Genomic DNA, 60948 nt, shown 5'->3' on the forward strand with positions numbered 1-60948 from the left:
GTTTGGTCAATTATGTTAGTTTTAATAATAAAATTGAATGAAATTTTTAACATAAAACATCAATTTACTCTTTAATTTAATGTACAATGATTAATTTATATTTTTAATAAAAAGACAATATTTTACCCTAATTAATCCTATTATTTGTAGTTTCAAAAACAAAAGTATCAACTTGCTATGATGAAAACATTCTTAGAAAAAAAATAGTACCAACTTGGTAATAACTATTGTTAGGATCAATTCGATTAAGTAACAAGTAAAAAAAATAGCAGAATAGATTGAGAAATTGAACACACAAATTTAACGTGTAAAAACACCTCCAAAGAGGATAAAAAACCACAGGTAAAGATAATTTTACTATAATGGCAAAAGAACAAAGAGTACAAAAGATGACGATAAAAACTAAACCTCAAAAACCCGAAAACAAAGAACCCTCAAAACGTAAACACAAAATTCTTTAAATATGTTATGAGTTCTAATCTCTAATGGGTGTATTTTCTAAGGTTGTCATAGGTTAAATAATAATAAAATAATCTAAACAAATCAGAGTTTGATTGAAACAAGTAAACAAAGTTTAACTAAAAGATTATTTCTCAAATTTGACTGAAATGGGAGTCATACTTAACAAATCTCCACCTTGACTCATATTTCCACAATGCCATCTTTGCCAAAACCGCCACGAGCCTATCTTGAACTATGTAGGGAACTAATTGAGTCGAATCTGTACTTAGAAATTTGAAGACTTCTAGCCTTCGACTTGTACACTGCCAAATTAAAACTAACTCGAGTTTGATTTTTACGAACACAGTACCCTAACTTTTCAAAACCTGCATCCTAAAGAGAACCTCTATTCAACGAAACGGTCATACATTTTTCCCTCCTATGTCCAAGTTGCCTCCGCTCCAAATGAGTTGACTTTGACTCCGTAACGGATGAGGGACGTTCGATTTCACTGGCCACTGTAGAACCTTCCAGAATATAAAGACTGTCGGTTCTTTTACCTTTTAACAAAATAAGATCTCCACGAGATAATTTTATGGCGAACGACTCGATGTTGATTCTGCATCCTTTCAAGTCTAAAATACTCAAGGAGATGAGATTCTTTCGTAAATCAAGTACATACCTAACATCTAAGAGTGTCCTAATCGTCCCATCGTGTATTCTAATTTTAACAGTACCAATATCGATTACCTTACTAGATAAATCGTTTCTCATGCGCACAACTCCACCGTCAACCGAACTGTATGTGGAGAACCATTCTCTATTAGGACACATGTGGAAAGAACACCCCAAATCTAGGATCTACTCAGATGTGAGCTTGGAGTTATCACTCGTTGACACTAACTAGAAATCATCACCACTTTCATCAGCCAAATTAGCACTAGCTACATTTTCCTCGTTACTCTCAGTAGTTCTTTTATTTCGCAGTTTATAACAATTTGCCTTGGCGTGACCTAACTTTTTACAACAGCGACACATTTTGTCTCATTTCTTTGATGCTACCAAAACGGAAGCTTGCCTATCTACCTTGCTATCCAAACCAAACTTATTGTCGAGTTTGTCTCTACTCAACAAATGACCCTTCACATCTTTGAACGAGAGTTTGTCTCTGCCATAAATCAAGGTCTCCCTGAAAGACTTGTATGAATGGGATAAAGAGCACAATAATAGCATAGTCTAATCTTCATCGTCAATATGAACCTCAACGTTCTTTAAATCATTTAAAAGAGTAATGAATTGACTAATGTGATCTCTAAGAAGCTCACCTTCGTTCATGCGAAACGTAAATGGACGTTGTTTCAACATTAAATGGCTAGCTAGAGACTTAGTCGCATAAAGAGTTTATAACCTTTTCACAAGGCGGATAAGGTCTTCTCCATCAATACCTCCTGCAATACCGTATTTCCAAGGCACAATTGGATTGCAAACAAGGCCTCTTCATCAATCTCTTCCCATTATATCTGATTTAGATTCTCAAGCTTTTTCCCAGTAACAACATTTTTCAAGCTGGTTTGAACTAGAATTGTCATCATCCGAACATGCTACAGATTGAAATTTGTCTCACCATCGAACTTTTCAATTTTAAACCTTGTTACTGTTATCTCTAAATGGGTTGATTTATGAAAATTGAACTAACTTTGATACCACTTGTCGGGATCGACCCGATTAAGCAACAAGTAAAAAAATAGAGAAATAAATTAAAATTTTGAACACACAAATTTAACATGGAAAAACACCTCCAAAGAGGATAAAAAACCACGAGCAAAGATAATTTTACTATAATGGCAAAAGAACGAAGATGACAAAAGATGAAGATAAAAACTAAACCCCGAAAACTCAAAAACAAAGAACCCTCAAAACGTAAATACAAAATTCTTTAAATGTGTTATGAGTTCTAATCTCTAATGGGTGTATTTTTTAAGTTTGTAAAAGAGCCTATTTATAGGCTAAATTCATAGGTAAAATAATAATAAAATAATCTAAACTAATCAGAATTTGATTGAAACAAATAAACAGAGTTTAACTAGAAGATTATTTCTCAAATTTGACTGAAATATGAGTCATATTTAACAACTATCAACTAAAGAAAAGGAAAGGAAAGAATAAATTATAGCACACACACTTTCCATTCTCAATCTCCTTTTAATTAATAACAAAATCAATGGAGTTCTTCAACATAGCTAAAGCAGTAAGACTCCGTAGTCACCTTGGCTAGTACCTACTCGCCGAAGAGGACGAGGAAACTGTCCGGCAAAGCCGAAACGACTCCTCCCAAGGCGCATGTTGGAAGGTTGAGCTCGTCCAAGGTGATAGCCACTTGATTCGTCTCAAGAGCATTTACAACAAGTACTTAACTGCAAGTGGTGAACCATTTTTGCTAGGCATGATTGGAAATAAAGTGTTGCAAACAATTCCGTTGTCAAAAAATGATGGTTTTACGGAATGGGAGTTGATTAACGATCAGTTCCGAGTGAAGTTTAGAGCAAGGAAAGGGCAACTCTTGAGAGCTAACGGCGGACCGCCACAGTGGAGGAAAGTAATGCATGATATCCCACATAGAACGGCTACACAAGATTGGTTCTTTGGGGTGTCGATTTGATTGAGATTTTGGAACCGGATTTGATAAATTTTTCTCACGATTCAGAGAGATTTCAACATTCAGATAAAGGATCTGCATCACTTATTACCCATAATTTCAAACATGCATTTGGGAGAGAGGCAAGGTTTCTATGATTTTTCTTCTTTTCATTGCTTAAATTTCATCAGCAGCAGCAGCATCATTTTCATCTTCATCATCACTATTATTATTTATTTGTTGTTACTATTTTAGATATTATCAAGTTTGTAATTATTTGATAAAATATCATGCAAACATTAAGACAAGTCAGCACCAATCAAAATAAATAAATTATAATAGAGGTTACTCTAACACTTAGCTTTTTTTATGAGAATTTTTTATCATCTATTTATGAAAATTATAAAATAATCATCTAATTATTTAATTTTATTTTTGTTAATCATCAGATGATTAACATAAAAATTGAAATACTCAAATATCAAAGATGGTTGAATGACTAAAAAATCATAATTGGGTAACTATTAATGCAGTTTACCTTAAAAATCGAAAACCTTAATTAATATCATTGTTATTACAATAATAAAGAGAATATAAGTTTGAATATATTCTTATAAGAATCTACATCAATAAAATATATAAAAAAATGAAGGGTAATTATTTCATACTTTGTTAGTGGAGTTTTATAAACTTCACAAGCGGATTAAGGATGTGACAAGTATTATATTTATTTATATAATTAAATCCTTTTTTTATTACATCTTATAATACACTTATCAAACCCTTAACTCGCTTGTAAAGTCTAAAAACTCTATTACGGATGAAATTTTTAGACTCCACAAATGAATTCACGATATAACAAATGTCACATTTATTTATATAATCAACGTAAACTATTTTGATTTCTATTATAGTAATTAAATTATTTTAGGACTCTCAAGAGTTCTCCCACATAAATTTGATAATTTTAGACATTTATAAAATTATAATCCGCATATTATTTTTTTACAATAAGAAAACAAAACTTAAAAATTAAACTACGCAGTCAAAATTAAAAGCAACATTAGCCTTATCACTCTCAAGAGTTTCTAATAGATTTAGGGTGGGTTTGAATAGGCGATTGGGTGCGGTGTGGTGCGGTGCGGTGCGTTTAGCTTACTTTTTGTCTTACGTTACAGTATCGGTACAGTATCTAATCTCACCGCCACTGCTGTTTTTACACTAACCGCAACCGCAAGTAAACGCACTGCCCATCCAAACCCACCCTTATAGGAGCTGTTGTCAAAACATTAACTCCCTATAAATCAGTAGATATCATCTTGACAATTCGATCTGGATTAAATTAATTTTTCTTAAAATATGTCTAACCACTCAATGCTCGATATTTCGTAACCGGTATATTTAATAAATAGAAAATTACATATTTAAACACAATTAATACATAACTATTTTAGCGGAATACAACATTTATAATTAAAAAAAATATTTAACTCTCGTTTTGGGAAACAAAGTAAAATCACAAAAACTCCCAAAATATCGGTTCCTCTTTGCTTCCATTATCAAACTCCATTAAATTTTCCTTTCCTCGAATTTTCCTGCCTTCAAACAGTTTCCGGTGTTAGCTGATATTAATCTAGATATTCAGGTAAAGAATAAAAATAAAATAAAATCGAAATCCCCTTTTTTTTTTTTTAAATCGTAGATTTTGTTTTGTTTGTAATTGTATTAGAGTGCTGCCATGGAAATCTTCGAAGAAGCAAGCATTGTTCGATTTCGTAGCATCCATGACAAATACTTGCTTGCAGAGGATGATGAGGAAACTGTTTCCCAAGAGCGAGGCGGAACTGTACGGAACGCGAGATGGACGGTGGAGTTCGTGCAGTTCAATTCCACCCATATTCGTCTTAAAAGCTGTTACGGTAAATACTTGACGGCTTCAAACATGCCGTTCCTATTGGGGATGACAGGGAAGAAAGTGTTGCAGACATTGCCAAAACGATTGGATTCTTCGGTTGAATGGGAACCTATTCAAGAAGGTTCCAGGGTTCGGCTAAAAACTCGTTACGGCCAATATTTACGAGCAAATGGTGGGATACCACCATGGAGGAACCACATTACACATGATACTCCTTATAGAACCTCACATCAAGATTGGATCCTTTGGCAAGTTGATATTTTAAGGTTTCGCCACCAAGATAAACTCCCTGCTCCACCTCCTCCTTTTCAAGTACAAGCTGATGGATTTGACAATTCTGATACTGGTTCACCTCCAACAATTTCACTTAGAGGCTCTAGAATGTCTAAAAATGAGGTGAGGTTGACATACAGTCCATCTAAGCTTGGGATGTCCTATTATTGATTGTAATTTTGTTGGGTTTTATATATATATATATATATATATATATGCAGGAAGATGACTCAGGAAATGGATCGCCAAAGGCATTTGAAGGAAGGATTATTAAGTATGAGGTAGTTGATGATAATGGTGATGTTGACCAAAATATTGGAGAGCGTAAATTCATATTTAAAGGGAATGGGGTTGATGATTTGAAGAAAGCATTGAAAGAAGAGAATGTTGTGAAGGAAGAGTTTTCTCTTTGTTCTCGTAACCCTTTGAATGGCAACCTTTATCCCCTTCGTTTGCAGCTTCCTCCCAACAATACCGCAATGCATGTTGTTCTGGTTCCTCTATCATCTAAAGGTAAGGAAATCTTTAATACGGATAGGGTAAATTAATCTCTATACATTAAATTAAAAGCGTTAGAAACTGATGCTTATACGTAAAATTCAATCTCAGAACTTCCACAGTACCACGCCATCAACAAAAAATAAAGAATCCGAGTAACTTAGTTGTTAATTTCTATAGACTAATAATTTCTGCTTCTTTTTTTACCAGTGGCAGATGATTTATGGCTTTGAAACATGTGAAGGAACTTTCAACTTGTACCTTAGCTTGTTGCTAGAAACTGCTAACAGCAATGGAATGAGGCAAATTCCAATTCTTTCATTCATTTAAAGCTAAAGGGTTTTTTCTTTTCTTTTAATTCTAGCCATGTTTTGTCATCTGCTTAATTGTTTCATTCAAAGGCTCATCTTTTTGCAGTTAGCAGAGATGTAGAAGAATTCCTTTTTGGACCATGTTTTTATGTGAGATTTGATTTGGAGGATCAATCGATTTACTCTGTAATGGGTTTGTTGCAGATTTGTATTTTATTCTTCCACACAGAAAAAACAATTCTAAACATCAACATTTTTCTTCCTAAATTCTCTTTAAAAGATTTTGCCAAATGCTGCCCAAATCATAATAAAATGATGGTTTCATAAAGCCATAGACAATGGAAATTCTTTTCATATGTTAGAATAAGAGATGAATAACAAAACATTATTATTAGTTACACGAAAGTAAAAATTTCAACCATAGCAATTGAGTCTTAACTCGATTGGTATCGGTATTGTTGTCAGTACAGGAGGATGTGAATTTGAGTGTACTGATACGCATTATAAGTATTTTCTGTATTTTTCTTTCTCTTGTAATTTGCTCTTCTTTAGTTTTCAGTTGTAAACTTACATATCCTCGTTTAGTAATCAAATCTTTAGTTCTATACTTTGATTTACTACAATTTATGGTGGGCAATGAGATTGGAATGGAGATCAAGTTGGGCTTCGATGGATGTTCATGAAGGAGGAGTTTTCTTCTTGAATGAGCAATGTCTAAACTCAATTTTGTTTTTCTTTACTACAATTTCTTAAATCCTGATATGGAGATCATGTTTGTGGATGTGCTTCATATGATTATGAGCTAAATTCATTTAAGTGATTGATTATTGCATGATATTGGCGTTAATGCACTGTGCAATTGATTTGATGAGCTTAATAACTTAGGCTTTACAAACCTTGGGTAAAAATTTAGATAGGAGAGGTTAAAAGGAAATTTTATTGGGTAAAATTAAATTAATTAAGTAGAACATCTAAAATCGAAAGGTACCACGAGAAGAGATCATAAGAGTTTTCCTTTTAATCGATTAAGATCGAGAGGAAATATCATTTAAGAGGGAGACATAGCATTAATATCAATGCCATTAACAATAGGAAGAACAACCGATCATTATTAGAATCTCATGAGAAGTTATTGGTTACAATAAATCATAGTTTTAAGATTTTAACAATCAAATTTAGTCATCTACTCATCATTGAATATGGATCACTTCAATAACTTTGACAGACTTTTGCATAACATAGAAATTCTTTAGTGTCCTTGTCTTCCTTGGATATGTTCATTGGAATGCTCACCTATATTTCATTGTAAAAAAAAAGAAAACTATATTGTAACTTGACCCGTAGTGTTTGCGGTAGAGATCTCATGCATGTTTATTGTTGAAAATTGTTGTTATTTGCATGATTTTGTGAAGTGCAATAGGACCTCGTCAAGTTTCTAGCACCATTTTCGGGTATCAAACCCGGGTCGTCCACATGACAAGCAAGAATACTCACTGCTATACCCACTATTTGATTTTTTTTTTTTCCTTTTATGGTCACCAGGTGTTAAAAGACTAATGGGAAATGTGGCAGGTTTTAAAATTAGCATAATAGTAACTTTAACCCTCAATATTTATGTATTGTGTCGATATGTCTTTTAAAAAGTTTAACCATCAACGTTTAAACATGGTGTAATTCGATCCTTTTTGTAGGTTTGCTTTTTCTTTAGGACCCTATCACCTAAAAAGCTAAAAAAACTCATTTTTATCAGCTAAATTTGATTTAAAATATACCAAAAATAAAAATACCAAAAACTAATATTTTACACATTTTTTTACTCTTTTCTCTTGATCTCTAGTTCTCCATCATTGGATTGAACACTAAAAGCTAGATGACTCGGCCTTCACCAGTTCACTTTTCAACAAGTTTATAAGATTCGCTTTTGAATATAGTTAGACATTGGTTCAACTCAACTGTTCTTGTTAATATCGTCGTCGGTTTTACTGTCTTCGACAAACACAAAGAGCCTCATCACTCGTTCAACTAACCCACTATTAAAAGGGAAATGCAAGTGCCTTTGAGATCAACTTCCAGAATGAGAGTCACAATAAACTTAACCGAGTTCAAGAAGTGGATAAACTAAACTGCTTGGAGACCTCATGAGTTCAAATAAAGCCATGAATTAACTCGCATTACCGATCAACAAGGCAACATCATTTGTTGGTAAATAGGAGTGATTAGAGTCCTGCCACTTCGTCCATTTGCAACGTTATTATTGGGTTTGACTCAATAGAAAATGTAAAACAACAAAAAGCAAAACAACCTAAATTTTGAAAAATAATCAATTCAATTCCTTCAAATCCACTTCATTAATTCAACCAAATTTTAAGTCTAACAACTTAAAAACACAATGAAGTTTTTATTTACTTCATCAATGGCAGCCAACTCAAGCTAACAAAAAAATGAGTTAATTGTCACTATGAAATATCAAGTTGTTAGCTATTTGAAGTATAAGTGATGTATTCAAGATAATTCAACTGAATAATAAACAGTTTTTTTTTGTAAAATATTTTTGCTTTTATTTCTAATTAGCACACTATGTATTGAGTTATATTATTGTGTAAAAATATGATAAAACTAGGTAATGTGCAGACGTTGAGAGTTAATTTTTTAAAATTTAGCATTAAATTGACACGAAATGTAAATTTTGACGGCTAAATTTATTATTATGCTAATTTTAAAAGCTTATCTTCATGTTAGCCATTTAAGGATTGATGACCAAAAAGCAAAAATCAAATAATTGGTTGATTATTTTATAACTTTTTATAATTAGGTGACAAAAAATAAACTTATTAGTAATTGGATGACTACACTGAAGTTTGCCCATATTTATATTAGATATCGGCTGATTTCTCTAGTATTTTTATCTTTTGTATAAAATCTAGAAAAAATTTGATGCTTATGATGGGATTTAAACCCAAAATATCAAACATACACTCTCTCAACTTTACCATTTCAACTTGAGGAACATCTACTTTTATGTGAGCTCTTATCAAATATATAGTATAATTATTTTCATGAGTATGCCATAATCTTATTGATAATATCGTCGAATGAGCTAATGTCACAATTTAAATTTCCTTTTACTCAAAGTTTAAACTATTTTTATCTTAATTTTGTGCATGTTGCATATGTGTTATTATTATTAGTTTCAAATCTTACATTTTATTATTTATCATATGTTAATTATAAACATTTACATGCGTTTTAAATACATGATTTCCACAGACATATACGTGTGATAAAATTTCTAATATAGTTTTACATGTTTGAAATTGTAATGGTTATATTTTAACATTTAAATCTTTCAAAACTTTATATAATATAGTTTATATATTCAAATTAAATTTTATAAACAAATTATATTAATCATTTAAATACATTTAAAATTTATATTTATATAATGAAATGCAATAAATTATATTTTAATATCTAAAATCTAACTTTTTTCCTTCTTAAAAAGTAGTTTTTAATATCAATAACACCATTTGCTTTTACTTATAGTTTACTATCTCTTTGTTGTTCAACACTTGCATATTACAATGGAATCTAAAGGAAGATTTCGAGATATATTTCAGACAACCTAAACTTGGAACAATGGTGTTTGGATTTCAGAAAATTTTCCAAATGATAGACGATGTTAGAGCAAGCTTATTGAGCTTAATTGACACCCAAATTTTATATCCTTAAAGGCTTCCACTAGACCCTTTAGCTCATAGGTGACACCCCAACATTCAAAAGCCCCAACCCAACCATGAGCCACCACCCCAGCACCACCACCCAAGCCTGGACCCGGTGCTTAACCCTCTTAAAGCACTGCAGCAAAACAGCTCAAATCAAGCCAATCCATGCCCTTTTAATCACCCAAGGCCTCCACCAAAACCCCTATATCATCAGCAAACTAATCACCTCCCTTACCTCTCTTTCAACTAGCCTTGGCCTCCACTACTCTTCCCTCATCTTTGACCAGCTTCAAAATCCTAACTTATATATCTACAATGCCCTCATTAAAGCTCACTCTAACAGCCCTCACCCTCGAACTTCCTTTCATTACTTCAATCTCCTCTTAAATGAAGAAACTTTAAGACCCGATTGCCAAACCTTTAGCTCGATTCTTGTTTCTTGTGCCAAAACTTGCTCTTTGATTTCAGGAAAGCAAATCCAAAACTGGGTATTTAAGAACGGAGTGTTTTCATCAGATTCTTATGTTCAAACAGGGGTTATTAGGCTTTACGTTGAAACCAAGCTGTGGGGTGATGCAAGGAAAGTGTTCGATGAAATTACTTTCGTTGATGTTGTTAAGTGGAATGTGGTTATGAGTGGGTTAATACGGTGTGGTTTAGGGACTCAAGCTTTGGGTTTGTTTAAGGAAATGTTGGTTGACGGTTTGGAGCCTGACGAGTTTTGTTTGACCACAGCTCTGACAGCTTGTGCACAAAGTGGGAATCTTTGGGAAGGGAGATGGATTCACGAGTATGTGAAGAAAAGGAAAAATCATTTGGGACTTGATGTGTTTACTGGAACAGCTCTTGTTGATATGTATGCAAAGTGTGGATGTTTAGACTTGGCCATGGAAGTTTTCCAAGGGATGACTAAAAGAAATGTATTTTCATGGGCAGCCATGATTGGAGGTTTTGCAGTTCATGGTCATGCAATGGAAGCCATTCATTATTTTGAAAAGATGCAAACTTATGGTGTTAGGCCTGATGGGGTTGTTCTTCTTAGCGTTTTAACTGCATGTAGGCATGCAGGCTTAGCTGAGGAAGGTTTATTTTTGTTGAATAACATGGAACATCAATATAAGATTATGCCCAAACATGAACATTATAGTTGTGTGGTGGACTTGCTTTGCAGGGTAGGTAGATTTGATGAAGCTCTAAAGCTCATAAAACTAATGCCTATGAAACCGCTCGCATCGGTCTGGGGCGCTTTATTGAATGGTTGTCGGATTCATAACAATGTTGAGCTAGCTGAGCTTGCTGTTAAAGAGCTTCTAGAGGTTGAAGATTGTGACAAGGATGAAGAAGATGCAGCTCTTGTGCAGCTATCCAACATTTACTTTAGTTCTCAGAAAAGTGAAGATGGTTATAGGATCCGTAGGATGATCGGTGATACAGGACTCAAGAAAGCACCAGGTTGCAGCATGATCGAGGTTGATGGTAGGACAACAGAATTCGTTTCCACAACAGAATTCGTTTCCGGTGATGTATCGCATCCACTCCATTTTCAAATACATGCTATACTGAGGCTACTCTTCCCTGAGGACCCTGACACCTTGTAGACTATATGGATCTCAGCAAATGGCAATAGTGTCTGCACATTGCAAATTGACAAACCTAAGAATTGCTTCCAACGATGTTGCCGATAAGGAGCTCTTTGTCTCTGTTGAGGGGAGGTTGGTCTCGACCCTCAACAGAAAGTATTGTTCTTATGTTGGGGTTTTGTCTCCCATACTCCGAAGAAAGCCCAAAAGGTTTCATAGAATTTTGGGAGCGCCTTAGTTGTTGGAGATACAACCTACAAGCTCACGGAAGAGGTGTCAATAATGTACTATTGTGCGTAATATTAATTATGTATATTGTGCCTACCGGGGTTCAAACCACCAACCAAGGCATCTATAGCCCTTGCAAGCTTGTAGGCCTTATTTTAATCAACCGAGGCGCTCCTTGAAGTACAAGAGACAAAACCCCGACACAAAAATAATATTTTCCGTTGAGGGTCTGGACCAACCTCCCCTCAACAGTCTCCCTTCTATCAGATTTGATAAAGATGGTAGCAATAAATTCTTTATTACAATGGAGCCAGCTGAGCCATTTCTTGTAATTTTTATCTAAGTGACCATTTCTTACCAACTATCAATAACTTTCTTGTTTGTGCTAACAATTTTGCACTGATTTATTTACAAAGCTAGTTCATTTTTTTTTTCTTTGAACAATGCAATGGCCATAGTTGTTTCTTATTTAACAGAAGTAAAATTGCAGTTCATGGTCTTTTAATCTGCTGGGAGTTGACATAGAGAGTTACAAATGACAGCAAAAACTTTGAAGAACATACTGAAACAATATGTTCTTCACCAAGAAACATGTTTGTGTTTACTAATGATATGATGAAAGGAAGAAATTTACTGGCAGAAATGTTTAATGTTGGAGTTTGGAGCACTTCCATTGGAAAATGGACTCTCCAACATTGTGATGATAGGGCCCAATAGGCTTTTCTTTGAATCATAATCCACATTTTTTCTTTTTAGTAATTTCAGTTGAAGTTCTATTTTGTACCAAAAGCTTACCTTCCGATGTTAACACAAAAACTCAAATTCTGGATCTTGAAACCACTTATTTTCTAATGTTTATGTTGACATGCATAATTACAAAAAGCATCAACGTATTGGTTATCTTCCCGGTAGATATGCTAAATATGACTACACTGGAAACTCGTCAACATAAATTTGCAATCATGGATGTGGGAATCAAGCAACAAAATCTTAGGAGAGTATATTTACTAGTAGATAGTTGTTGGTTTTTACTTAAATATTTGTTCAAAATATTTCCAAAAACAGTAAGCTTCGATGTCTTGGAGTACCGAAATTCCTAGGGGTTGTACTCATACTTGGCCCGAAGTACAAATTCTTGGGGTCGTGTACCGATATTTGCCTCTCTTGGTTCAAAATTTTAGCTACTGTTTGAGGAGGTACTAAAATTAGTGGTCTGAGTATCTATACTCAACTTAAAAGGTATCGATACTTAAGCTTGAGGTATCAATACCTAAGTCTAGATTTACAGAAAATATGCCAAAACTATGAAGCAAAACATGCATTAAAACATACCAAAATGTACTAGGCATAAACCCAACATTTTACCAACATATGTAATATCCAATAATACATCAAAACACATTTACAAATTAGCATACATCAACTTCTTGGAATCTACTGCGTTTAGTGTAGTTATTTTGATAATAATGTTTGTAATTTTTCAAATAGATTAGTTAGTAAAATTCCATGGTTAAAATTTTTATCTTTTATATTTTTATCCTCAATATTTTTTGTATGAAAAGCAAAATGCATATACAAATATTAGCTCATTGGTTACCTAACGTTTAACTAATATTACATTTTTTCATGTGATCAGGTTGTGATGTGAGAAGACAACTTATATTATTAGGTAATATAAATGGTTCATAGTCTGAAGAATCAAAATTGAGCAAATTGATTCAAGGGATTATTATGTTTTCTATCAAGTCCAATTGGGGATTCCTTGCCTTGGGTATCAAAATGAACTATTCCCCAAAAAATAGACATAAATGTGATTGTCTAGATTAACAATACAACGAAAATTTATCCTAAATCCATTTATGGATCCATTCACTTGTGACATTCATAGTGTAGCTTCCCTCAATCCTAAGTAAGTAATTGACTATATTTATGTAACTCGTATATTTTAATATATTAAAACACGAGTTCAATTGGTAATAGGGCAAAAAAACTACTATGTTGAGTATACAAAAAAAGGTATTCTCTCAATATTTTGTTTAATATTTTAAGTAAAAAATTATTTACAATAATGAAATTCATAATTCAATAAAGAGTAAATGGTATTCTCTCATTGACATTATATGGTTTACGAAAAAAGAAACGTGACAATGAGTCATTTGTTTGAGACTAATATTTTCGTTACTATTTGTCAATAATGATTTTTTTCATGGTGAAAGATACAACAATAACTATGAAATAAAACATATGATACATATGAAATAAATAAATGAATGTACTAAAATTTATATAAATCTATGCCAAATGTTTACATTGTAAGTATTTATAACCTATGGTCTACAAAATAAATACTAACTTCTAACTTTTATGGTACATGTTAGGAAAAATATGAACAAAAAGAATTATTTTTAATATTTTGAGAAGAGAGAAGGAACTAATAAAGAAATTAAAATTACATAAAAGAATACTTAATTTGAAAACTATAATTATTTAATATATAAGCAATAAAATATTTAAATATTTAATAAATGAGAATTTTATTTTATTTTCATGTATATTCATATATAAACTATTTAAAACAATATAATTAAACAATTAGTTTAATAAATTTAAAATTATATTTATAATAAGTTTCTTATTGAAAAAGCATAATAAGTTTTGAGGAAAAAATATTTTAATAATTATATTTTGCATAACTTTTATTAATAACTAAATCATTAAAGCTTAACCCCATACTTTGAAACACGGTCATATGTTATTTTCCTTGCATTCGTCAATCTTCGCCACATCTCTCCCAATTCAACTTTCTTTCTTCTTTATAAAAGTAAACCAAATAGTCAAAAGGAAGTTAGAAAAAGGTTTACAACTTTTTGGTATAAAGAATAGTATATAGTATATACTTTTGCAGTATATTTTTTTTATTCTATAAGTAGTTTTAAAAAATGATATGTACTTTATTGGCACCGATATTATTGTCAATACAGAAGGACGTAGGTTTGAGTATCTTTCTCTTTGTGGGTTGGAGAGAAGATATGTCTCTTTTAAACATTATGTCAAAAAAATATAGATATTTTTTTATATTTTTGTAAGATACTTGTCAATTACTGGTCTTACATATGAAGTCTAAAAACTCTCTATAAATAATTTGCCTAAATTCTCATATTAAAAATTTTATTAATAAACCTTAAAAATAATTACACAAATAAATTGACTGCAAATTAAGCTTTTAAGATTTAACATATAAAATGCGGTAAAGGAGAATATTGCAAGTTTTATTCTTCATTTATTTTTGGAAGGTTGAACCTTTCTTTTGGAAAAAAAAATAGCCGGCAGACTCTACCAAAATAAATTCAAAGTCACCTGTCAACAACCTCGGCCCAATCTCACCCACCTTTTCTACTCAGAATCTAATAAATTTATGAGAAATTATTTAATACATTTTCGGTGGAATTTTTAGATTTTACAAGTCCATTAGAGATTCACAAGTATTTTATAAAAATAAAATTTAAAAAATACATATTAATTTTTAAAATTACTTGGGAAATAAAAAAATTAGATTATCAGTGTACCAAATACTCATCCAAAATTTTTATGTATTTACTTTTTAAGTTTTAAGTTTAAGGGTGAAATCCAGTTATGCAAGTAAAATTTAATGTCCTGTTCAGTTACTAGTCTAATAATATAATAAAATACTTATATATATATATATATATATATATATATATATATATATATATTACAATAGTTAGATATATAATCTAGAAAAATGAGGAAAAGTTCGTAAACATTTTCAAAATAAGTAAAAAAAAGTTCTTTCTCTTTTCCTAAAACGAGTCATGTGAGTAATTAAAATTATAGATTGAAATTAGTTTGTTTCTAACTCATATACTAAAATAAATAATACTCCTACTAAATGTAACATAAGTATATTTATATGCTTTCATTTTAATAATTAATATTTTATTGATTCGATTGTTAAAGTTATTTATATGATTGTATTTATCATATATGTAAATTTTTTACTTGATACGATATCTATGTCATCCGTTCAAAATACTAACAGGTAAAATATTATTTTTAATATATATTTAATAGTTGAAATTATTTTATGTATCTTTCAAAAGCGAGTATTTTATAGGAAACAAATAAATAAATATGTTTAATTTGAGAAAATGTTTGGTACACTACCAGTAGAATTTAAAAATTATAAAGATATAGATTATTAAAATAGTGAAATTACATTTTACTATCATAAAAATATACAATTTAATTTACTTCAAATTTTCTAACTCTGCGACAGCATGAATATGACATCAAATGTGATGACTGACTCTTTAAAATATTAATCAAAAGTTATAAAAGTAAAGTTATAAAAGTGTATGTTTCAAATATATATATATATATAAAATTCAATGAACAAAATATATGCAACTAGTTTTTTTATGCGATACACGAGTTAATTGTATGTATTAATTAATTATTTTTATTATTTTTATTTTAAAAAATTAAAATACAATAATACATATATTTAAGTGTTAATATTTGATACTCGACAGTATGCTTTTTTTATTTCACAAATAATCTTAAAAATTAACACGTGTCTATTTTTAAAATATTAATTTTAATATTTTATTATACTTAATTCTAGTTGAAAATCAATATTTTAGTTAAGTAAAAAAAAGATAGTACAGCTAATATTAAAACCTGGAAAGTAGAAAAGTTGTAAGTGAAAATGAAAGATACATTTAACCTAATGGCTAAAAAGAAGATTGAAAACTTTGCAATCACTTTTAATAGGTAATCATTTATTAAATTTAATGATAATTAATAAACATTAATAGCACCAATGTCGTATGATTTAATTAACAAACATTAAACAAAATCAATCTAAAATATAAGACAATTTTACTAAAAAAAATGAAATTTCAACTCCCCATATTATAATAGTTTATATTAAATCAATTTCCATGATTTTTGCTAGTGTTTCGAATTTCGAATTTCGAGTTAATCGAATCAAATTATTCTAATTATTTGAGTCAACTCGAATAAGAAATTCGAGTTTCGAGTTCGAATCGAGTTAAATTTTACAATTCGAATAACTCGAATAATCCGAATAACAGATTGGTGTAAATACTCTTTTGGTCTCTGTCAAGTTTGAAGATGAGCAAATCGGTCTCTCTCGCTCAACAAAACTTACAAAAAATTCAAAATAAATTTTATAAAAATTCTGAAACTTATATTTTTTTAAAAATTATAAAAATTTCAAAAAATATATAAAGAAAGTTCAAAAATTAAAAATTTTCTAGAATAATAATTTTGGGACCTAAATAAGTTGATTAATTATTCAAGTTTATCATACTAAAGTATTTTTTTATTATTTTGCTTTGATTTTTAAAAAAATATATATGGTTTCAAATTTATATGCTTTAACATGGAATTAATTATATTGTAACAATATTTTAATTTGACATGTTTAATATTTTAATTTAACTTGAACAATTTCACTCAGCTCGATTTGAAAAAAAAATTCAAATCAAGTTAAGATGATAAAATAGGATTCGTTAATTTGATTAACTCGAAATTTTTTTACTCGATCCGATTGAACGCTCACCCTTAAAAGTAACACAATTCCAGCTCATGTCAAATAAATATATGACAAAAACTTTAATCGCCACTCTATTTAAATCAAGATTAATATTGCTGTTCTTAAAAAAGGGAAAGCAAAGTTCGAAATGAGAATCACCTTAATGTGGATTTCATATAAATATAAATTCAACACCTATAATTTAATATTTCTAAATACTATAAAAAAACTATTAATTGTTAAGTTATACTTATTAATAATTTGATAAATAAAATATTTGATAAATTGGAAAAATAAATAGAATTCAATTTAATAACTAAAATAAATATTTGATAAATAAAATTAATTATTAATATTTTTATAAAATACATAGATAGAATTCAAAAATGCGAAGAAAAATTGAACTCAAAATTAAATTGGAAAAACAGAAAAAAAACTATTTTAAAATTGTTCTATAAACCACTGTTTTAAATTGTAAAACAAATTGTTTTACACATGTTTTCTTTTAAATAAATATTAAACATTATCTTAATTGTAAAAGTGTATTAAACTTAAAAAATTGACAATACACGTGGCATTTATTTAGAGCCTCAAATGTCGTTATTTTAAACTACACGACGTCAACATTGTCATTGATCCTAGATCTTGTAATATATAATAAATTAATTTATTTATTAAATACGATGCACGAGTTAATTATACGTATTAATTGAATTGCACTTAATTATTTTTATGAATCTATTTAATTTTTATAATGATTCACTAATAATTTAATTACGAAATTAAACTATGTTGATGAGAATCGATGTAGAACTAATTGTAATTAAATCATATATTTATAATGGTTTAGAACTTTTTACTTGATTTTTATCAAATAAGTCACATTTCTTCTTTAATCTTGTTGAGATTTGACAACAAAAAACAATTTGGTTCTTTCTTAATCATGTTGTTTTCTATTTGTTTAAAATGTCATTTTTCGAATCCAAGAAAACTCATCATAATTATTTATTCTTCTTGACTTAAAAAAGCAATTTTCTCCATTATAAAATTGAAGAAAAAAGAGAGAAAAAAAAACACACGAGTCAATGGACGAAGTTGTCGTTAGAATTAAAGAGAAAAAAGAAAAAGGGAAAAAATAAACTAAAAATTTACCCAGCCCCACACGCCCAGAAGTCGCAAAAACTTAAATGCAGAGTAGTAAATAGCACACCTACACCGATCGTACATCTCGTACCTATAATAAAACGAAAATTTGATGTATCGGCAGAAAATGATGTGGTAAATTTTAATAATATGTAAATTTTAAAAGTTATTTATGATTTTAGGTTTTTTTAACATTTAGAGAAATAAATCAATCTTACATAAAGAAACAGAAAACATATATTGTAAAATGTGTTTTCAGCTGACGTTGCAAGAAAGTAGGATATGTTTTTTTTAACACATTAATTTTTTTTTTTTGTAACGAAGTAGTACCGTGAAGGAAGGGTGAAAAGAACCCCCGTCGAGGAGTGAAATAGAATATTAAACCGTAAGCTCCCAAGCAGTGGGAGGAGCCCAGGGCTCTGCCCGCGTGCCTGTTGAAGAATGAGCCGACGACTCATAGGTAGTGGCTTGGTTAAGGGAATCCGTCGGAGCCGTTGCGAAAGTGAGTCTTCATAGGGCAATTGTCACTGCTTATGGACCTGAACCTGGGTGATCTATCCATGACCAGGATGAAGCTTGGGTGAAACTAAGTGAAGGTCCGAATCAACTAATGTTGAATAATCAGCGGATGAGTTGTGGTTAAGGGTGAAATGCCACTCGAACCCAGAGCTAGCTGGTTCTCCTCGAAATGCGTTGAGGCGTAGCAGTTGACTAGACATCTACGGGTAAAAGCACTGTTTCAGTGCGGGCCGTGAGAGTGGTACCAAATCGAGGTAAACTCTGAATACTAGATATGACCTCAAAATAACAGGGTCGAGGTCGGCCAGTGAGACAATGGGGGATAAGCTTCATCATGAGAGATGGTTAAATGTTAGTAGTTTTTATCTTTAGAATCCGAATTTGATTCCTCTTCTACCCACATATGTATTTTTTATTCCATATTTTTTTAAACTTTTTTTAATTTTTAATTAATTATTTTAATTTGTTAATTTTTTTGGTTAGATAGTTAAATAATAGTGATTTCATCATTGAGTTCCAAGTTCAATTCCTCTTCTAAGCAGATTTGTATTTTTTATTCTATATTGTTTCAAGCCTTCTTTTATTTTTAATTAATAAATATATTGTTTTCAAGTTTTTATTTTAATTCATCTTTTAATTAATAAATATTTTATTTATAAAATCAAATAATTATTAAAAATATCATTACTTTTAGTAAATATAATTTTTATATGTGTAATATTTATTTTTCAATCCATATCATGAGCGTAGTAAATTTTAGTATTATATATTTTTGTATGCGTATTTCAAGTATTTCACATATAAAAATATTTAAAATATCATACCCACAATGTAGATGAAAAATAATGATATTTGAAATATTTTACATAAAAAATAATTATTTCATTTTATAATATTAGAAATCACCATACCCACAATATACATGGAGAAAATAAATATTTGACATATAAATATTATATATAAAGAAAAATATATCAAAAAATTAGTTGATGTTTTTAAAAAATAAAATATATTTAACATAATGATAAATATATAAAAATATATTTTTATTATATAATTATTAATTTATTTATATATATAAAACAACTCAGCTATATCAGACCGGAGTTGTTCGGTTACCGACCCACAGCTCCCAGATCTAGAATGGGGTCCAGCGACCCTATCCTCAACATAGCTTGGGACAGCGCATCGTCCCTAGCCAAACGGCTTTGAAACTCCGTCTCAGTAGAAGGCAAAACCGGTGTCTCACTCGTATCTAAATTTGGCATACTGCCCAGAGAGGAAGACTTAGCTCAAGCCCCCTACAGCCTCTACCACAGCCACGAATACCACGTCCGCGAATTCCACGAGTGCTCATTGTATAATTTGAATTTTATCTACATTATAAAATTTTATCTATCAGTTCTAGTATTTATTAGCAAATATTTTATGCATAAATTATCAGAAGTTTAGAGATGTTTTCACAAGTTTCAGTATCTAACTATTTCAGAAAGTACTAACTACAATGTTTTCAGAGTTTTCTAGCTAAGTTCAGAAATACTTACAGGATCGACGCCAGAGACTCGGTGTACCACATACTTCTTCAAATTATTCAAATTATTTGAAAACCAATTCTTTTTTAAATATAATTTTGGAACCCAAAATCCACAGCTGAGTTTTGTAATCTGACTCTGATACCACTAAATGTAACGTCTCAAACCCAGCCTAGACGCTATGGTCGAATTCGGATATGTCACAAAGAATGGGTTTTAAAAACAGAGTCGTTACGTAAAATCAATTCAACTTAATAACTCATATTCGTTTATATTCATTGTCGAAAACATTAATTAATTGGTTTATTTGTAAAAGCACTAGTTACAGCGGAAGTCTAACGAAATCATTATATTTTTAAAAGTCCAGTTCACATTTTCAGAAAATCCTTGTTTGAGTAAAACTGTCGTTTTCCTAAAACATTTTGTCAGACCATGCAAATAAGCAAGCAAACAAAACCAAAACCAACAGTTAAAAACCATACAGTCCAAAGAGTCCCAGAATTTACAAACTCTCAAATAAAACTGGAATTAAAAATAAAAACTATAAATTTACTAAGTAGAATAGTTCTCGATCAAGTGGTCACCGCTGAGCCTCTGCTGTACCGCTGAGCCTAGAGAAAATTTTAGAATTTTAGACCCACATGCCCGTGTGGGCCCACACGCCCAGATTGGCCTTACCCGTGTGGCCCACACGGCCTAGACCAAAACCCATACGCGTAATTTGGCCTAGCCAGTGTGGCCCACACGGCCACACTCACACCACCACACGGCTATGTCTTGCACATGGCTGCACTTTCGTCAGACACACGGCTGTGTCTCGTACACGGCAGGTCACAGACCCATGTGGCGTCGACAGTGAGTACTTTTAGCCTTCACCAAAACTCAGTTTTTTGAATTTTGGGAACACACCTGTTACGGTTTTGATGCAAAATCACTCCCGAGTCACACAGCACCTGAAATTAACCAATAAACCATCGAATTAGTCACTTAAATCGACACTAAAACGAACTACATCCAAAATAACAACATTTTAATCCACCAAAGTTCTTACCTTCGAACGAGTAACAGAGATTTCGCACAATTAAAGCACTGATTGGAAACCCTCAGCCCCTTGATATTCTCCTAAACACCAAACGTACTCTATTAACCAAAGATTCACTAACAACAACAGTAATCGCACCTACCAAACTTACCAGAAACGTACACTGAGTACCGAAATAGCGAGATATGAAAATTCAATAACATATATTAAAATAACACAAAATCACCGGCAAATAAAGGGAGGAGAAAACGGTAGAAAGCAAAAAGAAAAGAAATTAACTTCAGATTCTTTTTGGGGATTTTAGAAGGGAGAGGAATTTTTTTGAAAAAAAAATAAAATTAAAGATAATCATGAATCCATTAAATTCCTCCCCACTATCCCACTAACAACAACTTTCTCAGAATCCCAAAACATTCATGCTAATGTAAGGATTTGAACACAGGACCCCCAACACACTAACTCCCTTACCACTCGAACCAACAGGATCATTCTAAGATTAATTTATAGGTAATTTAATATAAGCCCACTCCACAAGGGTAAGGCTTGGATAAAAAATAACAAAATATGCCAAAAGTGGGATTTGAACCCAATACCTCATACACACACCCAAAACACTAAGGGTCTGTTTGATTGAAGGAATTAATTTTCCGGAAAATCATTTCCAACTTTTCCAGCGTTTGATTGGCGGAAAACATTTTCCATTTGGAAAATGAACTCCAAAACAAGGGAAAATGGGTTACATTTTAGGGAAAATGTCTTACCCTTTCAATTTCCATAAGACATTTTCCGTGCTCTCCTCTCTATCGCCTCCTTCATTCCTTCCTTCATTTCCGGTAGAAAATTGCTTCTATTTATCGATTTTCCAGTAACTTGTTTTTTTAATTATTCAATACTTGTTTTTTTAACACAATTACAAATAATTTATTTGATATTAATTTTTTTCCAATTTATAACGATTAATATTGTGGCTTAATAATTGAGTATTATTATAAATAAATCATTGCAATATATGTAAAAATAATTTAAAATATAAAAATTTATTAATATATATCAATATATGTAAAAACAATTTTTTTGAAAAATATTTCCAGGAAATCTGCCAAACAGCAGAAAATATTTTACACAGATTCAATCAAACACCAGAAAATATTTTCCAGTAAATCATTTTACAGAAAATTAAAACATTTTCCCGAAATTATTTTACGGAAAATATTTTACTGGCAATCAAACAGACCCTAAGCCACTAAAGCAAATACATATTTATCAGATATTTACAGAAATAGAAATAAATTTAACAGGGCGTTAGAGAAAAAACTGCAAATATCAATCCACGTGACGGTGCGCGAATGGCTGGCGTTGTCATGTTAGTAAAAAAAGTAATGACATTAAGCTCGGATACCAATATAGTGGATGAAAAAAAATTTCAGGTTCCAATCCAGGACAAAAGAACCATAATTACCAATATGGGCGAAGTGTACAAGTTCGAATACCAATTTTATATTTAACCCCATTGTATACTACTATAGATTTACTTTTTAAGTGTTATAAATTACATAATATATATAAAAATAACATAACATAAAACATTACTAACTTAAAAATGGGTTTGGGTAGGGTTGGGCTTGAGGCCTTAAATGTTCAAGCTTGAGCCCGACCCATGCTTTAAACGGGCCTAATTTTTTTCCCAAGCTCAATTTTTGGGCCTAATATTTTTGCTCAAATCCTATTAAGTTTTGGGTGGGTAGTTCGACGTATGAATAAGTCTATTCGTTGGGTTATCCCTCTTTAATATTTAACATATGCTCTTTATCATCATTTGTTGGTTATTGGTTGAGTTCATCATCATCATCTAAATTTGAATTTGCATCATTAAGATTATCAAGATCTTCTTCTTCCATGTGCTTTTCAAAGTATAGATCATCTCAACTCCCCATATGATGAAGTTATGAAATATATAATATGCTAGTTCAATCCAACCTTTTTTTTTTATGTTATACTAAGGTGATGTTTTTAATATGAGAAATATTTTTTAGAACAACAAATGTCTTTTCAATCGCATTATTGAAGCTTTGAATATTTCAAATTAAAGAGTTCGTGAGTTGTCTATGTTTCTTGTGTTTGGCACCGTTCTCTCTTATGGTATTATACTCCGTGATATGGTGCAATAAAACCTTTCGTCTTTGCATAATTGGTATCGACCTTATAATATTTAGATTCACAATCTAAATAGTCTATGACTTTAATTATAAAAACTTATATAAGCTTAATTTGGAGAAAGACTTATGTTAGATTATATCTATTTTATAATACTTAATTTAAGTAAAAATAATATAAATTTTATAATATATACCATTTATAAATAAGTTCTTATAAATTGTCCAATAACTTTCATAGAACTTCTTATAAGTAGTATAATTTTACATTTAGAAAATTATTTTTTATAAATAAGTTATAATAAAAAATTATGGTATTTTTTATAATAAATATATTATTTTATAATATATAGCATGAACTCGTAAATAAGTTATGCTCATACTTTTTGGTCATATTTTTTAAATAAATATAATATAACACTTTTATAACATGTAAATGATTTTATATAATAAACATTTTGCCATAAGTTTAGAAATTTTTTAAGATTTAAATAATATAATTTTTGTTATGACTTTATAAAATACATAAAATATTTTTATAAGATAAATTTTAAAGATTTATAATATAATTTTTTTGTTATAATCATTTCAAACACTCATGCGTGTTTATGCTTATAATATAATAACTTGTATAAAAATAAATTTTTAAAATTAGATTTAAGTGTAATTACATACGTAGTTACTTCAATTCTCATCTTCTTGTAGAATTGGAAAGTGTAATTGGGCCACTTAATTACACCCAACTCAGTGAGACCCACCAATTACAATGATTACTGTACAAGCCCAATTTTCATGCCCGGGCCCAATTAACCTCTAGCCCAAGCAAAAACAAAACACAAAACCTGTTAACAATTGAACCAAAACCAATTAACTTACCCAACTAGCCTAACCCGGAACCCAATTACAAACAGACCCAATTACCATTAACCTAACCTACCCAATCCATTACAGAACAGGCCCAAACCCGAGGCCCAATGTCTTAGCCAAGAAGCTATCATTAAAACTAGGGTTTCGAAAGTCGAAACCCTAGCGCCAAGACCTAATCTTGTCGCCAGATATCCCATCGACCACTTGCCCTGCACCTACCGCCACTCCTCCGGTAGCCACCAACTCCACCGCCATCGTCACATCACCTGCAAAGAAGATGGCAAACACGCAAGCAGAAACGAAGACAAACTTTTTTTTCTCTTCTTTCTTTCGGCTATAAAAAGCCAGATCTATTATGTTTGGAGGGGGCTTTTTTTTTTCTTTTCATCTATTTTGTAATATTTACCCGGAAATATAAACAAAAAAATCGAAAAGGTGATTTTTTTTATTTTTCGCATCTTTTATTCTCTATATTTATTTATTTTAATCTTTCACATATATACATATATATATTAAAAAGCAGTTTATTTGCAAAAAAATCAAAAAAAATACCTTTTGAATTTTCCGGTGGCCGGCGCGGCGCTAGTGCGGCAAGGCGATGATCGGCGCGACTGGGGGCTGAGAACCCCAAAAGGCCGGAGCCTTAGAGAGAAAAGAGAGAGTTTTCTTTTATTTTTTTTGAAAATTTTAGAAAAATGGAAATGGTGTTTTTTTTCAGAAAATTTGGGTTTAAATACCCAAATTGAAACGGCGCCGTTTAAGAAGGGGATCCGCGTGTCGACCCGACCCGACCCGGAGGATCCGCGTGTTTTTTAGTTTTTGGACTATTTTTGTGATCCCCGATTTGGCGCGTGTTATAATTTGATCCTTTTTTCGTTATTTTCTCTTATTTTTAATTTAGCCCCTGCAATTTCATTTTGTTCCGACTTGGCCCATTTCAACGCTGCGTTTTGGGCCTGTGGTTTATTTGCAGTTTTGGCCTTTCCCTTTTCAGCACGCGTTGCAATTTGGTCCTTTTTGTTTTTTTATTTCGATTTCGCCCAGTACTTCCGTTTTTATTCTGATTTAATCCATATTTTAGCAATTTTATTATTATTATTATTATTATTATTATTATTATTATTATTATTATTATTATTGTTATTATTATTATAATTGTTTTTATGCATATACGTATTTTTTTAACTTATCTAATATGTAAACACTCATTTTTATATACATATCTATCTATATATATATATAATTAAAACATGTATATTATATATATTATTATTTCATATCTATTTTTTTATTTATTTTTTAAAATACGTATATTATATATTATCTTATTTTATTTTTATAATCCACATCTGTATATTTTTATCTAGATACATACCTTCTTATGTTTTGTAATATTTATGCCTTTCTTAATATATATATGTACATATTTTAACCTTTGTAAATACATATATATATATATTTATATATATACATATATTTTAATTTTTGCCTATATATATCTTTATATTTAATCGTATTTACTATTTATTTGTTTCATTTTCATTTTATTTTGAATGAATGTTTTAATTTCATTTGTTTTTATACTTTGTTATTTTTATGTTGTAGATTTGGCCTTTTTATATCGTTGTTATTGCTCGTATTTTTTATACTTTTTATACTTTCATATTCATTATGGTTTTACCATGCATAAAAAATGTAATTTGCTTTCGTATTTTTTGTTACGGTTTTCGTGTTTTTTATTATACTCGATTTAACAAAATTTGTTTTGAATAAATAATATTTCGTGTTTAGATTCGAGAAGGTCGTACCCTAACTTACCGGGTTTCGATTTTCACGATAAATCTAAATGTACGAATCTTTTTGAACTCAAATTTTAAATGATCTCGGGTTAAAAAAATCGCGTCCTAACTTACTGGTCGTGATCTCGTTTAAATCCGAGAGGGCTAAAATTTTTAAATAAACATTTTTCATTCGCGTATCGGGAATTCGAGACATCGTGTTCTAACTTACTGGATATGACTCTCTTTCTCGAATAACGTGAAATATGCTTCTTTTTCAATTTTTTTTTATAATACAAGGATCATATTTTTAATTCCTTCAAGTTCTCAATTTTCGACATCAAAACATTAGCTAATCAACTAGGTACCAATTTTGGGCGTATCAAGGGTGCTAATCCTTCCTCGTGCGTAACCGACTCCCGTACCCGTTTTCTAAATTTCGTAGACCAAAACCGTTGTTTTAATAAAAATCAAATTATTTATTAAAAACATCCTTTTTCAAGGTGACTCAATCACACCTCAAAAAGGATTGGTGGCGACTCCCGTTTCTTTTTTAAAAAACCCAAGTCGACCCCGTTTTCCGTCAAAAAAAATGGTGTCAACAATTACACAAACATGTTATCATTGTATAATTACAAACAATTACTAAGTGATTTTTCAAACACTACCTTATTATTTGTTTACTAAATTTTCTCAAGTCTAAACACTCAACATTGCACTCTCAAGTGAAAACCATTTACCACTTATTTTGGATGTAAATTTTTTATTTTGAATTTGTTAAATAATGAATTATATTTGTGAAGTTTATTAGGAAATATTGTATATATTTGACGAGTATATTATATAATTAAGGGTTAAATAATATTTTGGGGTTTGAACTTAGCAAAATTTTCCATATTGAAGTTTGAGCTTTTTTTTATCCGAGATAAGCTCTAGACTTGGCAATTAACTTGACAATTTTTTTCACATTGGGGCGCGATCTTTTTTATTATTATCTAAGTTAGCCATTGAAAACCCTAAAGTTTAGGCTCTAATATGGGAACAATTGCTAGATCCAGACTCTAATGTGGGAACAATTGTCAAGTTCAAGGACTAACTTAGACAAAAAAATATTTAAGATCCAATGTGGCAATAGTTGCCTAGTCCAGGCGTCAATGTAGTAAAAATTGTTAAATATAAGACCTACAAATAATTCAAGTTTCAATGTGAAAAAAATTACCAAATTAATACAATAAATAGTGATTTAATCTTGTAATTAATGAGTATTTTATATTTGAAATTAATCAATCTATTCATACCTATGTTAATAGAAAAATGATTATGATACTAACTATCTTGGTTTGATGAATTCCTAATGGCCAGAAAATGTTTCCATGGTGAAATCAGTCCAAGGAAGAGGGCACCACTACAAATGTTGCTTTATCTATTTTATTTATTGCTTTTTTAAAGAGGATAATGATTAGGTTCTATGTTGAAGAAGAAGAGGACGACTTTAAGGTTTCAAATCTAGAACAAAGTAATTTTTTTTATTAACAATAATATTTTCCTTTTTAAATTTTGAAGAAGAAATTAAGCAGATATTCTTATTTAATATATATTTATTATTGAATTAGAATACATTTATTTACTCCTCACGTTGCTTGTAGAGTCTAAAAATTTTGTTGGTAATGTACTAAGCATTTTTATGCTTTTAGTAAATTTTAAATATTTTATAAATTTAACTTTTTATTTCTTAGATTTTTTTGTAAATTTAAATAGGTTTTTTAGATTTTATATAAATTTTATTCAAAAAGAAAATTAGAATGAGTAAATCCGTATAAATTCTTTATTTATTTGGTATTTTGTGTGATCAAATTAATTAATTAATTAATTGATCGTTACATTATTTACACGATTATTTAAAATATAAAATAAATGTGAATATATAATATTAGTTTAATTGTAAATTTAATTTTCACGTGTATATATCAGATGGAATTAAATTGGAAAAAATGATCTTGAAAAAAAATAAAATTAAAAAGATTAAATTCAGTAAAAACGGAGCCTTAATTTGGAAGCGAAACGTGTGGGGGCTCTCTTTAAATTCTTTCACCCATTTTACGTTGATTTCACTTACGAATCCTTCTTTAACAAGAATTCAATCACAACATGTTTATCATTTGGTCAACCTTCAAAATCTTGACGAGTGGAGGCTTAGATGGTCAATTACAACCATTCCCCTTTTCACATCTTTTTTCTTATCCATAATCTATGTTAATAATTAATTAAATTTTTAAAAATATTATACACGTGAATATCACTTCAATAAAATTAAGGTTTCATTCATTTTGATATAATTAAATAAAAAATATAAGTTCGAGAATTAAAAACAAAATATAATATTTCTTTTAAAATTAACAAAATAAAAATTTGTTTTGTAATTTAAGTATTGTACAAAAATATTATAAAAATAGTGTCATGGTCATCTAAAAGAAGGTAAACTTTTTCATATATTCTTTTCACTAATATACTCCAACAATAACCCATCAATGAACCACATTAAAAGTAAGCAATTACATGTGAGCTGTGAGTTGTAACATGTGACATGTTCATGAATTCAATAATAACAAAAAAAAAACCTATTTATTCATTTATTTATCTACTTATGCCATGTTATTGTATTTATAATTTAATTTGATCCATGTAAAATTCGACCCCTTTTATTTAATCTCCTCTATTAGGTTTTTAGGTTGATTTTTTAAAAAATTAAAGAAATAAATCATTTTTGAAGAAATTGTAAGAAAATGCATTCAATTAGACACATTTCTCCTAAAAAACGATCTATTTCCTTAATAAAAAAATCAGCATTAACCCATAAAATTGGCGTGAAATAGAGAATTATTAGATTTTTGTTAGGTCGCCCACTTGTCGAAAGATTTGAAGTTGCGCCATCCATTTTTTAAGGATAATGTTTTGGGTAGTAATAAAATAGTAGTTTATGGAAAATGACACACACAGCACCAAATTTGTTACTTGTCAGTTGATGTGTAAAAAATAAATTTCCAGAACTAAAATCTCCAATATAAAAGCATGGAATCAATAAAAAACAAAAAACCTTTTAACTTTACACGTCCCCTTCAGTTTCCTAAAGCAAAATCATGATCCACTTGCATATTCCAGAATCCAAAATCTCTTGTTCCCAAACATCCCCCAATAACATATATATTTTTTAATTTAAATAAATAAATATAAATAAAACAAATATGGAAAATAAAATCCGCTGATTTTTATTCATGTTTGGCTCCAAAACCGTTCCATTTCATTTTCATCTCTAAGATTTCTCGTGACTCATACTCACCGCCTTGCTTGCTTTCTTCTTAGCTGAACCGCGTTCTCTGTTTTTCTTTTCGTTAAAAGAAAGCCTTCTAGCTCTTGCATACGTATTCGTATACGTATTTCGTATAGAATACACGTATCTGGAGAAACTTCCGGTTCCGGTTGGAGTTGTGGCGGTGATTGGAAGCTGAGGATATTCGTTTGGTGTTTTCGCATCGTTTTCTGAGCGAAAAAGAAAAAAAAAAAAGAAAGGAAAGAGATGGGAGGAGGAGATGAAGAAGAAATTAGAGGAAATAAGAAGATTACTGTTGGAGTTTGCGTCATGGAAAAGAAGGTGAAATGCGGAAGCGAGGTTTTTTAACCATCTTTTGTTCGCTCAAGTTTTCTACTAAATATATGAAAACTATACTTTTTTTAATGAAAACTTATTAAGAGAATGTATGATTTATTTAGTACATATTGCTCTGTTTTACTGCTTAAATTTAGAGCTTTTGAAAGTTTTCGTGTTTCTATTTGCAGGTTTTTTCTGCTCCAATGGGACAGATTCTGGACAGGCTTAAGGCTTTTGGCGAATTTGAGGTAGATCGTATATATTTTTTAAAGCCTAAATTTAAATGCATCTGCTTTATTTTATTTTATTTTATTTTTAAAATGAGGTAAATTTATGGAATTTGAATTAGTTGAGGAGAATATAACTGCTGACTTGTGCGATATATGTATTTTTAGTTTTTGTGAGGATAATCATGATTTATTGAAAAAAAATTTAGTGTAAATTCTCTAGTTTTTCATGAATACTATGGGGGGGGGGGGAATTTTGTTAGTCCGTGTAGGCATGGAAGTGCGCGCGTTAAATGTTATGTTGTTTTATTCCTATAGATTCCTTGCACTGCAATGTTTCTTTTCTTTTTATTGTAGGTTATATATTTTGGCGATAAAGTTATTCTTGAAGAACCAATAGAAAGGTACGTTTTCAGAAAATTAGTTGAAACACAATGACCCTGATTTACGTTATGGTATTGCTGATAATATTGGTTATAATTAGTATTATCTTTGTTACTGGGACTCTTTACTTTCCCTAAATCATTCCTGTTCGGCACCTGTGTGTCTGACTTTGAGACATGATTTTAAGGGGTATGATCTCCAAACTGTGTGGATATATACTTGTATCCAAACTTCTCTAGACTTCAAGTCCGGTAACATATGCATTTTTAATTTTCTTGTGAATTTCAATAGTTTGAACGTTAATGTTGATAAAAAAGAAGGAAAATATAGAAGAGGTGTGGAGGAGGGCCAACATTTGCAAATTAAATGTCCTGTTGAAGTCAGCACAAACTGGTTGCATTTATCTTGAAAATTTTGAAGTCTTCCGTTTAGCAGTTCCATCTCCCCATTGATTAACTGTTTTGACATTTGTTATTCTTTCAAAGAGTTTGAGTGGAGCAACTATGTCACTGAACATTAGTCCATTGTTTGACATTTTACCTTCTCCCCCCACTCTCTCTCGTCTTCTAGGAGGACTGTCTGAGTTTTAGGAGGGAATTAAGGTAGAGGATTAGACAGAGAGCCATGTATATTTGCATAACTGATGAATATAATTCTTGATATTATGGTTGCAATTCATGTTACTTCTCTGCCGTATTTGGGTTGAGAGGTTCTTTGTCATTAAATTGTCTAATATATGATAGTTTTGCATATTTCAGCTGGCCAATCTGTGATTGTTTGATTGCATTCTACTCCTCTGGGTACCCCCTTGAGAAAGCTGAAGCATATGCTGCTTTAAGGAAGTAAGTTCTTTTAATATATATATTGTTTATTTTTATGCATGTATTCTATGTGCACGTTCAAAATGAGTTATCATTCCATTTCAAATTGCAGGAAATTTTACCTAAATTTATATTTTAATATGATTACTTATTCTAATTCTTAACATGGAAAACTTGATATAATGATTTCAAAACTTTGGGATCAAACCTTCTGAGTAGACTTTATGGATATTTGAGCTGTTAATTAGGCCTCCTTATTAACAAGGAACATGCTAAATGTTTACCAAATTAAAATTGAAAAGTTAGGGAAGATTTCTGAGACAGGATACTAGGGGGAATATCTGGTAATTTGTTTTGAAAGCTTAATACAGGTCTTAAATGAGAATCTGTAATTAATGTAAGAAAAGAAATTATTTATAATAATTCTGATTGGATCTTGGATCTAAATTGCCAAGCATCAGCATGCAAAGTTTGCCTCATCAGTCCATCCATATGGAGAAGATTTAGGTCTTTGCAGTTGTAATATATTTTGGACTCTAAGGAGATTGACCATTAGAGGATGCTCAAGAGCAGCGGATAGGTGATGATTCAGTTATTTTCTCTCTAATTGAGGTAGGAAAATTAAAATTTGGGTCATGCATGACTGCAACAGGCACCACCTTTATATATTTAGTGGCATGTTTTCTACTAGTATACTATCATTTGAGTCGTCAGTTAGAGTGTAGACCTGCACTAAGTTTGGCCTTCTTATATTGAAGTATAATCTAAATGGTGTCTTCATCTGATTGTTCATCTTAAATATGTTCAACCAATATTTTGAAGATTGTAGAAATTTGATTTCTATTATAGTTTCTAATTAATTATTTTTGCAACTGTTTCTTCTCTATGATTCAGACCATTTCTTGTGAATGAGTTGGACCCACAACACCTTCTCCATGATCGACGGAAGGTTTATGAGGTAGACATTCTAAACTTCCATCTTCACGTCAAGGTTTTTGATCCATAATCAAGTTCAGAAAACCAAGACCACTTTCCACCTCTGTTAGGGACATCAGGGCAGTTACTTTTACATAGCCCTTGACCTTTGGGAGAGGAGACCTTAATAGGGGGTTTCTTCTTCTGCCCCTTCTGTAATATCTTAACTTTGGAACCAAATGACAGTGTGGTTAAGTCTTGTACCATAGTTGGTCAAAACTTATATTCTTTGAGGGGGAAAAAAATTGTCCTTCCAGCTCTGCTGAGAACTAATTATATATATGGTTGAAATGTATAATGTTAATATAGCAATTGATTGACTAAAACTAACCTATTTATTTTTGGATTCTAGCGACTAGAAGAATTTGGAATTCCTGTTCCTAGATATGCCCTTGTAAATAGAGAAGAACCATACCAAGACCTGGATTATTTTATTGAAGAAGAAGATTATGTTGAGGTCCATGGAAATCGTTTTTGGAAGCCGTTTGTGGAGAAGCCTGTTGATGGTGAGTTTGGTCTTTATATTTCCTTTAACTTCTTGCATATATTTACTTCTCGCCAATATCCAGAGAATGAATTTAATATGGTTCTGTCATTCTTCTTGTTTCCATAAAGCTTGAACTTCCTTGCAAAGCATGTTAAAACATCTTTTCTTTTTGGTCGTGAAAAAGATAAACTAGTGGACATTTCATATATTGCTCATTTCTGCAAGCAGTTGAGTTTGAAACCTAATTCATGGTGCTCAGGAAGGATTCTTGTTCTTTTGTACTTCATAATTGCATCAGCAACAACTGCAGCTCTAGTTTGATTGGTTGACCCTTTTTCCAGTTTACACATAAGCTAACAACTTTATTTTGTTCTTCTTTGAAGGGGATAATCATAGTATAATGATATATTACCCAAGCTCAGCAGGTGGAGGCATGAAGAAATTGTTTAGGAAGGTCTGAATACCTACTTGAACTTATGGCTACAATTTTTCTGTAATTTTTCAGCTCTGATATGAATTTTATAGCATCAGGGTTATTTTGGAAAATGCTTTTTTTGCTCATTTTCTTTTCAAATGCGGCTGCCAATATCCAAATAGCTGTCCTATGATCAATTTAATATTTAAATTGTAATATGGTATTATTTTTTTCTTTATTTTTTTTGTTATCGTTTTTAGGTTGGGAACAGATCAAGTGAGTTCCATCCTGAAGTTAGAAGAGTAAGACGTGAAGGTTCTTACATATATGAGGAGTTTATGCCGACCGGAGGAACAGATGTCAAGGTTGTGCATTTTGGTGAAAAGAAATTTCTAGTTAATTTATTGTTTTCTAAAATTATACTTGTATGAAACTAAATTCTTGTAAACTTTTTGCACTAAAGAAGAATACTATTTATGCTGAGCTGTGTTTGATTGGGAGAGAGTGGAGGGAAATAGATTATCAAGGGTACCTCACATTTGCAGTTTCTTTGAATTTGATACTATTAATTCAGAACTTAATTTGGCATTGACTTTTGTATCAATAAGAAATAGCTATCCTACTTGCAAGTTGCAATCACATATTGGTTTCTTGTGTTGTTGCTGGTTTTGTTTTGTTTCGGTTTTTTTTTTTGAGGTTTTGTTTAAGCATTAGCCAATACTCTTGCTTCTGCTTTCCCTCTCTTTTGCAAGTTTGTCTGATTATCTTGTCAAATGAATGTAGGTCTATACGGTTGGCCCTGAATATGCTCATGCGGAGGCTAGGAAATCTCCTGTTGTTGATGGTGTTGTTATGAGAAACACTGATGGCAAAGAAGTAAGTATTTGGTAATATATTATCCAAAGCATTTTCTTTATTTCTTTTCTTTGATGCATGCATATGAGTGCACATCAGAAATCCCTATATTTGTATCTTTTTCAACACTTGATTCCAAACAATCTTTATCAATTATCAGGAGATTGTACCAATTAGATTGTCATGTGAAAGAAATTAAAGTCAGGTCATTAACTTTTAAGTTGAAACTCGGTATACATAAGGCATAAGCCAAAGGAGGTAAACATGTCGTGCTCTATGATGCGCATATTGCTTTAGATGTTTTAATCGTTTGAATGACTTAAACCATTGCCCATACCTTCAGTCCTGCATGGTGGAAAATGGCCAATAGAATACATTGTTAAATCAATAGTTTAGCAGAAAATCATATTTAAAATGATAGTTTGCAGGATATCAAATGCAAAAGCCTCTAATTTGGTTGTATCTTACTCAAGTAATGGTTTAAATTATTTGCTTGGATTTGTGGCTAATCATTTGCCATTAAATGCACGTTGAAAATTTATGGAAAGGTTAATTATAATTGATGGAACATGTAGTACTAGTTTCTAATTACTTAGCGCTTTTGCTCCCATAATTGATTCAGTGCTATTACACTTGCACATGAAGGTTGGAAATACATGATGTTTGAAACGTATCTTTATTACCTATATGACAGGTCAGGTATCCTGTGCTGCTGACACCTAATGAGAAGCAAATGGCAAGGGATGTCTGCATTGCATTTAGGCAAGCGGTACGTTGATTGAATCTCCTTTGCAACAGATGCCTTAGTGTTTGACCATTGTGGATACATGACCACATATGTTCTGCAAATATTACTCGAAAAGACTCACATTTGTTTTTCTTTCCACTATGCCTTTTCTTCCTTCCTCATTCTAACTTCTGATCCTTTGAAACGTGAAGTTTGCTATAATTATGTTCTCATGGTAATTTCTTTTGCATTGAGAGCGTGCCTTTTCTGAAAAGATTGATCACAAGCTCATATTAGCTTCTTGAGATGTTATTTGCACTTCTTGAGGTCTGTTTTAGCAGTAAGTCTCATAAGGCAATAAAGATCTTTGTATCATGTTGGAGTTACTATCAATTTGGTTTACAAAGAATGGTTTTGTTCAATGGAAGAAAATTAATGTATATCTTTTTTCGAGGTTGTCTACGTGTTGCAGCAATATTTGCACATATCTTCTCTTATAATCGAACATAGAAAGATAGGGTATATTAAGAAGTATGTGCTTTCCTTATTTTGACAGAACTGTCCATTTGATAACAATTTTGTTTTCTTGCAGGTTTGTGGGTTTGATCTTTTGCGTTCTGATGGGTGTTCATATGTTTGTGATGTGAATGGATGGAGTTTTGTTAAAAATTCTCACAAGTAATGCTAATAAATTTCTCTTTGCTCTCGTGATTATTCAAGGTGTTTTTAGCATGGGTCTTTTTCATTTGACTATACTACATATTGTCTTGAGTTGATGTGTTTATTTTCCCCTGTTCTAAACTGGTCGTATTTTGTCTTGTTTAATTGTTTTGAAAAGACTTACAGGCTCTATTGTTATACAGGTACTACGATGATGCTGCTTGTGTTCTAAGGAAAATGTTCTTAGATGCAAAAGCGCCTCATCTTTCCTCAGCAATACCACCAACTTTACCATGGAAGGTAAACGAACCAGTGCAGCCTTCTGAAGGACTTACTCGTCAAGGAAGTGGAATCATTGGCACATTCGGGCAGTCTGAGGAGCTACGCTGTGTTATAGTTGTTATTCGCCAGTATGTTACTCCATTTTCCTTACCGTTTTCCCTTAGTTTGTTGGAAATCCCTGCATTTTATTCATAAGCTATCCTGAATGTGCAGTGGTGATAGAACTCCCAAGCAGAAGGTGAAATTGAAGGTTACTGAGGAAAAATTGCTAAACCTGATGCTAAAGTACAATGGGGGAAGACCCAGATCTGAGGTGAGTGTTTCACTTCTTTATTGCGTACTTCTTTTCTACAAATAGATTCTGTTGCCTAAGCAACTGTTTGTTGTTTATACCACATATTAGACAAAACTTAAGAGTGCTGTTCAATTGCAAGATTTGTTGGATGCTACAAGAATGCTTGTACCCCGTTACAGGTAGCTCTTCGTTTTTTGTAAATTTTCTTATCTAGCAAAAACAATTTATAACATCCCCTTCATGACAACTTAAAACATCAAAAGGAATGAAAGCAAAAGTTTGTAACAGCGGATGTTATCGGACAGGAAATAGGAATTCCAAAAAAATTAGTAGGATAGGAATTGAGATTTGTTTTAATGAGGCTATATTGTAATCACTAGTTGGTTAGTTGAATGAGAGAAGCTAAGAAGGTACCTAATGCTTGTTGGTTAGTTTAAAAGAGGAAAGATGTGATTTTGACAGTTGAAGCAAAAGGAAAAAAAAAAGGAGGGGGGGGAATTTGAGCTGCCTTCTGGTACTTAACAGAACTTTGATGGCCATTTTTCTTTCTTTATTTTCTTTTAATTATTTTTTGGGGGGTGGGGATGGGAGGAAAGGTGTTTACTACCTGTAGCAATATCTGCATATGATTTTTAGTTTTCCTTTCCCTATAAAGTACTTTATCACTTGGAATTTTGAATTTATTGAAAGATCAATAATGATTTATCTTTTGAATATTTATGTGATATAGACCAGGTCGTGGCAGTGACAGTGAAGCAGAAGATATTGAGCATGCTGAAAAGCTTCGTCAAGTTAAGGCAGTACTTGAGGAGGTTATATATCTTATCTTGAAATGACTTGCTTTTTCAGTCTGCTAGTTTTGCTGAATTCATTGTATCATCGCACTCGGGCAGACCTCTTTGTGTGGATGTAGAAGTTCATGATTCCTCATTCCTCCTTTATCATAAATTATCATTTCTTGATTATATAATATCCTTTTTTTAATTGTTAATGTGGGCTGGCTGTCTCATACTAAATGCTTTTGATTCCAGGGAGGGCATTTTTCTGGTATTTATAGAAAGGTTCAGTTAAAGCCTCTTAAGTGGGTTAAAGTTCCAAAAAGTAATGGTGAAGGTGAAGAAGAACGGCCTGTTGAAGCACTAATGGTTCTTAAATATGGGGGTGTCCTTACACATGCTGGGAGGAAGCAGGTAATAAATATGAACCTCCCTTTCTTAATTCCTACATTACTAGTTCAAGTACTTGTTCAATTAGCCTATAGTTTGTAAAGAGAATCACTTTTCACTTGAGAAGCCAAGCTATTCCATAAATTTAGAAAACTATTTGAATTTGAATTAAAAGTAAGGGATAGCATTGAAAAGTTAAACATGAGAAGGGTTTATTGAATTTAAAGTGGAAATTCACTTCAAGACATCTAAGGTTGGAACTTGGAAGGAAAGAAATTCATTTTGGACACAGCAATAAAAATTTAGCTAAATACCTGTTGCTTCATTTGTTTGTTTTCCTTTTTCTTTTCTCTTCCTTGATTTTTGTCTCTCAATCTCATGCAGGCAGAAGAACTGGGTAGATATTTCCGAAATAACATGTATCCAGGTTACCAACAATAGACCCTTTTATCTTTGTTAGCAGTCTTCACCTTGTATGGCAGGAATGTGCTCGTTATAGATATGTTGACATTTTTTGTAGTTGTTCAAGTTAATCTTGACTCTTAAGATTTATTTTTATTTGTTTGGTAGATAAAATAGTGATGAATTCAGGCGTATGCAGCTTTTTCTTGATGGATTTTTATAAAATTACAGGTGAAGGTACCGGCCTGCTTCGCCTTCATAGTACATATCGTCATGATCTAAAAATTTACAGTTCTGATGAGGGCCGTGTGCAGGTATGCCTTAAATCATAGATGAATGAGTATAGATTTTGATCTTTACCTGTTTGTGATTCATATCTGAACTAAGTTGCTATAACCTTATTGTCATTGTTGTTTGGCATTATTAATAGGTTTGTAAATTAAATCATTTAACAGATGTCTGCTGCTGCTTTCGCTAAAGGCCTGCTTGACCTTGAAGGGCAACTAACACCAATCCTGGTATGTAATGTTCCCTTAATGAGTGCATTCTTCCTTTTAACATTGAATTTGCTTGACTGAGTTGGTTATCCTTTTAGGTCTCCCTTGTTAGCAAGGACTCCTCAATGTTGGACGGACTTGACAATGCCAGCATTGAGATGGAAGAAGCCAAGGTTTGTATCTCTTCTTGCCCTTGATTTTGCAAGCTGTTTTTGCATCATTCGGCAACTCATTAAACTAGAATTCTTGGCTTGGTAATTGATTTGATTTATCTATCCATTGGTGTGCTGTATGAAATTTTGACTACAAATGGCTTGATTATTTAATTGGGCCAAGAGCAGAGCTCTGAAAATGCTTATTTATGACCTTGAATGACCTGGATATAATCTGGAGAATCAAATAAGTTAACTCATGGATCCATATGAACATTTTCGACCTTGCATCAACCTATCAATTACCTGAATAAGGGAACTCTGGATCACTTGACTAAAGAGACTCTGATATAGTGTTCAGGAACAATCTAAAATCTTAAGCTCTAGGTGCCTGCTTAATAATGGGTTTATATTTCTGTGGACATGTTATTTAGTTGTGCGGTCATTAGTTATTGCCTTCTGCAATGTTGTTCTCCATCTATTTCCATAAGTTACCATCCTACCCTTCCCACCTAGAACAGGGTATAAGGACAGATCATTCAAGGTAAAATCGTTCTTTCACATTTTTGAGTGCTGTCTTAGACTTCCTCTGGATTTTGCAGGCTAGGCTGAATGAAATTATAACATCTGGTGCAAGGAAAATTCATAGTAACGGAACATCTAAATGTCCTTGGATGACTGATGGAGCTGGATTGCCTTCTAATGCTTCTGAACTGCTTCCGAAACTGGTAATTTCATCATACCAAGTGAATATGCAACACTGTTGTCACTCCTCTCCTCCCTTTGTTACCAAGTGAATATGCAATAGAAGATTCTATTGCAAGTATTTCCAATTTTTGTTGCCTCCTTTTCATTTTGCACCTCTTATATACCAGGTAACCTTGACTAAGAAGGTTACTGAACAAGTGAGACTACTTGCCAAGGATGAAGACGAGACTCTTACAGAAGCAAGCCCATACGATGTGATTCCTCCATACGATCAAGCAAAAGCTCTTGGTAAGACAAATATTGACATCGATCGTATTGCTGCTGGATTGCCTTGTGGTAGTGAGGGATTCCTGTTGATGTATGCTCGGTGGAGAAAACTTGAAAGAGATTTGTATAATGAACGTAAAGAGTAAGTATCTACCATTCATTCTTCCTTGTACTTGTGCATTAGGTATCTGAATATTATGCCGGTTATGTTAAATTGTCATTCATGTACATTGTATGAAGAGCATTATCCATCTTTAAGCTAGCTATAAATTTCCATTTAGTGTCTTGAAACTAGAATTCTTAATTAATATGTTATTCTAGCATTATTGTTTTTACTAACATTGGACTTTCCTGCAGACGCTTTGATATAACTCAAATTCCTGATGTTTATGACTCTTGCAAGTGAGTAGCTATTTTAATTCTATAAGCATTTTCTTTTCTAGATAATAGGCACTCTATGCACAACGAATTCTATAGTTCAGAAAGTGTGTGGAAATCCTTTCTTCTTGGTTTAAGAATTTCTCTTTGCATCCTAAATTTTCTCCCAATTTAGTTTTCTTCTTATTTATTTTCATTGATCCTTTTAATTTTCTAAACAGAAATTTGAAAATCGTCTATTTGTCTCAAGGAGATTGTTGCATGATTGCATTCCAGCACCACACGTTATTGCTGAAGTGAATATCTCTTTGAATTTTAGAAAATGAACCCATCTATGATGATGGTGTAGGTAGATTGAGAAACTGGAGATTGCATCTCACCGTAGTATTGGATTTAGGGTTGAACATTTGCTTCTTTTAAGGACGATATCTGCATATTTAGCGTTTGTTTAGATTAGGAAAAATAGTGCATTGATAAAATGCATAGTATGACATCGCCATAATTTTGATGTCCATAAACCTATTATACAAATCTCCTAAAACTCAAGCAATTTGCTCTGTCTTGATTTTTAGATTTTAGAACTTTCACAATACATTAAGTTCTTGGCCTTTACAAATTTAAACGCTTCGTTTCTTTCTGAACACTTTTATATGTTTGATTAACCTACTATTGCAGATATGATCTTCTGCACAATGCTCATCTTAATCTGAAAGGTCTGGATGAGCTCTTTAAAGTTGCCCAGGTAAACATCTTTACCACCATGGAGTTGATTTTTTACAATGGTTATATTAGCAGTTCGCCCCTATTTAATCTTAATCAGCCATACGTACTGATCTGCAACCTCTTCATTTACTTTTTTCTTTTCTTCGTTTGGTGACTACATCCTATTGCTTTCCAAAGTTTCCTAGGCTGCTTATTGACCTTTGCATCCGTTTTTGTCCTAACTAGTCTGTGTGATCTTGTCGCAGCTTCTTGCAGATGGTGTCATCCCTAATGAATATGGCATTAATCCGAAGCAAAAACTAAAAATTGGTTCAAAGGTGATTACTTTCTGCATTTCTTATTCAATTAGAAATGTTCGGACAAAAGATCATACTTAGTATTTTTACTTAATTTATTAATGTTAGAAGGTCCTTAATGCTTCCCACTTTAACAATGTACATTTAACCTTCATTAATGCAAATGAACTACTTGCAATTCTCCCCACCCCCCTAATTTTTATTCTGTTCCTTTAGATTGCGCGCCGTTTGTTGGGTAAAGTTTTGATCGATCTGAGGAATACTCGTGAGGAAGCCCTTAATGTTGCTGAGTTAAAAAGTAACCAAGACAAGTGCTCAAAATCAACTAAGAATGGGAAGGATGATAAAGATTCTGCACCAAAGTTTTTCATCAATGGGGATGACACAAGGCGATCTAGCACCACAAGTGAAATTTCAATGGATCAAGAAGATGACGATGATAAAGAAACCAAATACCGTTTGGACCCAAAGTCGTATATAAAATCTTTGACTCATGCATTATTCCCTGTATTTTACTTTATCATCTTATATTTGACTCTTTGTCCATTCAGGTATGCAAATGTCAGGACACCTGAGCGGCATGTGAGAACACGCCTTTACTTCACATCAGTAAGTGCAAATCACGAAAGAACTAACCATTCTCTTTTCTCGTGTTCAACCTAACAGGCGGACTTCCAAATTTGCTATATATGTACTTCCAATTATTTTTGCTAAAAATAATTTGGCTTGATTTGTCTGACAGGAATCCCATATCCATTCCCTCATGAACGTGCTTCGTTACTGTAACCTGGATGAATCTCTTCAGGGAGAAGATAGTCTTATTTGCCAGACTGCCTTGAAACGTTTGTATAAAACCAAGGAGCTTGACTACATGAGTTACATTGTGATAAGGATGTTTGAGAATACAGAGGTAGGGGCCTTACTTTATTATAGGTCCTTCTTAGAGAAAGATGGTCAAGTCATTAAGCTAAATGCTGCCATATCCAGCCATTGGTAACAAGTGGCATTCCTAACAAGTCGACCTTTATATTAACTGATTTCTCATACTGTGTGTATGTATGTATGGAATTGAAATTACAGGTAGCGTTAGAAGACCCAAAAAGGTTCCGCATCGAGTTGACATTTAGCCGTGGTGCAGATTTATCCCCATTGGAGGTAATACTGTCAAATATACAAAGAGAAACTCTAATGGAAGAAACGATCAAAATCTGAATTTAATTCCAATATTTTTTCAATTTTATATAGATATGAACCATTTTTATACTTCTTGTTGGCTGCATGAAACTACACTAAAGCAATGTGCGTTGACAGATGAATGACAGCAAGGCTGCTTCACTTCACCAAGAGCATACATTGCCGATAATGGGTCCAGAAAGACTGCAAGAACTGGGATCCTATCTGACATTAGAGAAAATGGAAAAGATGATTCGTCCGTTTGCAATGCCGGCGGAAGACTTCCCTCCTCCAGCAACTCCTGCCGGATTTTCGGGTTACTTTTCCAAAAGTGCGGGGGTGCTTGAGCGTCTGGTAAATCTATGGCCTTTCCATAAGAATGCTGCTCATACCAATGGAAAATAACAAATTCGTGCTTCATTTTCCCTTTTGTTTTTGTTGTGCTAATGATGCATCTCACTTTTTTGTTTCTACTTCTGCTCAATATAACAACCAAGAAATGTTTGACTAAAACAGTTTGCTCCTGACGACTTTCAACAACTGAGTTTTGTTGGAAGATTTAAAATTGTATAAAATTTCCCTCTGGTTAAAGCAATTTTGAAAAGAAAATAGGGAGGTTTGGTTTATAGAGTAGGTGGCTGGGTGTGCAAGTTATTTGGTTTAATTTAGAAAAAAATGGGTGAATTATTTGAGGTCCAGTAATTTGAGTATGGAGAAAGTTGTAGTTAAATATCCTAGTATTCCGCTTGAGACATTTTTGGGATAATATTTGGATGTTTAAATGATTATCTGTGGATCCGTAATTTTAATACGCTTTTGAATTTTTAGTTACAACATATTTAAATTTTGTAGATAAAATCATATTTTAATCCTCAATACTTTTTGAATTATAATTATAATTTGCCATAAAAATATTTAAAAAATAATATTCAAAATAAGATAATTATTTTAAATATCTCTACATTTTTTTATCAGAGAAATACATTTTTAACATCTTTTCTTAAATTATATAATTTTAATTAAATCATTGGAATTTTTAAATTTGTCACTATTAGGGAAAATATTTGGCCTTTTAAGAGTGAAGATTTTAGACTTCACAAACAATATTAAGTCGAATATTAAAAATAGAGACATGGTAATTTTTTAAGAACGTTTAGAGAATAAAAAAAAATATTGTCAGTGTAACAAATATTAAATTTTAATTTTAATTTTATTGTTTTATTTATTCAATTAATTAAATTATTTTAAACATAAATCTAATTAATATTTATAGAATTAAAATAAATATTATTATATGAATTTATTTTAAAAGATTATAAACAACCTAATCAACGGTTAAATTGTACCGTGCTTTTGTTTTAGCATCCAGCCATAAAATTTTTTATTTTAATTACTAAACTATTTGAATTGGACTTTTTAATTGCTGTTTCGTTAAGTTTGAAATGGTTGGCACATTTAATTCTCTGATAAATAACTTGAATGGCCAATTAGCTATGTTTCATTTTAATCCATTTGTAATACTCAATTTTAGCCCGGGGTCACAAAAAAAAAAAATCCAATGTAATATCATTTGGCCTAATCGGAATTGCCCATTACTTGAAAAGGTTGAAACATAATCTTAGATATAATATATAATCTTAGATATGATATGTAATCTTAGATATGATATATAATCTTAGATATGATATGTAATCTTAGAAGATATGATTTTGTAAACTTAGAGATTTAATTTGTAGATACCCTTTAATCTCAACCGTTGATGTAATTGATCTGTACCGTTAGATTTGGGGAGGCTCAACTATAAATAGAGGCCTCTCCCTTTATTGTAAAAAAAAAAAAGTGGAGGAGGAATAAAAAAAGAACGATTGACAGTTTTTTAAAGGTGGCTTACTATTTTTTTCGATTACTTTTTTACTTATTTACGATTTTAAAAAAGGGAGAAGGTGATACCACTGCGAATTTTATTTATTTATTTTATTTATCCCCTCCGCCTTTTAATGTTTTTGTAATTAAGTTTTTTTTTATTTTTTTAATTTACCATTTTATTTATTTTAAATTCCAATTTAATCCTTTTGAACGGCGCCGTTTTAGAGGAGAAGGGAAAATTTCCCTTCCAGCCCCTCTATGTAATTCGAGCGTTCAATTAAGTCCTCCAGACTTTATTTATTTTAATTTACCCGGATCTTTCTTGGCGATCCAATTTAGTCCATTTTCATATTTTCTTTAAAATCAATATTTTTGATAATGTAATTGTATTCTTTTATTTTTATTTTATAATTCTCATATGCAATTATTATTATTATTATTATTTTATATATGTATATTTTTAAGCATGTATTTATGTTTTTTAATACTAAAATTTTCACGTACTTATATTTTATATACACATGTTTAATTTATTTAATTAATTTTAATATTATATTAATTGTTTAAAACTTATGTTTTTTATGTGTACAGTATATTTTTTATCATTCGCTTATTAATTTATGTTTGCATATTTTTATTATTATCTTGCCTATTTATTTGATATTTTGCATGTCATTATTTTATATTCATTTGTTTATATCATTTCTATGCTATTGTTGTATTTGTTATCACGATATTTGCACATATAATATAACGTTACATCATCTTTTACTCAAATTTAAAAATAGAAAATTTTCAAAATTGAGATAATGCTCGTATTTAGGATTTTCAAGGAAATTGAGCCTTAACGTATTGGGTTTCGATTTTCTTCGTTAAATCTAACAATCGAGCATTTCTCTTTAATCAAAAAATAAGAACTCATTATTGGGAATTCAACACGTTGTGTCCTAACGTATTGGATGTGATGCATTGATTTCTCGAAATGAAGATTTTTTCTAAAAAATAATAAAGGAAATATTCCGAGTTTGGGATTTTAAAGGAATTGTGCCCTAACGTATTGGGCCGCGATTTCTTAAATCTTGAATAAATGGATATTCTTTTACATTTTTTATTGCACTAGTATTTTGCCCTAATTCATTTTTGGGGAAAATTAGAATGTCATGCCCTAACGTATTAGGTGTGGTATTTTCTTTCTCTAAAATGAGAAGGGTCTTAATACGTAACGTTTTTAAGTTTTGCCAAGGATTACGTTTTTTTAAATTTTCGACATTAAGACATTAATCAATTAACTAGGTACCAATTTTTGGGAGTAATAAGGGTGCTAATCCTTCCTCATACGTAACCGACTCCCGGACCCGTTTTTCTAAAATTTGTAGACCAAAGTAATTTTTAGGTGACCCAATCACACCTTAATAAAAGATTGGTGGCGACTCCCAATTTTTATTTTTTTAGTCGACAACCTAAAAAATTTTTGTTTTCGAAAAAATGGTTTCGACACCATTAATTATAAAAGATTTTCGATTTAATCATTAAAGTTTTTAAAATATTAGCCACCATGCAGATAATAGAAGTTTGATGTGGCTATTTTAATAACTAGTTTTATCCTTCAATATTCATACATTCTATTAATTTAGTTCTAATTCTAAAAAAATCAATAAATTTAACCTTAAACTGTTTTTTTTAGTATTTGGTGTTAAGACTGCTTTTAAAATAATTTTTATAAAAGAACATTTCTCAACTTATGATCTTTTTGGAGCTGAAAATTAAAAACATTTAAATTTTTAGTGTCGAAAAGTATTATTTAATCTAAAACGTTAAAAGAAAATTTCACCAACAACTTATCATCTTTTTGGTAGAGAAAACTAAAACCTTCAAGTTTTCCTGCACTAAATAACACCAATTTGTGTATGGAGTGTTGTATTTAAAGATTTTATTAGTTTCTTGGAATTAGGAGTCACAATTTGGATTGTGACTTATATATGACAAAAATAAGAAGATAGAAATGAACTGTCATAGAATAGTCAAGAAAACAACTCGAAAAACACCATTACAGTCATGATTTTGGTAAGTTTCTAGGTACCTCATCATCGCAACTCTTTCTTGGTTTAAGGCTTTAGCCTATTCATGAAAAAGAAAAAGCCTCTTTCTCACCCACGTCGAATATTTGGAGGATTAATTCACTGGACTTCCACACATATTCTCGAACAATGCCTTGTTGCGTAAACCGTCACAACTTGGCCCGAGCCTTATCCTTAACATAATTAGGGTAAAACTATTACTTGGATTCTGTTTATAACTACAACCTTGTCCCAATAACGACACCACCTCATTTCTCATATGTACACTTACAACTCCACTCTTAGCATGGGTATTGTTGCTGATAAGCCATAAAAGTAACATGTTTTTAATCCTATTCTTGATGCGTTTTTGGATGATTTATTATGTAAATTAGTGAATTTGATGCTCCTAATTTTTTAAATTCATGTTTCTATACTTAGGTGAGTATAGGGGAGTGAAAGGAGCGAAAAACAAGCCAAAATCTAGCAAAAAGAGCTATTTTCAGCATCCACACGGCCTGAGCATTTCCACATGGGCTAGCCACACGCCCATGTGTTAGCCCGTGTCGATTTCGTACCCTGTTTCCCAAACTCATAGAAAAACCCAATTTTTAGGCTTTCTGAGCATTCTAAAGTCTATAAATAACAATTAGAAGAAGACCTAAGGGGGGACGCAGAGAAGATTGAAGAAATTACTCGAAAAACACCATCAGAGCCAGCTCAGAAACGAATCTCCTTCAAGATTGAAGATCTCCTTTTAACTTCTTTCGAAGTTTATTTGAATTTCTTTATGTCTTGTAGTTTTTCTGACTTCGAGATGTTTTCTTTCAGATTATGAACTAAATTCCTTAGATAGCTAGGGAAGATGAAACCTATGATGAATCTTATTATTTGATTTCTGAATTACATGATAAATACTTGATTCTTGTTCTCAGTTATGTATGCTTATTTCGTACTTTAATATTTTAGGTATATTAATTCATGTTTAATGTTCTTATTTCAGTGGAGCAAAAGTCCTTGTTTAAGAGTAGATCTAGCATAATTGAGTAGAGTTGCATGCAATCCTAGAAATAGAACGACATAAATCTACCAAATTAGAGTCAAATCTAATAAGGGAATCCATAGATTGAGTTAATGCGACAATAGAGGTTTTAATTAGAAACAGATTTCGATTAATCAACTTAGAGTCGTTGTTCTTACACTCGAAAGAGATATTAACATAATTTAGGGATTTCTACGGATCAAGACACAAGTGAATAAAATATTTAATTTAGATTCGGAATAATAAGTGAAGTCTAGGTGGATTCTTTCCTAGGTATTGTCTTTATCTTTGGTTATCTTCAAATATTTTCCTAATTCATTCTCTGTAGCGTTCTTAGTTCATTTAGATTAGTAAATTTAGATTAAAATAATAATCCCAATTTATCGACTAAATAATAGAAAAATAGTAATTACTAGTACTTTTAGTCCTCGTGGATACGATATTCCCTACTCACCATAGCTATACTATTGTTCGATAGGTGTGCTTGCATTTGTCGTAATTATAGTTAGTTTAGTGACCATCAGTTGCCAATACAGGAGGATGTGGGTTCGAGTGCGCTAAAGTCCATTATCCTCCTATTTATGGGTTGAGGAGGGGCTATGGGTAGTTCTAGGTATTGTGTCAAAAAAAAAACAAAAACAAATATAACCAGAACCTATAAAAGATAGTTAAAAAAAAAAAAAACTCATGTTCATTTTATACACTTAAAAATTTTTTTAATTTTAAAATCGTCCAAGTTTAAAGTTAAAAAAAAGGAGTAATTATAGGGATTGGAAATCCAATCTTGATCTTATATAACCCAAGTTGGTTTCGTTTGGTACAACTTTATATAAAATATTAAAAATTAAAAGATGTGAGGAATTACAAATTTGTGAAAACGAATCTCAATCTTTATATATTAAATTCCCATGTGGAGCAATAAGATTGTGACAAAATCTTCCAAGTTTTGAGGCCTTAGAGGGGAGATTTTGACAAGGAGTTGCTGTTAGTGCCTTAACACTACACATTTCAATATACATAAAAACAACAATAATTCAAATAAAGTCCCTATCGTTTAAAATGTCGTATCCACTTTGTGGACATTGACTATGACAATTCCTCCATTTTGCTAATAAGAATATTATACACTATGAATCACTTTAATTTTTTTAGGGTTGGTCCCTGCTTTTATCAATTTCTTTTAAAATTGGTTCATCGTTGGTTTAAAATTTAGGTATACTAATTTAGCACTCAATCTCTATAAAATTTGTCAATTTGACTCTACTTCAGTCCCTCGTGATTTATTTTTTATTTAAATATTTGAATTTGACACGCTTTTTTTTCTTTTTGGTGATAAACAAGAAACAATAATTTCATCAAATTAAATTGAACAAAAACAACCTTAACTTTGTCCTGTTACAGAAACCCCAAAACTTCATTTGGTGTATCATCAAAAACCCGCTTCTGTCATTCAACTTTCATAATCCGTTGAATCCTCCTAAGCACTGTGGTTCCTGATCCCATCATCATATTGTCTTGTAAAACTCTGACATGTTTGAATTTGAAATTGAATTTGACTGTGATTCTTAAGCACTGTGATTCAAATATTTGAATTTGATATGTTTTTAATTCTTTATTAAAAACTAAAAATCAATAACTATGAGATGTACTGTGGTGATTATTCACTTTATCCTTTAATCATGAGACTTGGGGTTCAATCCCCACCCATGATTAGTTGTTTACCTCTTTATAAACAACCATGGTAATGAACTCCTAAAACGTGAATTTGTTGATGTTATTGTGTATATGTTACATTCTTTTCTTTTTTGCTATTAATTTCATTTATTAATTTCAAACAATCAAAATTATAAAAAATTCTTAGTTTATACTATGATATTGAAAAGTGATTACTAATTTAAGTATTTCATGAGAAATAATGAAGTTATATATATTTATTTAGTACTCGAGTCATTTAAAAATAATAGCTAATTTTTATAACAACAATCGGATTAATAAATAATTTGGTATTTAAGTTTTACACATTCTTCTAATGTGATATTTGTGTTATTTTTTTATTTAATTTGATACTTATATTTGGCAAAAGTTATATATTTTGGTACCCAAAGACAACGATGTTAATTTTGTGTGTGTTTAATTCGGGTTTTAGGATTGATTTAATGAAAGTTAGTTACTAATATTATTAGGTTTGAATTTTTTATGATTTTATTAATACAATAAATTTAGGGCTGAATTATAGAAATACGCTGAAAAACAATTGAGCAAATGTGTTGATTGTTTTTCTTTTTTTTTGAAATTTACCAATTTAGACTGTTTTTGGAGAGAGAAAGAAAAATGCGTCCTATAGGGCACATTCTCTTTCCAACGGAAACTTTTTCAATGGCTATAATACCCCAACAACCATAATTTATCTTATATAAACCCCTCCAAACTTTATTCTTTTCAACTCAATAGACAATCCGCAATCCTCAATCCTAAATTCTCAATTCTCAATCCTCGATTCTCGATTCTCGATTCTCAATTCTCGGTTCTCGATTCTCAATTCTCGCTTCTTGATTCTCAATTCTCAAATCTCAATTATTTTTTTAAAACTCTTTCTTTGAATCTTATTCTTTTCGATTTTATTTTATTCCTTATAATTTGTAAAATGACAAATCAATTTATTCGTTTGGATAACAAACATATCTCCAACGTTCAATTACAAATGGTAGGAAAATATTATTAAATTATTTAATTTTAAATAGTTAATTATTATGTTGTTAACATTATTAATTATCTAATTTTATATACTCAGGCCGAAGTGTAACTAAGGCTTTCAAGTTTAAAAATGTTGTGCTGTTAATGGATGGAGCATAACTGGGGCCCTAGTTAACGGTGGTTATGCGGGTACGACAATGAGTTTCTCCTCGTTAGAGGAGTATGTGTAACACCCCAAACCCGACCTAGACGTTATGGCCGAATCTGGCGATGCCACATGGAAAGGGATTTGAAGACAAGATTGTCGAGTTTAAAAACCGTTACAGTAAGTTAGCTTTTATTAATTCGAAAAAAAAACTAGTTGATTTGCTTTAAAATTTGTCTCTTAGCGGAAGCTTTTGTAACCAATTAATTTATGGAAAATTGTTTCTATTTACGAAAACTTTAGTTTTTAGAAAAATCGTATTTTGTTGAGTTGCAGTTTAAAAAAAAATCCATAAAAATAGTATAAAGTCTCAAATTTAAAGCCAACTAGTCCATAGTCCATAAGTTACATAAAAAACCCCAAATAAGTAATAAATTCTAGACATTAAAGGGAAACAGTCCAAAATTTACGTGTGGCCACCGTCGAGTCCTCCGCTGCACCGACCAGTCAAGTCTGGGGATTACCTGTACAGATTAAACAGAGAAAATGTGAGTTTTCGCAAACTCAGTGTGTAATCCCCACAGAAAACATGCATACAAATAATCAACAAAATTCAGTTAGATACAGTCTGGGGCCTGTGCCCATCATAGAACCAGTTTGGGCCTTAGCCCATTCAGACACAGTCTCAGAAATACATGAGGGCCTTGGCCCATATCAGATACAAAATTCAGATACAGTAAATCAGAATCCTACCCATCAACCTCTACACATCATCTTCGTCCAACCCTACACATCATGTGGGGATTAAATCAACCAACCCATCCCTACACACCATGCTGTACCGAAATGTGGCACATAATCAGAAGGTTGCAGGTGAGCTGTCAGATAACAGGCTTAATAGCCTTTCAGACACTTCCTCCAAATATCATCAACCCACCCCGATGCAATGTAACATACAAAATATGTCATGCCATTATGCAATTAATAGTACATACATTAAGATATCATAAGTCATGCTCGATATAGAAATCATACAGACAAGTCACACATATAGGGGTCTAAGTAAAGCTTATCGATCCTACAGTAGGTTCACAGTCAACTTGGGCAACCCATGCAACCTTACAGAACTTTTCAGAAAAATGGGCTCACACGCCCATGTTGCCTACTCGGCCCAAATTAGCCTTGGCCACGTGATCCATTTTTAGTGTAACTCGTGCTAGTTAATTATTCATATATATTTTCACTATTTACTTATATGTTCCTTCAAAGCTGTCTACTTGAGTCACTATTACTAAATTATTTATATCTTGAGCTAAAGAATTCTGAATTAAGATCCGCTTGATGTCTTTGAAACTAGACTCAAATACCTTTCTACCATAAAATTTTCAGAATTTTTGGTTTAGCCAATAAGTACAGTAAAATCCTCAAACTTACCCCTGTTTTGCTGTTTGACAGCTTCATCCCTTCTTTGCTAAAAATTAATTATCTCTTAGTACAAAATTTTGATGATGTTTTCATTTGTTTCTATTGAAAATAGACTCATTTGTTTCCAAAGTTAGAACAGGGGAACCCAAATTCATTCTGACCTTGTCTCACAAAACTTATTATATCTCACGATTTACAATTCCATTACTTACACCGTTTCTTTTATAAGAAATTAGACTCAATAAGCTTTAATTCCATATTTTATTCATCCTCTAATTCGATTTCAATTATTAATGTTGAATTTTCAAAATTAGCCTACTGCTGCTGTCCAAACAGCAAGCAATTTCAGTTTTTCGCCGATTTTTTTTTTTGCTTTTTCGGGTACACACCTAGTTCTGTTTGATGCACACCTAGTTCTGTTTGATGCTAAAACAGTCCTCGAGCACTCCAAAGCCTAAAATCAAGATACTCAACATCAATTTAACGGATTTACAAGCGAATTGACAACCAAGAACGAACAGAAACCCAACTTACCACCAATGATAACCCTCCGTTTAACTATTGTTAAGGCGAGAACACTGAATTCACCAGTCCGAGCCTCCCCTTACGTCCAAATCACAGAGAAAAAATATTACAACTTCAGTCGTTAAGAGATTCATGACAAAAACGAAGAGAAACACTTACTGAAACTACGTGAGCACTAACCGCGTGCGAAAACGAAAGAAAATAAATGGATTAGTGAAAAATCAAAAGAAGAAAAAGAAGAGAAATATGGAAAAACTCAGGGAATTTCAGCAAGAGGAGAGGGAGAAGAATAGACGACATAATTTTTTTTTGGAAAAGAGAGTCAAAATTCGATTATGGGAAACAAAATAAAATAAAATCCCGATATCCCCCAAAATCCCTTAATCTTCTCCCCTAATTCCCACTACACATCTACTACTCAGAATCCTCCTATTACCCAACTCTATCCTGAAATCTGAGTAAAAAATAATACCCTTGCCTGCATAGAGATTCGAACACAAGACCTCCACCATAATAGCACACAATTTAACCACCAAACTAGCAAACTCATTCTGATGTAAGTTACCCAACAATCAAATAAAAGCCTAATAAACAAGTGTAAGGCCTAATTCATTCAAAATACTAAAATTTTCCCAAGCAAAGGCTTGAACTTGGGACCTCCTAAACACTCCCAGAACACATAACCACGAAAGCTGACAAATATTTGTGTTATATTTTCACAATAACGAAATTAGAAATTTTGGGCGTTATAGTATGCTTTATAAATCCCATACAGAAGTACGAGGAAGAAAAACATAGGGGTCTTCCAGTATAATCAAATAATTCATGTTATCCATCTCCACCAAAGACAATGACCTTATTAGTAAAACCTGTTACATCCTAATTCTGTCACAAGTTATAGTAACGGGGTCACCACCTTTGGTGGACATGGAGAGAATGAATTACTTGATTATACTAAAATGTCACTATGTTTTTCTTCCTCGTACTTTTGTTTGGGTTTTATAAAGCATCCTCTTCTAACGAGGAAAAACTCATTGTCGTGCCCGCATAACCACTGTCAATTGGGGCCCCATCTATACTCCATCCATTGACAACATAATCTTCGTAAACTTGAAACCCTAGTTACACTTCAACCCGAAACCGTATTAATCACCGTCAACTAGAGCTTTGAGTTGCAACGTGATTCGACTTCTCGACTGATGGCTCCATACTCACATAGTAGATGAAATTTGCAGGTCACCTAACTCCATGGCACCACCGTAAATTCAAACATACCTTAAAACTATAACAATGTCTATCTCAAACACATACAAAAATAAATCTATAAAATTCTAATTTCTAACTGCAAGAAAGAAAAAGAAAAACAATTTTTAGCAAAGTGAAGACGCGCCCTATAGGACATATTTTTAGGAAAGAGAGGAAAACACGTTCTACAGGGCACATTTTCATTGCAACATCAAAAACAATGTGTTCCTTTCTCTCTCCAAAAACAAAATAAACTAATCTTTTTGAATCTACTGTGCATCTTCAAATAACCCGATAGATCAAATAACTCGGTAGAATAGATCCAACAATCTCACAGTTGTTCGAGTGCCAATCTTAAGAAATCATTAAAAATCAAAAGCAAGAATCACATTTTCTCCAATACTTGACTGTTAGAAAGAAGGTTATTAAAAACAAAAAAAGAGCAATTTAGATTCAGATATGGTTATTCTAATATATATAAATAGAGTATGCTCTAGGACAGAAGGATTCGAACCTCCGCATAGCAGGACCAAAACCCGTTGCCTTACCACTTGGCCACGCCCCATTTAGATTTCTATTTGAAACTACTAAACACTAATATGGGTATTCCTTGTTCATCAATTCCAGTTCCAAATAGCTATAGCTATGGAATAGATTAGATTCTTGCTACGATTTTTGCATGTATGGATAGAGAATTAAATCGAATTTATTGATCATTACATAGAATTCAATGCCCAAATCTCTTTCTATGGGGAATTCAAGAAGTTTTTTTGTACGCCAAATAAATTTAGAGTAATCTGAATTGGTTTAACTCGAATAAGATACAAATGTTTAACTTTTTTGAATTTTGAATATCTTTTTTTCATTTCCAGGGGGGATTCTTATTTTCACCATCACCCATTTGTATTTGTTATGTTAGTGTTATAATAATTTTTATTTTATAATATTCAATTTATAATAATAAATAATTAAATAATAGAATAATAATTTTTTCTATTTATACTATAGCGGATCTCGGAACACATATATATAAGAGCTTTAACTGGGTTGAAACTAACCCATTAAGTTTCAATTTTGTAACTTTATGAATCATTATTTCTTTGAATTACTATATCTCCTTCCCCTGTTTTCAACCCAATGGAGAAAACCCCTTTATAATTTAGTGGATATACAAATAATGTATCAATTTGAAGTGATCTAAAGAAATCCTATGTTTGTATAAGAAAATGTAAGAAAATAAATCAATACATATTTTTAGAATTTGAAATTCGAAATACTTTTTTGAAGTATGGTACAATTATGACAGGAATCGAAACACTTTTTATATAACGTAAAACAATTACGTTCCCAAAGGCGTAAAACAATTACTTGGGAGCTGTTTCAAGCAAATGTACATTCCCCCTTTTTTTTGGACAGAGTAGACAAACTATTCTTTTTTTCTTTTGATATTCTGGACCACTGAAATGAATATCTCGAAATTGAATATGTAAAAACAAAGAATAAAAATTTCTGATTATACAAAAAAAGATCGAGAAAAAAGACGAGGCCAAAAGAGAAAAATACAAAAGAGAAGAGAAAATGAGGATAGAAATAGCAGAATCTTGGGATGGTCTTCTACTTGCTCAAGTAATAAGGGGCTTCGTGTTAATAACCCAATCAATTCTTAGAAAATATATTATATTACCTTCACTGCTAATAGTTAAAAACATTACCTGTATGTTATTATTTCAATTTCCTGAGTGGTCTGAGGATTTAACTGATTGGAATCGAGAAATGCATGTTAAATGCACTTATAATGGTGTTCAATTATCCGAAATAGAATTTCCAAAAAAACTAGTTAACAGACGATATTAAGATAAAGATCCTATTTCCTTTTTGCCTGAAACCTTAGCACAGATTTAAACTACAACCCTTTCATAAAGATCCAATGAAAAAAAAAGAAAGGTCAAAAGAATGGTTTTTGCTTTTTAACAATTTGGGGAATGGAAACTGAACTACCTTTCGGCTCTTCTTGAGAACGACGTTCGTTTTTTGAGCCTATTTTTAAAGAACTAAAAAAAACTGAAAACGAAATGTTTTATAGCTTTAACAATTTTAAAAGAAAAAAACTAAATTATTTCGAAAAGCTTCAAAAGAAACAAAAAAATGGATCACCCAAATCATTCTATTTCTAAAAGGGATAATAAAAGAACTTTCAAAAATAAATCTAATTCTATTTTTTGGGTTGAGAGAACCATATGAATTGGGCGAAACTAAAAAGGATTCGATAATCAGTAATAAGATGATTCACAAATCATCCCTTCAAATTCAATCTATGGTGTGGACAAATTATTCATTAACAGAAAAAAAAAGATCGACTAAGAGAACAAACACAATAAAAATCAAATACAAAAATTCTAATTATAAAAGACAAGAAAACGAATTTCTAACTCAAGAAATAAATAGTAGTTCTAACAAAATAAGTTATCAATATAAAATATTAGAATGAGCAAAAACTTTTGGCAAATAGTAAAGAGAAGAAATATTCGATTAATCTGAAAAATCTATTTTTTTATAAAATTTTTCATTGAAAAGATATACATGGATATTCTTCTATATATCATTAATATTTTAAGAACCAATACTTAACTTTTCTTGAATCAAAAAAAAAAAAGATTGAGAACGTACATCGGTAGGTTTCAAAAATTCAGCACATTTTCTCAAAAATAATTTCAACATATTTTTATAATTCAGCCATAAATTTAGTGTTAATTGTGAATCGGTTTAATTTTACCTTTAATTTGTCAAATACATTATGATGGATTTGATTTAATTGAGTTTTAAAATTAATTTGATAAAAGCTAATTATGTATTTTCATCAAATCAACTCTAAAGCCCGAATTAAACATTAAATAGTTAACACTTTTACTTTTGAATACCAAAATATATAACTTTTGTCAAGAACAAAAAAAACAAAAGTATCACATTAAAAAAGGTCAAAGCTCAAATACTAAATTATGTATTAAACGTAAACTTAATCAGCAATTGTTTATTTTTTGAGTGAAATTAACTTATTTAGGCAAAATAAAATATAGAGGGAAAAAAGAAAGGATTTTTATCAAACTTGTCTATTGATCTTTTGGGTTGAAAAGGATTACTTTTTTGGTTGTTTATGATTTGCTTCTTCTTCTCTCTCTCTCTTGAGTCCATTGATTTCAGTCCAATTCTTTTTCTCCTTGTCTAATATGCCTTTCTTTTTCCCTCTTTTCTTTGAAAGCTTGTGTTTACTATTTTTAGCGAATTTTAATTTTTTAAATTCAATGACTTGGTATTTGCATCTATCAATCTGTACACCCACATAATACTCAAATAATTACATATAAAATAAAAAAAGGGTAAAAATTGGTTAAAAGGATTGAAAAAATGAGGAATTTGAATTGTAGGAGAAAATTTCTATGTAATTTTACCTTTTTGTTTAATATTTTAATTTTTAAGAGTTCATTTTCATAATTTGTAATTTTTTTTATAATTTTTATATAATTTTTTATAAATTTTAAATTGTTTACGTGACATATAACAATTAATCATAAAAGACATGTGGATTTATATTGTGTAATTTTTTACAGTTCCACTAAATTCTAACAAAATCACCAATTTCAAATAAATAAAAAATAAAAGGATTAAATCCGAATAAATACAAGGACCATTTTTGGAATTTAACCTTAGTGATGGTTAGTAAAAATAGGGATATTATATTTGAGGCCTTGAAGACACAAGTTTTCTCCACCTGATTGGTATCACACCAAATACACTCTTTGGCTCTTTGCATTGTGAAGAACATCAATGAAGAAGAACCCTTGTGATCAAATAAAACATGGTGAAGAAGAGAAGCATCTCACCACCAAACTGGGTGGCCTTAAGACCATGGCTTTTGTTATATGTAAGCCTTAAATTCATCTCTTTCTTATTTTTTTAAGATATATATAGATAGAAGGATTGTTGATTCACTCCTTAACGTGGGATTAAATTGTTTTTGTTTATGCAGCAACCGAGACATTTGAGAAAGTTGCAAGCTTCGGTCTTCATGCAAATATGATTTTGTACTTAATAAATGAATATCACATGTCCAATGCCAAGGGAGCTAACGTTCTATTCCTTTGGTCTGCAATTTCCAATTTCATGCCAATCCTTGGTGCGTTTCTCTCTGATTCTTTCCTCGGCCGCTTTCGTGTTATCGCGCTCGGAACATTCGTCAGCCTTCTTGTAAGCAAAAATATTTTCTTAAAACGGTTAATCCGTAAGGAGAAAACCGATAAATTAATGTATGGTGTATGGTTATTCTGGCAGGGAATGAGCTTGTTATGGTTAACTGCTGCCCTTCCGCAAGCAACGCCTCCTCAATGCAACGGTCTGGCGACAGAAAGTTGTGCATCTCCAAAAGCAGCTCAGCTGGCGCTTCTCTTCTCATCTCTTGCTTTAATGTCAATCGGAGCCGGTGGCATTAGGCCATGTGCCTTGGCCTTCGGTGCTGATCAGTTGTACAATCCTAGCAACCCTGAAAACAAGAGGGTGTTGCAAAGCTTCTTCAACTGGTATTATGCTTCAGTTGGACTTTCACTCATGGTTTCCATAACTGTTATTGTGTATATTCAAGATGCAGCCGGGTGGGTCATAGGCTTTGGAGTTCCAGCAGGGCTCATGTTCCTCTCCACAGTCATGTTCTTATTGGGTTCACCACTTTACATTAAATTGATGCCTGATAAGAGCTTGTTTACAAGCTTTGCCCAAGTCATGGCGGCAGCTTGGCAAAACAAACACTTGGCTTTGCCACCAATGGAATCTGATCCAGGCATATGGTACTATCACAAAGGTTCCAAACTTATTGCACCAACACAAAAATTGAGGTAATTAATATCTAATTATGACCTCCAATTGATTAGGAGGAACGGATATGAACACATAATACAAACATGGGTAAAAGTAATACAGAGGGTTTTATATTAAAAGTCGGATTGTATTTGACCTCTTTTGCTAAAAAAAATAGACAAATTAGTCATTGTATATTAAATCAAAGAGCAAACTAGTCTTTGTGTTAAAAATTCTATCTATTTCTACTGTTAAAAACTGATCCCAGTATATCAGAATGAGGTACATATGGCACGCCATGTGTAACTTTTTAGTTATTCTGTTAGCCATGCCAGTTTTTAATAGTAGAATCGAATGAAATTTTTAATAGAAAGAATCAATTTGCTCTTTAACCTAATGTACAATTATTAATTTGCTCATATTTTGAATGTAGGGGATAAAATGCGATCTAACTCCTAATTAAGGGGTTTCCATGATATTTTTACCTATTGATATAATACAACATAGACATAGTGATACGATAATTTTAGAAAGTTAGAATACAGGTGTTGATAAAAAAATATATTTTATATAGTAATAGACAATAAAATGTAAAATGAATGGGTTCAAAACAAATAATGTAAGGTGAATAATTATCAATTAATTATTAATATTTAAATTACTTTTAAAGATGTAAAAATAAAATTTGAAGTAAAAAGAGTTAACTTTTAGAAAACCATTAAAAGTAAAAAAAGAAAAACATTCTTGATCCGTGGTCGGGCACGTTCAAACATCTCCAATTATATCTTCTTCTTGTTTTGATTGTGTCTAATTTTATTTTTACATTTTGACGTGTCCTTGAGTGTCCCATGTATATTTTTTTTCCTGCTGAAGCTATATTTGTGTCAGACATATGCTTAACATTTGAATGTTCTAGCTAAAAACTTAACTATAGTATATGTTGAAATTTAAACCTAAAACGACAATACATTCGAACCAAAATAGAGTTGAAGTCCACACAATATTGTCATGTATTATGTCAAATTTCTTGTCAGGTTTCTTAACAAAGCTTGTATGATTGGAAATCCGGAGAAGGATATAGACATGGATGGCAGGGCTACAAATCCATGGAACCTATGCACTGTGAAACAAGTGGAAGAATTGAAAGCATTAATCAAAGTGCTCCCCATTTGGTCTAGTGGGATCATAATCGCCGTATCCATAAGCCAACACTCCTTTCCGGTGCTCCAAGCCAGAGTCATGGACCGTCACTTAATTCCCGGAGGACTAAAAATCCCTGCTGGTTCCTTTGGTGTCTTCGCAATGATTACACTCACTATATGGGTCGCTACCTATGATCAAATCATAGTCCCCTTGCTATCTAAGTTCACCAAACGATCACGAGGGTTCAGCTTGAAAGAACGAATGGGAATGGGCTTAGCAATATCTTGTGTGGCAACGGCGGTGGCAGCAATGGTGGAGAGCAAGCGGCGAGCCACCGCAATCAGACAAGGATTGGGTGACGAACCCCATGGGATGGTGCACATGAGTGCAATGTGGTTAGTGCCACAATACAGCCTGATTGGATTAGCCGAGGGACTCAATGCAATTGGACAAATAGAGTTCTACTACTCTCAGTTCCCTAAGAGCATGGCTAGCATTGGAGTGGCACTTTTTGCCCTTGGGATGGCGGTGGGGAACTTGGTTAGTAGCCTTATAGTTGGAACAGTAGATAAGTTGACCTCAAAAGGTGGAAAACAGAGTTGGGTGTCAAACAACCTTAATATGGGTCATTATGACTATTATTATTGGATTCTTACAATTTTAAGTGTGATTAATGTGTTTTATTACTTGATCTGTTGCTGGGATTTTGGATCTAGTGACAACAAAAACAAAATAGTATGGGATGAAGAGGAAGGCACTGAAGATGAACTAGAACTAGAACTAGGTGACCATGCCAAGGGAGTGGCATCTCATTGATCTTTCAATGCTATGTTTTTACCTAGAATTTGTGTAGCACAATTTATTTTCTCTTTTTCTTTTGTTTTTGTTATTATATAAATAAATATAAGTAGCTATGTTTTTCCATGTAAAATAAAGGCAACTAACAATATTACCATGTCTCAAGATGGTATAGGCATCAAGGACTTTGTTACTAGTCCAAAACACATGGAATATATCTTCCCATCCCTCCACTGGCCACAAAGAATGCATCTACCATCAACATTCAGACCTCTGTTTTGTATATTGCATTTAGTTGGCAGTAGGTTGTGTAATAGCCTCCACTTGAAAACAGTAGTAAGTTCAAGCTTTGAGCTCAGTTCAATAATTGTTAGACTTAATTCGAGTATTTTTAAATAAATTTAAATAATTTGAGAGCATTAATATCTTTATCTATACTCCTAAATGTAATTCTTTAAAAAAAAAATCAATGATTTTGGTTTAAAACTATAGCAATTAACCTTATATCTTTTAATATCTTTATCCCAAAATTACATTCTCAATTAATATTGAATTAAGAAAAAGTTCATTAAGTTATGGATTTTTCATTAGTATTTCGTAAAATACTACAACCATAATTAAATCATGTGACATATGTTAGAATCAAAACAAAAACCAAAATTAAGTTGATATCAAGTTGAAATTTAAGAGGTTGATAACTTACAAGTGTTTCAGACAATCAATCCTATGGGAGTATGGCTTGACATAAGTTTACCAAGGTTGAGTTACACAATCAACCTATCCTTTGATAACTTCTTTGATGAGTTCTTTGAGTTGATCAACAACGACGACTTCATTGTTTTTGAATTAAAGTTTTTTAGCAACTTGCGCATTGGGTTGTTCAACAGCCTCCTGTTGCAAATTCTCATGTTGCACTTCTTCGTTGGCTAGCTTCTTCTCGGTAAGATAAAAATCACTTTCCATCATGAAATCATTTAATTTTGGGGGGAGATACTAGGACAAAACTGTCGCTTGATTTACTTTCTTTTTGAATGACAATCGACGGGCTACACTTTAGATCCACGAGTAGAAAATTCTTCTAATTCATTATTTGTCAAATTTGACCAAATAACTCTAATAGAGCTTCCATCTTTTGCCTAGTGCCATGGGGATAAGCAAGAACATTGATGCTTGGCAGTGATGTAGAAAAGTCATTGCAACTTTAAACTTTGACTTTTGGAAAGGAGATGAAAGGCAAAGATGGCCCTATTGGACGTGCCAGAAATTTATACACATAAATATCGAGTCGAAAATTGACTTTAAAAATTTGGCAACAAATTTTAATTATCAACTTTGAAAGAATCACAACTTACAAACTCTAAATTTCTTGATTATAAAGAAATTTCCTTTGATTCTTTTGTTTGGTGGAG

The 60948-nt window shown here is 31.5% G+C and overlaps 4 protein-coding genes and 1 pseudogene across 7 annotated transcripts; all 5 read left to right on the top strand.

The window, feature by feature from the left end:
* Window positions 1-2662: 2662 nt before the first annotated feature.
* LOC105798245 (uncharacterized) lies at window positions 2663-3234 on the top strand (annotated as a pseudogene).
* A 1580-nt stretch (window positions 3235-4814) lies between these two features.
* LOC105798244 (uncharacterized) lies at window positions 4815-6174 on the top strand. The gene is made up of 3 exons (XM_052620408.1): window positions 4815-5364; window positions 5499-5777; window positions 5973-6174. Exons 1-3 carry the CDS (start codon window positions 4815-4817, stop codon window positions 5993-5995), a joined length of 852 nt encoding a protein of 283 aa, XP_052476368.1. The 3' UTR covers window positions 5996-6174.
* Window positions 6175-9726: 3552 nt separating this feature from the next.
* Window positions 9727-12038, top strand: LOC105798247 (putative pentatricopeptide repeat-containing protein At3g28640). The gene has a single exon (XM_012628240.2). It carries the CDS (start codon window positions 9867-9869, stop codon window positions 11391-11393), a length of 1527 nt encoding a protein of 508 aa, XP_012483694.1. The 5' UTR covers window positions 9727-9866; the 3' UTR covers window positions 11394-12038.
* Window positions 12039-29500: 17462 nt separating this feature from the next.
* LOC105798248 (inositol hexakisphosphate and diphosphoinositol-pentakisphosphate kinase VIP2) lies at window positions 29501-42363 on the top strand. 4 transcript variants are annotated; one of them, XM_012628243.2, is made up of 30 exons: window positions 29502-29885; window positions 30053-30112; window positions 30449-30495; window positions 31234-31317; window positions 32191-32254; window positions 32624-32777; window positions 33142-33212; window positions 33434-33538; window positions 33957-34049; window positions 34723-34797; window positions 35348-35433; window positions 35619-35825; window positions 35911-36010; window positions 36101-36171; window positions 36723-36804; window positions 37024-37182; window positions 37543-37585; window positions 37792-37874; window positions 38016-38078; window positions 38156-38230; window positions 38812-38937; window positions 39085-39326; window positions 39542-39586; window positions 40238-40304; window positions 40531-40602; window positions 40798-41051; window positions 41133-41190; window positions 41324-41491; window positions 41662-41736; window positions 41893-42363. In XM_012628243.2, exons 1-30 carry the CDS (start codon window positions 29793-29795, stop codon window positions 42157-42159), a joined length of 3189 nt encoding a protein of 1062 aa, XP_012483697.1. In that variant the 5' UTR covers window positions 29502-29792; the 3' UTR covers window positions 42160-42363. The 4 variants fall into 4 exon arrangements, with proteins under 4 accessions (XP_012483695.1, XP_012483696.1, XP_012483697.1 ...); XM_012628244.2 differs by having other exon boundaries at window positions 29502-29867; XM_012628241.2 differs by having other exon boundaries at window positions 29501-29885; window positions 40798-41190.
* Window positions 42364-56505: 14142 nt separating this feature from the next.
* Window positions 56506-59655, top strand: LOC105798250 (protein NRT1/ PTR FAMILY 1.1). The gene is made up of 4 exons (XM_012628245.2): window positions 56506-56672; window positions 56778-56995; window positions 57080-57636; window positions 58633-59655. Exons 1-4 carry the CDS (start codon window positions 56576-56578, stop codon window positions 59555-59557), a joined length of 1797 nt encoding a protein of 598 aa, XP_012483699.1. The 5' UTR covers window positions 56506-56575; the 3' UTR covers window positions 59558-59655.
* The last annotated feature ends 1293 nt before the right edge of the window (window positions 59656-60948 follow it).

Source organism: Gossypium raimondii, chromosome 9 (genome assembly GCF_025698545.1).
Source record: "Gossypium raimondii isolate GPD5lz chromosome 9, ASM2569854v1, whole genome shotgun sequence".
NCBI classification, from domain to species: domain Eukaryota; kingdom Viridiplantae; phylum Streptophyta; class Magnoliopsida; order Malvales; family Malvaceae; genus Gossypium; species Gossypium raimondii.

Coding starts and splice junctions, on each gene's coding strand:
- LOC105798250 (XM_012628245.2), top strand. CDS start 56,576: ATGAAGAAGAACCCTTGTGATCAAATAAAACATGGTGAAGAAGAGAAG. Junction 56,996..57,079: donor GAACATTCGTCAGCCTTCTT/GTAAGCAAAAAT, acceptor TTATTCTGGCAG/GGAATGAGCTTGTTATGGTT. Junction 57,637..58,632: donor GCACCAACACAAAAATTGAG/GTAATTAATATC, acceptor ATTTCTTGTCAG/GTTTCTTAACAAAGCTTGTA.
- LOC105798247 (XM_012628240.2), top strand. CDS start 9,867: ATGAGCCACCACCCCAGCACCACCACCCAAGCCTGGACCCGGTGCTTA.
- LOC105798244 (XM_052620408.1), top strand. CDS start 4,815: ATGGAAATCTTCGAAGAAGCAAGCATTGTTCGATTTCGTAGCATCCAT. Junction 5,365..5,498: donor TCCAACAATTTCACTTAGAG/GCTCTAGAATGT, acceptor AAGATGACTCAG/GAAATGGATCGCCAAAGGCA. Junction 5,778..5,972: donor GGTTCCTCTATCATCTAAAG/GTAAGGAAATCT, acceptor TTTTTTTACCAG/TGGCAGATGATTTATGGCTT.
- LOC105798248 (XM_012628241.2), top strand. CDS start 29,793: ATGGGAGGAGGAGATGAAGAAGAAATTAGAGGAAATAAGAAGATTACT. Junction 30,113..30,448: donor AGGCTTTTGGCGAATTTGAG/GTAGATCGTATA, acceptor TTTTTATTGTAG/GTTATATATTTTGGCGATAA. Junction 41,191..41,323: donor CACGCCTTTACTTCACATCA/GTAAGTGCAAAT, acceptor TTTGTCTGACAG/GAATCCCATATCCATTCCCT.